This window comes from Dermacentor silvarum, chromosome 2, assembly GCF_013339745.2.
Source record: "Dermacentor silvarum isolate Dsil-2018 chromosome 2, BIME_Dsil_1.4, whole genome shotgun sequence".
NCBI lineage: Eukaryota > Metazoa > Arthropoda > Arachnida > Ixodida > Ixodidae > Dermacentor > Dermacentor silvarum.
Genome location: NC_051155.1, coordinates 25,800,305 through 25,872,393, shown reverse-complemented (window position 1 = coordinate 25,872,393; position 72,089 = coordinate 25,800,305). Strand labels below are relative to the sequence as shown.

Genomic DNA, 72,089 nt, shown 5'->3' with positions numbered 1-72,089 from the left:
TAATTGACCTAGATAAACGTACTCCTTTACAGACTCTAGAGGCTGACTGGAGATCCTGAATTTTTATTCCCTTGCCAGGTTATTTAACATTATGTTTGTCTTCTGCATATTAATCTTCAACTCCACTCTTACACTTTCTCGGTTAAGGTCCTCAATATATTTCCTGTAATTTGTCCCCATTGTTGCTGAATAGCGCAATGTCATCTGCAAACCGAAGTTTGCTGAGATATTCCAGTCCCAGTCTTTCCTATATGTTCCAGTCTTTCCTATATGTTCTTTTAAATCATAGAAATAAAGGCTAGTGTTCTGAAACGTACTGAATGTCAGGCCAACACCTACGATCCTCACTCTACCATGGTGCATGAAGTCCCCACAGCTTTGGACCCCCTGTCACAACAGCAGGGACTCAAGTGCATCTACTGCGGCGCGTGATTTAATTTATCCATTGCTGTCATTTCCTCAAACCTACCAGCTCAAGCTCTTTGACCTCGGTCATCCTGAAGGAATCATTCATCAAATTCTGGAATTGCAGGCATTGTGCGCTGCATTTCAATGGGGATCATTAAAAGAGGCTGGACAGTGGCTGTATAATCAACATCAGAGCTCTAACGCCAACAAGAGGGCAGCATGACTTGGAACACCTCAACTACCTAGTTGTTCCCAGTAATGGAGACCAAAAATGGTCTGACAAGGGGGTACCAGCTTCTAAACTGAATCCTTGCGTTATTAGTAATATTATTGTTCTGTCGTAACTAGTACACAGTACAGAATGCATTAAACACACGAATGCGCAATTGTTTTATGTGTCATGATATTTTCGATACTTGTTGGAATGTCGCTTCTTTTCCTAAAACACTCGGACTTACTTTGCAGGAATGCAAAATTATGTCCTAGTAGTCGAAGAGCCAAGAGGTCTACCCCTCAATCTGAAACTTCTTCCTCAATGGCTGGACGAGCTGGGATACACGTCGCACATGCTGGGGAAGGTCCGTTTCGTTTTTTTAGAATTACGTGATGTGTACATAGCGGTGCAATGCTAAAAAAAATCCGCGAAACGCTGAGGCTGCCAATAGCCCCAAACGAGAGGGACTCGATGTTGAAACAATGTGTTGCATCTTTTTTTATTTATTTTATTCATTTATTCTTGCATCCAAACAGTTATCATATGGTAAGACCATTGCAGGATGTGCACTACTTGACAGCTAGCACAACAAAAGCAATTAGCCGCCGAAGCAAATGCGTCATAAACGACACATTCTTTGTCACTATCGATGTGTATTTTGATTGACCCGAAATATAAATAGAGTAGACGGTGTAATCAATGAATCAATTAATGAATCAATCAATCAATAAGTTTTAGTAGTCGCACATAGAAAATGGGTACACAACAATTGAACCCAAAGCCATAAGGCTAGTACTCAGTCCAAAGCAAATTGCATCTACAGTAAGTTACAGTGACCAGCTTAATAAAGAGATGAAAACATTGCCGTAACAAAAAAACTGCACGTAAGCAAACTGGTAGGTGACTCGAGAATATTTTGATTATATATGTAAAACCGCTCATATGATAGTTGAATGTTTCTGGCAGTATTCATTGGAAGTGGCAAATAATTTCAAACGTTTGCACCATGCAATTGATCGGGTCTCTTGCTATATACATTGTCGCATATGGGTAAATGATAATTACCATTTGATGCGTGTCATTTGATGCGTACCATTTTATGCATGACACAGTGAACACGCTATATGTACTTGTAATATCAGTACGCATACTGTTATCTACTAAAGGCGGTGTCTTGTATTTGCACTGCACAGTGAAGGGCGGTAAACATAACTCCTGATAAATTTCGTGAGCAGGATGAGTGACTGGTGCAAACGTGATTATGCGAAGTGCTCGATTTTGTTGTCGATAAAGTGGTGTTAAGTGCGAAGTATATAGGAATAGGAAACTCTGAGGAATAGGGAATGCGGCTGTGGAACAATGAAAAACATAGTGTTCTTAGCAGACTGTAAGGAAAGTATGGCCGCACTTTATTAAAAGTAAAACAAGCGAAAGCTAATTTTTTACAGACGCTATGTATTTGTTTGTTCCAGTTCAGATGGTCAGCGAAAATGACAGCGTTATTACAATGCGTGTAATATTTCAATCGGACGATCACATAACAACAAGTTAAGATAAATCTTTTGTATATTTTTCTCCTAGAGTGAAAAATTAGATGTCAGTCTTTTTTCGACATTGAACGTTAGATGATATTGTGAGAACCAACTAGACATTAAGTAACTCACAAATTGTAATACTTTCTATTGTGGAAGCGAATTAACGAAAAATACGAGAGCTTTGTCGTCTGCATACATTAGTCCATTCGCAAGTTTCAGAGCTGCGGGATGTCATTTAGATAAATTGGAAATAATATTGGTCCCAATACTGATCCTTGAGGCACCCCATAGGTTTATGAGGATTGGAAGCTTTCAAAGGACACTCGCAGATTTTGTGATGAGAGGTAGTTTGTAAAGAATTGAAGAGCGTTGCCACCTACACCATGCAATTCAAGTTTGTTTAATTACATACATTGGCTAACAGTATCGAATGCTTTCTTTGATATCTAAGAAAATATATATTGGAAGTTTACTGTTATGAAAGAGCACTGTTAATATCTTGAGCGAGGATTACCACGGCTGTAGTGGTGGACTTGTTTGCTACAAAGCCATGTTGCCCAGGTTAAATTATGCGACTTTCACTTTAAAGCTTCCTAAATTGCAGTGAAATTACTTTTTCAGGAACTCTGTTATTAGCACTAAGTATAAAATTGCCCAAGCGTCGTTTCAGTCCCCAGACATATAAATGGTGTCCCAGCTTACGTTAATCAAGCTCTTAAAGTAATAGATAGAATATACAGGGACGCAAGCAATGGTGCTGTGTCAGCTGTGACGTACCGCACCAGGATGATTTTTACTATCCTAATTGAACTATCAATAATTAGATGACAATAACTAATAAAAGTTTTATTTACTGAATTGAAGGCTCAAATATTGATGAAATGTAATAATTGTGTATAATTGCGTTTTAAAACATCCGATTCAGTGGTTTTCGGTCTGCCATGTATCGCGTAATTATTTTTCCGGGTTATAAAGAAAACGCGCGAAATATCAAGATAGCCGCATGATTACGCGCCTGCGCCCCGCTACACCAGCGGTCCCACGCGTTACTCGGAAGAATTAACTCTGCTCAATGCCTCGCTCGGCTGCCACGTGAAAGTGGCAAGGCATCATAGTGGCGTTGGTCAGGGCGAACTGCGAGCTGTCTTTTCCTCGTGAAGCGCGAAGCCTGTGTATTGCCACGCCCGTGCTGGAGCGCAGCGACATTGAGCATGAAGGCGAAGGCATTGAGCAGAGCTAATTCTTTAGTAACCTACACTGCAAAATCAAAAGCTCAATTAGTCGCAGCTCTACAAAAAAAGTCGACTGATTTAAGTGGCATATACACGTTGGGCATGAGAACAGTCAGGTTGCGAAACTACGTCAATGGAAGGGATGTTCTATGAGAACCTAAATTCGGATAAACACGTTGAACAAGTAACTAGACATACATATATAGCTATAGAACATGCGGCATGCTACTTTATTCTGGCAAGCGCTTCCAACGACAACAACAACGAAATTCTTACTTCATAATGCGTTTTTTTATTCATATCATCTACTACATTATTGGGTGGTGTCAGGGGCGGATCCAGGTTTTTTCTGAGGGGGGGGGGGGGGGTCAGCTTCTGTCAATGATGATGATGATAGTAGCCTTTCTTATTTACCGAAATTTACCGTTTTTCCTGACGATAAACCCGCGTTTTATACGGCTAAAGCAATACCTGTAGCCCTTCGTGGTGGCTCAGTCAGCTCAGGCGTTGAGCACGAGATCGCGGGATCAAATCCCGGCCGCGGCGGCCACATTTCGATGGAGGCGAAATGCAAAAACGCCCGTGTTCTTGCGTTGTAGTGCAGGTTAAAGAACCCCAGGTGGTCAAAATTAATCCGGAGCCTTCCACTACGGCGTGCCTCATAATCAGAACTGGTTTTGGCACGTAAAACCCCAGAAAGAGGAAGAAGACCTGCAGCGAAGCCAGGTATCGTTTTCTCCGAGCATATAGGAAAAGGACGTTACCCAATACAGCCATGTGCTTGGCGGCTGCGCCTGATAATACAGGGTATTCAAAACTAAGCTTTATGGTTTTCTTAAAGTTAGGCACTGGGAGGCACGCGAAGACCACCTGTGCAAATAAGTTATGTGACTAAGGGTGCACAAAGTGAGATGATAATTATCGCTGTGAGCAGCCCAATTAACTAAAATTAAACAATTATTTTTTGTTGACTGCAGTAAGTGGGTATGTTTGTATTGAAAACTTAGAGACAGTCGAGTTTCTACACAGTATCAGTCGGAAGAGTTATTCTAGCGTGTCCGTGCTCCGAGATATCAGACTCCAAATTTCAATTGTCATACTGCGCAGAATAATCGAGAATTAAGACGCGACAATTGTCATGAATTCCAGTGAATGATTATGAAGCTCAGTGACCACTTCTGTGGAGGGATGGCGGTGCCATCTTCTCTCTTGAGTCGTGGTGGTGTGTTGACTAGAGGAACGTTCTTGAATACCGGCGTAACGCTCCGCTCCAACGCAGCAACCACTACGCTGGTTGTTTACGATATGCGAATCACCGCGTATGAAGACTCACGACACCACCTACAAGAATAACGATGTGGCGTAGTAGGCGAGAGCGCGAGCCAGCGTCTTCATGTTTTGTTTCCCACGCGACGTCATCCTTTTACACAAGGCGCGCATCTGCTCCCGTTTCTTTAACCACGCGACGCCATCCTAGGCCCGCGCGCTGGCGTTGGCCGCTGACGTAACGCTCCCCCACTTCGCAGCCGCGGCTCCAGGCTTCGCCCCGCTCCGCGAGAACGCCCACTCAGATAAACAGATCCGGCGGGCTTGAGCCTCCTATGCTTAATGTACGACAATAAAACTGCGAAGTTACAATGAAAAACTTGTAGCGTACGAACGGTACTGTGCTGGTACTGGATATTGTCAACGTGTAACTGTGATCACAATGAGTGCTACAGTTAAAAAAAGTTGCCTATGCGTAGTTCTTAGTTTAGCTGTTAGTTGTATTATTTATATATGAACACTTCAGCAAGAGATCTCTTTCACTAAGCAGGTAGGTCGCGGAACCGATGACAGCCAATGAGGCAACCGTTGACACCCCAAGGGGAAACTAATCAGGCGCGAAGGCGCTCAAGCGGACCTTGGCGTGCTTGGCAAAAGGGACGTCCCCTCATTCATTCGACGCCACCGACGGGACGAGTAAGGCACGGCAGGCGCCAGGAGGTCCAAGGTGTTCATAAGAAAAAATAACTACGGCAACTTCGCGACACCACACTCCTACGGAACACAACTAAGCTTGTGAGCGAGCCAGCTTTACTTCCACATGGCTGATACCACGGGTACTGGTGAAAAATACTTTTGAAGAATGCTGGTGGCCATTTTTTTTTGCGACAAGGCCATCCCCCTGTCAGCGAGGGGGCGATGCAAAAATCTGAGGGGGGGGGGGGGGGGTCAGGACATCCGGACATCCCCCCTGGATCCGCGCCTGGGTGGTGTGACAGATTTCAACAAGGTACAAAACAGATATTAGACAAGAAAGCGGCTCGACATATTGTAAAGGTATCATTTGACCCGCATACGAGCAAAATGTTTGGCTAGTTTATTATTTTACCAAACAATCAACTACAATGCTTTAATGGTATTCCAAAATAGAAGTAAAGTTTGCAATACAAAAATGATAGCCTTCTCAAGTTATGCAGTCGGACAACTTCCGCACCACCTTATGTGAGTCATATGCCCTACCTATTTTTTGTCTTCTCGAGCACTAATTATAGGTTAAACAAACATGAACACTGTATTTTCACTTGTTTAATGTCTTAACGCTAGCATTCATCGGGTACTCCACGCACTTTTCGGGGGCTATCTATCTATCTGTCTATCTATCTGTCTATCTATGTTTCTATGTTTGTGTCTATGTACATTTGCACGTTTGTATACAACCATTCTCCTGCCCACCTGGCTCACTCGGTAGCCAGTGAACGAATGGTTGGTGCACCGGGCTGTTGTGCATTGAGTAACAAGGTTCAAAACTAACAGTTGCACCAACTTGGGCCTCTGGGTGTGTGGCGATGTGTTCATATGTGCCACTCTTTAACTAACCTCCTTCACGCCGATCGGGGATACTGCAGATGCTGGACTGGGGCCAAAGGGCAAGGCACTGCTGACTAAAGCCATTCACCAATTGATTAAAACGAAGAAAATTCCGGTTGGATGGCGTGAAAGCAAGATTAACCTCAGTCACAAAGGGAAAGGTGATAAGGATAGGAAGAGCTCGTGCAGGCCAGTTACAGTAACGTCGGTGATATACAGGGTGTTTCAGCGAACACTTTCAAAAATTCTTGCTGGTTGCCTGTTGCAGATAGCACAATTCGAGTTCATGAGCTGGTATACTCGAAGAGGCGGACATTACTTGCACAAGAAATTGCAATGCATAATCGAATAATTAACAACATTTTACTAATTATGTTTTAACTAATTACCTGATGGCCCATATTGTAATTTACAAATTGTAGCCGTGGAGTTCTCAAGGCGGATCCAATTGGAACGAATTCTTGGGATGACACCAGTTTCAAGATATTAATTCCCGAACTTTGCGGAGAAATGCATTGGCGTTCCAGTTAGTTAGCAAAAGGTGGCTTTACGCATTGACGCAAAAAATTAACTGGAACGCCAATGCATTTCTCCGCAAAGTTCGCGAATTATTACCTCGAAACTGGTGTCACCCTGAGAATTCATTCCAAGTGGATCTACCTTGCGAACTCCCCGGCTACAATTTGTAAATTGTAATATTTGCCATCGGGTAATTAGTTAAAACCTAATTAGTGAATTTTTGTTAATTAGACGAGTATGCATTTAAATTTTGCGTGCAAGTAATGTCCGCCTCTGCAAGTAGACCAGCTCATTAAGTATAATTGGGCTATCTGCCACATGCACCCTTTAATAAATTTTGAAAGTGTTCGCTGAAACACCCTGCATAGAATGGCAATGCAAGCCATAATCTTTCGAAGAGGCTGGAAAAAAATGATGTGCTAGGGGACCTACAGAATGGGTTTCGACCAGACATACGCTTAGAGGATAATATGTTTGTACTAACTCAGGGCATAGACATTTCAGTAGCTCAGAATGGACCTTTATAGATAGCAATTCGAGATATTAAGGGAGCCTACGACAACATAGACAGGGAACGGTTATTGGATATTCTCAAGCATGAAGGCATAGATGGCGATTTCGTGGAGCTGCTGAGGTTGATATATAGACACAACCGAGTAAACATTGTAGGGGAATGGCGAAATTGTAATGAAGTGGTTGAAATTCACCAAGCACTGAAGCAAGGACGCCCTCTGTCTCCATTGTTGTTCACGCTTTATGTTAAGGGCATAGAAAAACAACTCGAAAACAATCAGTCAGGATTTCATTTATCATACACGCCTAATGGACAAATGGTGCAACAGAAGATCTCTGCACTGATTTATACAGACGACATAGTTCTACTAGCGGACAATGCAAGCGATTTACAGACACTGGTGAATATGTGTGGCATTGCAACGACAAATCTAAACTTTAAATTTAGCAAAGAGAAATTGGGAATTATGATCTTTAATGAAGAAACGAATAACTATGTGTAGTCGATTCAACAGCAAGTCAAGCAATGCAAAAAGAAGCGTGGCCCGCTGGTCCCTGAGAACATTGGGAATTGTTCCCTCATTTGCCGCGCACTCAGTAGCACATGCTCAGTGACCCAAGTTGGCCGGAGGTTTATGCAAGAGCGGCACAGACACAGTGCGTTTATAGGGCACCCTGCCAGGTTGCGGTCCTTAAGGAACCGTTCTCACGTGGGTTAGATTCGACCAAGGATGGAGAAAACACAAGCTACCGTTTCTGTCATTACAGAGCGTTACATTCCCAGTGGTAGTTACTAGAGCACTGCACGGGCTCGGGCTTACCCGAAAGCCGGGCCCGGCCCGGCTCGTGGGCCGGGTCGGGCCGGGTAGGGCAGTTTTCTCACGGGCTCGGGCCGGGCTCGGGCACGGCATGGGCTTTTTGACCCAGGCCCGGGCCGGGCTCAGGTTTTTTGACGCGGGTCCGGGCCGGGCTCGGGTTTTTTGACGCCGTCCCGGGCCGGGCTCGGACTTTCTGGTGGTGTGCATGTAGCGTGCAGCAAGTTATCCTCGCGCGTCTCGACTCTGAAAAACCTGTTGCCCCGGCGCAGCTGGAAGCTAGCAGTGTGTACTTCCCTTTTCTTCATTCGTCGTATTTTGCGTTGTTTGAACAGAATGTACAAGTCCAGAAAGACCGAAGTCGCCTCAAACCAAAGGATGCCATTGTATTCTTTACCTAAATCAATGTAATTAATGCTTTCAGCGTGGTGTAAGCGCGTTCGCGACTTGCTGATTCTTCAAAGGCGAATTGGTAAAACGATTACTGCTAAGATACGATAATTCGTCACGCGGCTGAAATATGGCACTGCGTCCACCTATGATTGCACGCATGTTCTCAACCGGCCGGCTAGCAGCAGCGCATTACGCTGCACCATAGAGGAACGAGAAGCTTTCTTTCTCCATTTACTCCATCCATGCGCTGCGCTCAGGACCTGTCGTGGCGTCGAGACCAGTGGTCGTGGCTGCGCTTCACCTAGAGTGTACTAGAATACGGTTGAGTGGGACGAGCGGCTGGGGCGGCGCATGCTTTGTAGGCGGATAGTGCTGGCAATACTGCTCGGAAGTGTCATTCGTACTACTTGGCGCGCTGATATTTACGTTCAGACCGCTCAAATAGTGTTCATCATTGCATATGACATGTATTTATGCCTTAAGAATAAATTCCTTTCATTAGCTTCTTTACTTTATTTTTTAATGCCACTCGGTGGTCTTTTTCGGTCTCGGGCCGGGTTCAGGCCGGTTTCCAGCCGGTTTCGAGAGTGTACTAGAATATGGTTGAGTGGGACGAGCGGCTGGGGCGGCGCATGATTTGTAGTGAGGCGCCCGACGTGTAAAAATGCTGTGGCGGCATGGCGGTAGAAGTGGATTGGGCCGCATGAAAGTCGCGCCGTTGGAAAGTGCTGGCGATACTGCTCGGCAGTGTCATTCGTACTACTTCGCGCGCTGATATTGGCATTCAGACCGCTCAAATAGTGTTCATCATTGCATATGACATATATTTATGCCTTAACAAGACATTCCTTTCATTATCTTCTTTATTTTATTTTTTAATGCCACTCGATGGTCATTATCGGTCTCGGGCTGTGTTCGGGCCGGTTTCGAGCCGGGCTCGGGCGAGGCGGGTAACGTAGATTATTTCCGGGAACGGGCCGGGCTCGGGCGGGTAGCCCGACGTAAAATCGGCCCGTGCAGTGCTCTAGTAGTAACCCAGTTACCAAAGTTGGCGTCAAAGAGGTTCATTGAAGACCAGCACATTTCGAGAGGCACCTACCGAGCGCTCCAAGTCGACTGCGCCAGAGAGTTTCTGTGAACAGTGATACCTACCCGGTCCCGCATCTACAGTGACCGATGTTGGCGTGAAAGAGGGTCATTGAAGTGCAACACCTATGTACACATTGCCACATACTCAGTGACCCAAGTTGGTCTGATGGTTGGTTTCCAAGCCTGTACCCTCAACACTGCAGCCGCATGCGCTCTCCATTCGAGCACTGACTACACAGTGACCCAGGCAGATCGGAAGCCCGTTAGATAAAAATAGATAACTGCGAAAAGTGCGCGAAAAATCCTAACAATGCTAACCCAATAAAATATGCCATCAAACGCGTGACTGAAATGAGGTTTCTTCATCTCTTTGCTGTCCTCGATTAACATTTGTGTGCAGTTTCACTAGCCACGCAACTAGACTCAGCCAGATCTCGTATGCCCGAGCCAAGTGGTCTTAGTTCCTGAATAAGATAAAGCTGCAATCAAGGCGAGTCATGCCGCTCAGAGTAGGACTATATAAACTCGTACACTTGATAATTGAATGTGTTGCGTAGTGATGGCGCCAGGCATCTTATCAGTGGTAACAGCTCATATGTTCTACGTAGCGTGCTTATCTATACATGTGTGATCGATTACAATTACATCCTAGCATTTGACTATTTCCATACTATATATACATAAAAGCAGCAGCAATGAGGGAAGTACAAGTTACTCCCTTTATTTTATTTATTTATTTATTTATACTAGCCTTAGGGCCCAGAAGGGCGTTACAAAGCCCTACAATAAACAATAAAAAATACAACACGTTCAAACAATTAGTAGTATTTAGAGGGATAAATTCCAAATATAATCAGTTATTGCAACCTTGAAAGATGATGACTCCTCGATACAGTCATTGGAGGGGGGAAGGCGGTTTCACTCGGCACTGGTTTTTCGCAGACATGAATCTGAGAAAACATTTGTGCGGTTGAACGGCATAAAAACTTTAAACCAATGATCAAGATGCGACGACATCTATGAAGGTTGTGAGATGAATTCTTGGTTAAGTGAGTTATTTTGGTAAAGGAATTTTCGGAAAAAGGCAGAGAAGGGAAATCTGTCTTCGAAGCTTCAAATAAATAAGGCCAAGGTTTGAGTTCATTAGAGAAACGCTAGCTGTGCGGGAATAATTGAAAGGATGAAACGTGCTGACCTGTTCTGAACTGACTCAGTGGTATCTGCTAATGTTTTTTTACCAGGGTCACAGACAGATGACTCATACTCTAGCTTCGGTCTAATTAGTGTTCTGTAATCTACCCATGGCCCTCAGTGCCCAGCGGCTTCAGAACACCTGACCAAGGCGGCCGTCAGACCTGCGACGCGGCAGAGGTGCTAAGAATATCTGGGTCTGGACAGGCCGCCATTGGAAACTGAACCTGCAACGTTCAACACTCGCACCTTATCCAGTGAGGCTAGTTTAGCAAGGCTATTTGAAGAATTATCAGGTATTGCCTGGGATATCATTGGCCTTAGTGAGGTTAGAACTGGTGAGGCTTATACAGTACTGACCAACAGCCACGTCCTTTGCTACAGAGGTCTTGAGAATGTACAGAAGAGAGAATTCGGGGCAGGATTTCTAGTGCATAAGGACATCGCGGGATACATTAATGAATTCTACAGCATTATAGAGAGCGTAGAAGTCGTCGTAATAAAGCTTAATAGGAGGTATAGAATGAAGGTAGTACAAGCCTACGCCCCAACCTCCAGTCACGATGATGAGGATTTAGAAGAGTTTTATGAAGATGTTGAATTAGCAATGAGGAAGGTACAAACTCAGTATACTGTAGTAATGGGCGACTTCAATGCAAAAGTGGGGCAAACGCAGGTTGCTGAGGAAGCAATTGGCAACTACGGCATCGATTCCAGGAACACTAGAGGAGAGATGCTGGTAGAATTCGCGGAAAGGAATAGGCTCAGAATAATGAGTACCTTCTTCAGGAAGCGCACCAACAGGAAGTGGACCTGGAAAAGCTCTAATGGAGAGACAAGGAATGAAATGCATTTCATACTCACTGCCGATCCCAGCATAGTGCAGGATGTAGAAGTGTTAGGTAAGATAAAGTTCAGTGGCCATAGTTTAGCGAGGTCTAGGATTTCTCTCAATTTGAAGAGAGGAAGAATAAAATTAGTCATGAAGAAACAGGACAACCTAGACGCAGTAAGGGTAAAAGCAGACCAATTCAGGCTGGTGCTCGTAAACAAATATGCAGCTTTAGAACAGGAAGATGAAGACAACATAGAGGTAATGAATGAAACCCTAACTAGGCTGATCTCTGAATCAGCAATTGAAGTGGTAGGTAAGGTGCCAAGGCAATCAGTAGGTAAGCTCTCCCAAGTAACAAAGGACCTAACAAAGAAACGGCAAAACATGCAAGTGTCAAACTCGAGAGAGCAGATAGAATTCGCTGAACTGTCGAAACAGATCAACAAGAAGAAAGTAAGGGATATCCGAAATTATAACGTGGAAAAAATTTAGGGAGCAGTAAAATAAGGACGCAGAATGAAATCATTGAGAAGAAAACTTGGCATAGGACAAGACAAAATGTATGCACTGAAAGATAAGCAGGGTAATATCATCAGCAATTTCGATGACATAGTAAAAGCAGCGGAAGAATTTTATAATGACCTGTACAGTTTCCAGGGCAGCCAAGCTACTTTCAATTGAAGTAGAGATGAACAGGATACAGAGGCTCCTTATATAAGTAGCGATGAAGCTAGAAGGGCCATGAAAGACATGACCAGCGGAAAAGCTGCCGGAGAAGATGCAACAACAGTCGATTTAACCAAAGATGGAGGAGATATCACACTTGAAAAGCTTGCGGCCCTTTATACGCAATGCCTCACTACTTCAAGTGTACCAGAAAGATAGAAGAACGCCAACATTACATTCATCCATAAGAAAGGAGACGCTAAAGGATTGAATAATTATAGACCCATTAGATTGCTTTCAGTATTGTACAAAATATTCACCAAGATAATTTCGAATAGAATCAGGGCAACACTTGACTTCAGCCAACCAAGAAAACAGGCTGGCTTCAGGAAGGGATAGTCTACGATGGATAATATCCATGTCATCCATCAGGCAATAGAGAAATTTGCAGAGTACAATCACCCTTTCTATATGGCTTTCATAGATTATGAAAAAGCATTTGATTCAGTAGAGATACCAGCAGTCATGGAGGCAATATGTAATCAAGGTGTACAGGAGGCATACGTGAATATCTTGGCAAACTTATACAAGAATTACACAGCTACCTTGGTTCTCCGCACGAAAGCAGAAAGTTAGCTATCAAGAAAGGGGTCAGGCAAGGAGACACAATCTCTCCAATGCTATTCACTGCACGCTTAGAATAATTATTCAAGCTCTCAGGCTAAGAAAGCTTAGGAGTGAGCATCAATGGCGAATACCTCAGCAACCTTCGGTCTACAGATAACATTGTGCTATTCAGCAACAATGTGGAAGAATTACAACAAATCATTGAGGACCTTAACCAAGAAAGTGTAAGAGTGGAGTTGAAGATTATATGCAGAAGACAAACATAATGTTCAATAGCCTGGCCAGGTAACACTAATTCAGGATCGCCAGTCAGCCTCTAGAGTCTGTAAACGAGTACGTTTATCTAGGTCAATTACTCACAGGGGAGCCTAATCATGAGAAAGAAATTTATAGAAGACTAAAATTGAGTTGGAATGCATATAGCAGGCATTGCTAAATCTTGACTGGGAGCTTACCACTGTCGTTGAAAAGAAAAGTGTACGCTCATTGCATTCTACCGGTACTAACATATGGGACAGAAACTTGGACGTTAGAAGCTCGAGAACAAGTTGGGGACCGCGCAAAGAGCGATGGAACGAATAATGTTAGGCCTAACGTTAAGAGACAGGAAGAGCGCGGTGTGGATCAGAGAACAAACAGGGATAACCGATATTCTAGTTGACATTAAGAGAAAAGAATGAAGCTGGACAGGCCGTGTAATGCATAGGATGGATAACCGGTGCACCATTAGAGTTACGGAATGGATACCAAGAGAAGGGAAGCGCAGTCGTGGACGGCAGAAAACTAGGTGGGGTGATGAAGTTGCGAGATTTGCAGGCGCAAGTTGGAATCAGCTAGCGTAAGACACGGATAATTGGAGATCGCAGGGAGAGGCCGTCATACTACAGTGGACATAAATATAGGCTGATGATGATGATCAGAGCAGTAACTTCAAATGGGTTGGGCCATTAGAAAACTTACGGCGAATGTAGCTCAGAGATCTGTTTGCATTGTTAGTGATGTGTTCGATGTGCGCATGCCACGAAAGGTTACTGTAGCTGGATTCCGAGATATTTAGAGGAAGTCACGTGCTCAAGGTTCGTTTCATTGACAATATAATCGAAAGCAGTGGGTGAGTTTGATCGAAGCGAGACAGACATAACTTTGCATTAAGTCGGATTCAAGAACATTAGTCATTGTGAGCACCACCTTGAAATGTTATCTAGATCTGACTCAAGAATCAAGTTATCATGCTGATTAGTTATTTCACGGTATAGAAGTCAATCGTCGGCAAAAAGTTGAACAGAACTAATAATTACGGCAGGTAAGTCGTTTATATAAATTAGGAATAGTAACGGTCCCAAGACCGTTACTATTACCAAGACTTGAGGAACATCAGACTTAACGGCGCAGTGCGGGGACGCAGAATCGTTAGCTGTTACAAACTGGGTATGGTTCTTTAGAAAACATTCTATCCATTTCAGAATATTCGGGTCAATATTAAGAGCACTAAGTTTAAGAACCAGTAAGTGATGAGACACCTTGTCAAACGCTTACGCGAAATCTAGAAAGATACAGTCAATGACTTGGCCTTTGTCTAAAGATGAAGAAATGTTTTGTTTTAACGATATTAGTTGCGGTTCGCAGTAGTAGTTTTTGTGAAACCCATGCTGAAATAAAGTGAAGAAAGAGTTGCATTCTGGAAATGAGACAAGATTGGAAAATAGGACGTGTTCAAGGATTTTGCGAGGCACGCTGGTAAGTGAAATAGGTCTGTAATATGGAGGAGAATGCGGGGTACCTGATTCCAACAGAGGTGTCACCTTCCCCACTTTCTAGTCTGCGGGAAAAGTTGAGCGCTCAATAGATTTGGTGAAAAGGTACATGAAAGTATAGAGGAGTAGACAGCAGTATTCCTAAAAAAATTTCGAATTAATTTCGTCGGCAGCACACGAAGACGATAGTTTTAAAGCTTGAAATAGCTTCAAAATGCCCGCAAAATCGACAACAAAGGGATCCATGGGGAATAAATCTTCTTTGCGCATGTGTGGCACTGTACCAATACAGCAAACAGAAAATGATTTCGATTAAGTATCATTTAGGACATAGCAACATTCTGCATTACTCATGGTATTACTATCGGTATCTGTAATAGAAATGTTATTTTTCTCTCTCATTTGAACAGTGCTCCAAATTTTGATGGATTAGTAAAAAGAAGTGAGGGCAGATGGGTATTAAAAATAACGTCCTTCGCTTCTTTTAACGCGGTACGATAAGCACGCAGCGCATTAAAATAATCGTTAGAACGAGTAGATGTTGGACTGCGTTTTGCAAGACGGAAAAGGCGTTTTTTCTTGTTTGGCAGTCTTTTCAAGGTCGTGCACGGAAAGCCAAGGAAAGCGTTTCTTACCGGAAAGTCTGCGCAGTGCCACATATTTAGCGGCAAGGAACGTGGCTTCGGTTTAAACAACTTCCAATTTGTTTTTCACGGTACACTTGAAAAATTCTGGCATACAATCGTCAATGAATACTGCAAACTCATTATTAATTGCTGTGTAATCACTGCGCGCATAATTTCTGATCAATTTTGCATTGTTTCTCTCGCATATAAGGGAGCCTGTTATAAAAAAAATGTAAACAACAGTGATCTCTTAGTCCGGGGAAACAAGTTAACGAATGTACTAAGTTTGGTTCAGTGACAAGGATCAAGTCTGGAGTGTTAAATGAAGTAGTGCCAGCTCTAGTAGGTCCAGAAACAAGTTGCGTAAGATTAAAATTTAGAAACAAGTTAAGGAAAGACTTAATTTCGGCGGACATGCCGACAACAAAGGGCGATAGTGACGTCCACCTTATTTTATGGAAATTAAAATCGCCTAAAAGGTATAACGGTGAGTGTGGAAATTCTGAAACGAGAAAATTCAGTGTCATGTAGTTCATTGCAAAAAGTAGATGGCGCACTTGGCGACCGATAACATGCACAAAGAAATGTGTTTTGATGGTTTAAGCACAAACCAGTTCTAAAGACGTCGTAAGTAAAATCATATAAGACGCTATATTTTCGGCGACGGCAAATAAAACACCACCGCCTGATTTTGGGTCACGGCCATGACGGTGAACAACGCACTTCTTGTCACATTGGAACAGCTCTTCACTAAGAATTGTATCGGTCAACCAAGTCTCCATCAATACGACCATGTCAGCAGCACACGAATCAAAAACAGATGCTAGAGCTTCACGTTTATTAACTGTACTTCGCACATTCGACAATAAAATAGATAAGTCACGAGAAGATTGGCGGCGTCACCGGTGCATAATTTCTGTTAAGAAAAAGACGCATCAGAATGGCAGTTAGTAGTGGTAGACGATAATTCCGCAGTGCAGGGAACATTGCCCAATAGCAGTTCACAGACACTGTCGTTATCAGGGGAGTAAATATAACATTTTTTTGTTGATATACAGCTTGTTGTACTTCAAAGTGAAAGATTGACCGCTTTCTTTGCCAAATTCGTACAGTTTATTTCTGACAGCTGTAGTTGCCTTACAAAAATCTTCACTTACGGAGACACCAGTTGTCTTCAACTTATTTTTAGAAGAAAGAATCATTTCCCTTATCTTAGACGATAAAAATCTCACAATAACGGGCCTGGACTTGCAAGGGACAAAACGGCCAGGTCTGTGTGCCCTGGAAATGCGGTCATCGCTCTTATTTAGGTTCAGGCTTAATAATAAATTTAAGACCGAGCAAATTTTCTCTTCTGACTGTGCCCATGTTTCCGCAGCGCTATGAAATATTAAATTTTCGCGAAGTGAACGGTCTGCAAATTCCTTAAGCCATTGGTTCAATAGAGCTGCTTGCGGCACGAAGCTTTTACCCTGTTGCCCTTCAGATAGTCGAATGCATAATTCAACTGCCAAGAGCCTGTTGTCGATATCGGCTACTTGTCGCTGCATTGAATATTGAGCCTCTTTGACTTCACTAAAGGCAGTCATCACTTCTTCGTGTTCAGAATCAAATTTGTCGTGTAGCGATTTCACAAGCTGCGGCAACTCCTTGTTAAACTTGTTACGATCTTCTCAAAGGGATCCAGGGTTTAGCGCTACGTTGCCAGACATAAATAACAACTAGGACACAAGAACACATTCACATACTAATTGGAATAATAGTTGTGGGCCTGGAAGCACTAGCAGCCAAACATTCACTTTTTACTGCAACGTTGAGGTGCTGCGCTCACCAGCATCCGAAAACGAAAATGTGTTTGAAGCATGTTGGCGGCTGCAGTGATTCCATTTCCACTGAAGAGGCGCCAGTTATTTCAGCTGCTTTTAAGGCATGCCGGCGTTGATGCGTCTGTCGATTTGGCAGCCTGAAATGACAGCGCTTCGATGAGGCATGGTTCGTTTGCATGAAAGGAGGCTTCGGTGGCCTTACAGTCCGCCGTCGACCGGTCGGGCGAGCTGGTACGTCCACCATTTGCTGCCGGAATAGCCAGAACTTGCGCATGGCCAGCGAATCCGATAAAGATCTGCATCCAAAAACGAAAATATGTTTGAAGCACGTTGGCGGCTGCAGTGCTTCCATTCCCATTGAATAAACCATTGAATAAACCACATAAAAGTTTCCTTGAAATGATATAAAACAATCAACAGATTGTTTTGTTGAAGTCACAGAAAAACAAGGTAACATGAAACAGAATTAAGAGCACAGAAAAGATATGTTACAAAAATTGCCATGCTTTTGTTATTTTTTCACGAACATTTTTTGACTGTATATGCATTTCTTCAACCTAGCTGAGCTTTCATTCTATGTAACTTTTTTTTTGTGACTTTTGCAGGCGTCTTCAAACCCTACTGCCATAGCTGATGTTTTTAGCCGTCATGAGATTTGTTGAGGACTGCGTAGTTATTGTAAGGGAGCCACAGACGACAAAACTAAACGATGTTACTCTAGAGGCCGTATTTATCTATATGACCGCGATATTCGTATCGCCGGGGGTGTCTTAATCGCTGTTAAGAGTTTCCTTCCTCAAGTGTCCCAGTCGTGTCAGCCTTAGAAGTTGTGTGCGCGCGCATTACCATTGACAATAGGGATTGTATTTTTTGCGCATATTACAGACCCACAGCTGTACCCCTTTTTTCTGTGATGTACTTCATGACATCTTAAATATTGTTGTTTCTGGATACCCTACATTGTCTTTTTTTTCAGTTGGAAAATATCAATTTTTCAAATATATTATGGCACAATGGTTCCGCCACAATTGCAAAAATTATTCGGAATGCGCACAGATTTTTGGTGTTTGTTCCCGCACAACTCGCACAACTTGTTGATGACCCACTCGTACTACTGCAGTTCCCGGCTACAAACCGTATACATTTAACTTACCCTAATGGCACCAGTGTTCCACCTAATCAATGTAGCAGCCTTTTGAATGAGACGTCTGCACCTTTCCTCAATACTAATATAACCGCCGATAAACCGAGTGCACCAAGTTTATAGTTCCCTGTCATGGTTCCCGTATTCATTGACTGGGTTGGTATTAGCAGGCTGATGAATAATCTGCAGATTTTTTCTGCCGTGGGCCTGATAGTAATAATTTCAAAATATTAAAATGCACTAAAGTGTTTGCATGTGTTATTCTTTCTAAAACTTTTGCTCAGTCGTTGCAGTATTCTTCGCTCTCGTGAGAGTGGAAGAAAGTAAAGGTGGTTCTAGTCCCAAAGTCAGGCAATGCACATGCTCCCGAGAACTACCGTCCCATTTCATTGACAAGTATCCCATGCAAACTTTTGGAACACATCATTTACTCTCACCTTTTTGACTTCTTCGATTCCTGTCAACATTGCTTCAGAAAAATGTACTCGTGCGAGACCCAACTAGCTTGTTATAATAATAATAATAATTTTTTGGCTGCAACTGGCAATAAATTTGACGTTGACTGTATTTTCTTGGAGCATGATAAGGCCTTTGATACCGCAACGCACGATTTACTAAACCCTAAACTTGATCAGGTTAACGTTCATCCTAAAGTATTAGTACAGATTAAGGACTTCTTCTAATCGAGCCTAGTACGTGACTGCTCATAACGCTTCCTCTGCTTTTTCAGCGGTTACATCAGGAGTCCCGCAGGGATCCGTCCTCGGGCCTCTGTGTTTTCTAATTTATATTAACGACCTCCCTGACTGCGCGAAACTGTCTTCAATTAACCTATTTGCTGATGACTGCGCAATATGTAATGAGATTAGTGACCCCGCCGATTCCCCTAAACTACAAGAAGACCTCAACATAGTGTCGATATAGTGCAATGCAAGGAACATGAAACTAAGCGTGAATAAATGTAAATATATGCGCAGATCACACCGCAATAAGAATACTGCCATGCGAATGTATTTTCTGTTTAGCGCTCCTCTCTGTCAAGTTAAGTTTTAGAAGTATCTCGGCCGTTATATCACTCACAATCTATCATGGCACAAACAAGTTGAATATATAACTTCTAACGCTAGTCACACGCTAGGCTATCTGCACAGAAACTTAAACGCCGTTCTTGCGTCTTTAAAACTGACGCTCTACAAAACACTTGTTCGTTCAAAATTAGAATATGCCTCAGCCATCTCGGACCCCCCTCAAGCATCCCAAGCCCTCTCCCTCGAAGCCATTCAGAGTCGCGCGTCCCGCTTTATTCTATCTTATCACTCTCGTCACGCTTGCGTTACCCCCATGAAGTAAACCCCTAATATACCGGATCTTTCAGTACGTCGCGCATACAGTCGCCTCTGACTTTTCCACAACGTTTATCACAACCCGGTATTAAAAGAGAAACGTTTAACACCTCTTTCTTTCTTTTGATCCCACAGCGATTACCTCCATAAAGTTATTGTGCCATCTTTTCGCACGAACGCGTACTATTACTCGCTTTTACCTCACACGTGCAATGACTGGAACCATCTTCCCGCATTAGTCGCCACTATCACAGACACATCGACGTTCAAGACTGCTGTTTTCCAAGCCATCCAAAAAAACAAAAATTCATTCATTTTGCTGCGTTGTTTTCTTGTGTATGTACCATTCCTTTCTGTAACGCTTACGGGCCTTGAAAGTATGTACAATAAATAAATAATTAAATAAAAAAGTAGCGTTGTCCACGAGTAGGGCAGATGCGCTAAAATTGACCTTGAACCGCTTAAACACATCATATTTGGCTCAGGAAATCATGTGTGCTGAGGTTACAAACCTATAGGAGCAATGAACAATGTGCGCTATCCTAGCGCTCGCAGCAAGTTAATTACGAGGAACCTAGCAAAACAAATTGAATTGAGGGTGGGAAAAAGTGTCACGTGCGCTTCTGTGCAAAATGATCGTTGATAATCAGACTTAACAAGCTTATGGGCTCTAGGTTCCATTATTTTTCATAATGAGTACATGGGAGGGAATTGGCCGGAACATAATAGGATTAGCGAAAGAGAGAAGCAAGGAAAATCCCCCGAAAGTTAAAGTGAAACATCTTGAAGGGCCAGGTGCGATACAGCGAGTGCAAGAAAGGCGCAGTGCACCGAATTCCACTGTATTTATGTATATATATATACATATGGCGAAACGGCCGGTGATCTAATGATAGAGCTCGTAAACACAACTTGAATGTAAGGAATTGATTTGGTAGGCACCTAGTGGACCATTGTATGAAGTGCCAATGTACGTCGCTACTGAAGCGAACAAAATTTCTGAGAACAGCCCACGATAAACTGAAAAAGCAAATGCACGTAGCTTAATCTATCAATGAGGCAGAGAACACGTGCTTAAGCGTAGCTTCCGTAGCCCACCACGATAAAAATATGAACCAGGCCCCGCACACTCTTGAGTTCACCAAATGGCCACAGAGGGCGAAAAATCAACCCCGTCGCGTTCCAGAATGAAGCGCGCAAGTGGAGCTACTGTAATTTGGTGGCATACTTTAATTCGTATTTTCCCAGCTAGGGACGCTCAACGCGGCTCAATATTTAATCTATTAATGCATATATAATACCCGATAAACATAGTTACGGTGTCATGTTTTACAAAATAAGCAGTCTATTATTTTTATTGGACTTCCGTTATTGAAGTTCGTGAATTGTTACTTGAATAAATGTTTTGAGGCCATACTGACGTGTGATCAGCAGCAGCCCATTGGTATTGATTGCAGTCCGTGCCGTTTATCGATTCAAATTGTACGGCGGTAATATTTGCGAACGGGGAGGTCGTTTCCTTTGAGCAGCATCACGCAGGTTCGCTTTACTTAGATATCAATAATATATCAGCCAGTTTATGCGTACAAAATTCCATAGGTACCACCAAGCGAACGTGTTTAAACATAATGAACTTTATCAGCTGCGGCGTTTCGCTTGCATAACGGCTGCATGCATGGCTCCCGTAATTAGTCATCTGCCGCGTCTGGCCGCGTAAGACGTGTTGCTTGAAAAAGAAAGTTCTAGCCAGGCGCGAAAATTCATCGCTGGAACCGAGCACAGTCTGCTTGAAGACTACCCACGAAAGCGGATTAACTTTGCAGCCCCTGGGCGTGTGTGCCGGTGAGTGAAAAAAGCAGTGCTTCACATTTTCAACTTTGAATTTCTTTGCGTGCGAGGCGGATAAAACAGATTCCTGTAGTCATTTCTTAAAAGTAGAAAATAGTAATCATTATAAAGTTATTACCCTTCCAAAGTAATTCAAACGAGACTCTTGCAATTTTGCAAAGTTACTAAAATTCCTAACATGAGTACAGCATAAATACTAAAGTTTTGGCTGTTTCTGCATAAATGATACACTGCGATAAATTCACTGCACATTAGTGGCCAATGTACTTCCGGTGATACAGCTAGATTAATGGCATTTCACACATAATAAAATTAATGTGTTTATTACTAGTATCTGGCAGAAACAGCCGTCATCTAATCGAGGCTTCACTAAGAGAGACATAAAACTTTGTTGTGTCCATGATGGGGTCTGGGGGCAGCGGGGTTGGGAGGCTTCACTAAGCACAGCCCACATAAGGACATCACTGAAAGAAATGCGCACTCAAAACAGTATTGTGTGTGTGTATGTGCTTTTCTGTCATGGAACGTTTTGTACACTGTTCTTTGTCATGCATTAATCACAAGCTCATCCCCACTTCCACCATAGTAATTGAGGCTCCTTTTGCTCCAGCCTGGAAGACTCTTCTCATATTTGGACTCATCCCTTTGGCCTGTATTGTCTCTGGACGTACAAGTCAACCGTGAACGTGTAACCACTGGAAGTAACATCAAGGGCCAGAATCCTCAGAGGGTATGTTTCTGAACACTTCTACTAGAACCGTGATTTGTACATTTATGGGACTATCTTTTGTTTCCACATTTTTTTGCTTGCATATGTGTCAAGGCTTCGTCATTTCTCATTTCAGGAAGATGGACAAAAGAGAGATTATTGGTCTGCAAGGTGCCCACGCTAAGCTACAAGAAGCTCAACTGTCACCATAATGACAACATGTCTACTTGAACTACGTGCCTCACCATGAAATGTTTGGAAGTTTACCAGATAGAGAGGTGTGAACCCTATTAGGCAAGAAGCAGTCTACAGTTCTGTATCGTAATGAGTGGGAATGATAAATTTGACATACAAGCTTAGTTGCTTTTAAGGGCATTTTATGACAATCAGAGAAGTAACATGTTGAGTCCCAACTTGTTTCTTTTTCAGTCATTAAGGCCGTGACGACCCGAACAGAAACAATGTAGCAAGCTCCTACTTGCTAATGCACAAACTCTGCCACCTTCTCTTTGCAAATCAGTTTGACAGGCATTAGTACCACGAGGTATCACATGCTCCGTCACAATGATAATTTGTTACATCAAAATGCAAATAATTTTAAAACGATCAAAAGCGCTCAATGCTATTTTAAGGAAATGATACTTCATGTTGACTGACGCTCTGGCAGTCACTCTTCATTTTATTATTATATTGTCACGGGAAGTCCACAACACGTCTGACCGAAGTACAAGAAGACGCAGCAGTCTCAGCTGGACACCGATCATGCGCGTACTACTAGTTCGTCGACTTCCTCTTTCACACTTCACCGCGCCGGCACCGATAATCTCCATGCAGTACAATCACACCCCGCCAGAAAGAAGCCATCCTGGCGACCTAGGGAAAAGACAGCATCGGCGGGTCGTAACGCTGTTTAAGCCGTGCTACATGAACTATTTCGCGCTCTCGGCAACGGCAATGAGAAGACGGCGCGAGCGGCTCGATGGCATAGTTCACGGGTGATGATTGGTGCCGTACGCGGTAGGGACCGTGGTAGTTTGACAAAAACTTAGTGGATTGGCCGGGGGAAGTAGCAGGGACCCGAAGCCAAACAAGCATTCCAGGGGAATAGCGGGCACTAGGAGCGGATGCGTCATGGCGTGATTTTTGGTGCCACTGATCTTGGCTGGTGAATGAGCGGGCTAGTTGGCGACATTCTTCAGCATAAGCAGCCGCTTCTCAAACAGGTGTCACTTCAGAAGCGTCAGGACGGTAGGTAAGAATGGTGTCCAAGAGGCAGGAAGGTTCTCGGCCATAGAGAAGAAAGAAAGGAGAGAAGCCGGTGGTAGTTTGCGGGGCAGAGTTATAGGCGTAAGTGACAAAAGGAAGAACCCGGTCCCAATTCGAGTGATCGCCAGACACATACATCGCAAGCATGTCGCCAAGCGTACGATTGAAACGTTCCGTCATGCCGTTAGTTTGTGGATGGTAGGCGGAAGCGGTGCGGTGAACGATGTTGCACTCCTTTAGCAGGGCCGCGATGACATTGGAGAGAAAGACGCGCCCGCGGTCACTTAATAATTCACGTGGAGCACCGTGTCGCATAATGAGGTGGCGAAGAAGGAAGCAAGCGACGTCTTTCGCGGTGGACGCCGGCAGCGCAGATGTTTCGGCGTACCGTGTGAGGTGGTCAACGGCAACAATGATCCACCGGTTACCATCCGTACGTATCTCAGTAGGCGCATTGGGGTCGAAGTGGCGTACGTAGTACAGGAGGGGACGTGAGGAGCCGGCGGAGCCTCATAATTGAGTGGTCACACTCAGAGTTCCAAGCCGACAGGTCTGACGTGCTATAAAGAAGCTGCGTCAAGGCAGCGATTATCGAGGCAAAATTACGTATCAAACGCCGGAAATAAGAAGACAAACCGATGAAGCTCCGTAGTTCCTTTAGAGTAGTGGGCCTGGCGTACTCAGCGACGACGCGAAGTTTGGCAGGATCAGGCAGAATTCCCTCTTTCGAGACGACGTGGCCTAGGATCGTAAGCTTACGGGCACTAAAATGACATTTTTTCAAATTGAGTTGCAACCCAGCTGACGTGAGACAGGCAAGAACTTGCTCAAGGCGGGCGAGATGCGTATCGAAATCGGCAGAAAAGACCACAATGTCCTCTAAGTAGCAAAGGCATGTGTGCCATTTAAGACCCCTGAGAATAGCGTCCATCATCTCTCTACAGTTGCAGGCGCGTTGCAAAGGCCGAAAGGCATTACCTTGAACTCGTATAATCCATCAGGAGTTACAAAAGCCGTTTTTGGACGGTTGGCTTCAGCCATCGGAACTTGCCAGTAACCGGAACGCAAATCCAGTGAAGAGAAGAACTCAGCTCCCTGTAGGCAATCCAGGGCGTCGTCGATGCGTGGTAGCGGATAAACATCCTTGCGGGTAGTCTTGTTGAGTCGGCGGTAATCGACGCAAAACCTGATTGAGCCATCGTTTTTTCCGCACCAGCACGACCGGACGTCCAAGGATGTGGGAGGGCTGGATCACACCTCGTTTCAGCATGTCGTCAACGTGTTCGTCAATGACACGGCGTTCAGCTGCGGAAACACGGTATGGACGTTGGCGCAGCGGAGCATGGTGACCGGTGTCAATACGGTGAACAACCGCTGACGTGCGCCCCAAGGAAGGTTGGCCGAGGTCGAAAGAAGCACGGAAACGTTCAAGAAGTTCAACAACCTCACTGCGTTGAGCGGGCGTAAGCGCGTCGTCGACGGTATGCAAGAAAACATCGGTGGAACGCGAGTTTGGTGCGGTAGCAGAAGTGACGGCACCGATAGGCAGTGGCGAGCTATCGGAAGGTAGGTCAAATGGATTAATGACGTCAACAGTGTCGAGATGCCCCACATATTCACCGTGTAGGAGAGTTGAAGGACAGGGAAATGAATTGGACGTATAAATGGCAGCGGAACCATTGGTGAGTGTGATGACTGGAAACAGGAGTAGAAGGTTCCGTCGACGCGCACTATCTTCAGATGGTATAAAAAGAGCTGTCGTGGCGGGGGCAGAGTCACCAAGGCGGCAGAAAAAGAAGAGATAATGACGTCAGCGGTGACGACCACTTTAGGAGAACGGTTCGGGAGGTCGACGGTAGTGTCACGGAACGGAGACAAAGCTAGTTGCGCGCGAGCGCAGTCGACAACAGCATGATGTGCGGAAAGAAAGTTCCAACCCAGAATAACGTCATGCGAAGCACGGCACAGAACGACGAATTCTACAAAATATAGTTCAGCCTGAATCATAACACAAGCGGTACATGCGGCCGAAGGCTTGATTTGCTGCGAGCTTGCCGTGCGTAGGGAAATATCTGGTACAGGAATCGTCACTTTCTTGAGTTTGTGGCAGAGGTCTTCACTTATGACAGAAACGGCAGCCCCTGTATCGACAAGAGCTGTTGTCGCGACGCTTTCGACAAATGCTGCGATTTCGTTAGGAGGAGAAAGATGAGGCCTTGAAAATTTCGACGATGGCGCAGTTCTTGCCTCGGGAACTGCGGCTGTCAGTTTTCCTGCTGACCAGAGCTGGAACGGCGAAGCATGGGTGAAAGGGAATGGCAGCGAGGGGATGGCGACCGACGAGAGTTGAAGGCGGCGCGACGAGAATACGAGTCCGAGGGATCAGGGATAGAACGATGCGAAGGCTCTTGGGGAAGGTAGCCGAGGTTCGGCGCGTCATGACGAAAATAAAGTCCATGGCGGCGACAGAAACGCGCAACATGTCCCGGAATAGCACATGCGAAACAGGGCGGTTGTCCGGAATACGCCAAGGGTTAAGAGAAGGTCCGGAAGGCGATAAGGGCACGTGAACCGGGCGTACCGGAAGTGGCGACGAGCAGAAACTAGCGGCGGGTCTGGAGGTAGTACGCATCGGTCGCGGAGGGGGTCGGTTGAGGGCGCAGAGGTGCAGTCACAGGTGGCGGTGGAGAGGGAGGTGGGAGCGCCTCACAAACTTGTGCTAGGACCACACGACGGAGCGACGGTTCTAGTGTGGAAGCAGGCTCAGAAACACACGCCACAAGAGATAGCTGGCGAGCCACTTCTTCCCGAATGTATTGCTGAATCTGCGGCAGCAAGCCGGAGTGATCAGCGCTAAGGCATCCAGGCTCCACAGCTAAGAGGTCCGCGGATTGCAAACTGGGGCGACGGGTGGAAAGGCGCTGCTCGCGCAGCTCGTCGAAGCTTTGACAGAGCTCATTTACTTGTGCAACTGTCGTAGGGTTCTTGGCCACGAGCATATGGAAGGCATCGTCGTCTCTAAACATGTCTGCTCCTAAACATGTGTTCTACGACGGTAGCCAGCGAGCCACTGTGTCAAAAGAGCGTCTGCTACCTCTCGCGCGCCTGCTTGGTTTCGTGGGGTGGCGCAATGTGTGCCGCTCGTGCACGCGCACGAGACAGGGGCTCGGACCATCACTGGAAGAGAAAGAAGTGCGTTCGGCGCAGATATGCTCGTGTGGAACGTTCTTTGAAACTCTTCTTTAACGATAGTTCGCACCAACTCTCTCAACGCTTCGGTGTTATTGCCCATGCCTGCCGAAAGAACGTCTACAGGGGCGCTGCTGACATCACGGTCGTAGTGGCGGGCGCGCTGCTGCAGGGCCTTCTCTATCGTCGTCGCCTCGGTGCGAAACTCCGCAACAGTACGTGGCGGGTTGCGAACCAACCCGGCAAATAGCTCCTCCTTCACGCCACGCATAATATGGCGCACTTCTCCTCGGACATGTTTGCATCGGCACGTTTGAACAGACGGGACATGTCCTCGATGTACATGCCGACACTCTCGTTGGTGCGCTGGTTCCTGGCTTGCAGAGCATTCTCAGCCTTCTCTCGGCGATCGGCGCATGCAAACGCAGCAAGCAGATGTCGCCGAAACTCTTCCCACGACGTTAACACCGCTTCGTGATTCTCGTACCATTTCTTTGCTGAATCCCTCAACGCAAAGTACACGTGGCGACGTTTTCGTGCCGGGTTCCAGCCGTTTGAAGTTTGAAGTTTATTATGATTTTGACAATACAAGATTGTCATGGCGCCGGAGCAAAAGGCGAGACTATGCACGCCTGACTAGGCTCCTGGCGCCACGAGCACAGCAGATAACAGTGCAAAAAAATGGATACAAATGTACACCTAATACAGACATATATACATACTTGTACATATACAAATGATGCAATTAAACATTCAATAGGTCAATACAGTACAATACAGTACAATACAGGTCAATACAGTTGACATCTGCGACCCTCTCGAAGTGCTCCAACCAATCCTCGACGTCTTCGTACGGGTCGCCGTGGAACATCTCGGGCATGCGCGGCGGGTACACGACGACCTCGGGTGATGTCGCCTGGCTAGTCATCGTCGTGGCGTCAGTGGAAGACATCGTCCGTGTGGCCGTAGCAGTGGGAAGCGGTCCGAATTCAGGCGGGTCTCCCCGAAGTCGGCGGCTGGCGCGCTGGTGCACTGGAGTCACCTCTCCAGATTCCAATCGCTGAGGATCGGGGCTCCGGTCTCTGGCACCCAGGGGACTTCCAAACATACCCCGCACCTCCACCAGAATGTAACGGTATTTCGAGGAGTAAAATAGAAAAACTGGTTTATTAAGGGCGAACCTGTGCCCTGCAACTAACTATGTACAAGAAGAGTTTCAAAGAACGTTCCACACGAGCGTCTCTGCGCCGAACGCACTTCTTTCTCTTCCAGTGATGGTCCGAGCCCCTGTCTCGTGCGCGTGCACAAGCGGCACACATTGCCCCACCCCACGAAACCAAGCAGGCGCGCGAGAGGTAGCAGGCGCTCTTTTAACACAGTGGGTCACTGGCTACCGTCGTATACACATGTTTAGGAGCAGACTTGCGGCGATATGCCTTATCCTATCGGCTTCGGTCATGGACGCATTCACGAGCTTACAGAGGTCGATGACGTCCTCAATGTAGCTCGTGAAGGTTTCACCGCTTTGTTGAGCGCGGCCACGCAAACGGTGTTCAGCACGGAGTCTGCGCACAGTGGGACGGCCGAAGACCGAAGTGAGGGTCTCGGTGAAAGCTGACCAGGTTAACTCCACTTCGTGGTTTCTAAACCACAGATTTGCCACATCAGTCAGATAAAAGATGGCGTTGGTCAGCTTGTCGCGGTCAGCCCACTTGTTATGCGCGCTAATGCGGTCATACTCTGCAAGCCAGTCCTCCACGTCGTGATCGTCGGTGCCGCTGAAGATGGCACGGTCGCACTGATGTACCACACCAGAACACACGACAGCCGGGAGCGGATTGCGAAGGGCCGGCGTTGTCGGTCATTGTGGCCGCAGATGGCAACGTACGGCTGCGGAGCTCCAGGTCGGGGAAGACGTTACCCCGCACCTCCACCAAATGTCACGGGAAGTCCACAAGACGTCTGACAGAAGTACAAGAAGACGGAGCAGTCTCAGCTGATCACCGATCGAGCGCTCACTACTAGTTCGTCGACTTCCTCTTTCACACTTCACCGTGCCGACACCGATAATCTCCAGTACAATATATATTATTTATTGTACCCTCAGGGCCACATGGCATTAAATGGGAGAGTGGCTACAAAGTAGTAGAGTAAAACAAACAAGTGCATTGAGTTCTTGTAATAATATGATTCTCCCGAATATACAATGTTAGCTAATGTTTTGCAAAAAAGTTTGTTATCTGTGATGGCTACGATACTTGGTGGTTCGATTTCTGAGATGTACAGGGCATGAAAGATTGAACGAAATACTTCGTGTTACATGAATCAATTCCTACCTTACTGCGATAATCAACGTAGTTTGAGATTTGCACTGAGGCCGCAGTATGAAGTCGTCATAAAGTGTGGTGTGATGGAAAATTTTATGAAATAGCAAAAGACGGGCGACTTTGCAGCGATTAGCTTGTGGAATAAATGCTACGTTAGTTTACATTGAGGTTATACTCGCGGTGCGGTTATAATTAGAAATAATGAAACGAGTAGAGTTATTTGGTACTAGTTAAAGTGAAGTAATAAGATATACGCGACTGGGATCCCGTATTGCAAATGCATATTCAAGTTTCGAACGAATTATAGTTGTATAAAGCTGTAATTCTAAAGCAGACGGTGCTTGGGAAAAGTTGCGCCGTAAGTACCCAAGCGTGTGGTTAGCATTGCTAATGATGTACTCTATATTAATGGTCCAATTTACGTTATTTGTAATGTGTACACCGATATATTTATATGACATGACAAAATGTAAGGGAACGTTGTTAACAGGGCAAGTGCTAGGATTAGATTAGATCTGGATACGCACACTATTTTACATTTGTTTGCTACAAGAGGATCATATACAGTTTGCATGAAATCAATAACTAGGCTAGCCCTGCACCATGAGACATAGCTAGAAAAGGCAAGCTCACACAACCAGCCAGCCTATTTCGCACTTCAGGAACTTGAGAAATAATTGAAAGCGATTTTTCTTTCTCTTCAAACAGCAGATGACAAACCTGAGCACAGTGTGCTCCCAGAAAGATTTTGAAGTATACTCGCAGAATAAGTTCGGCTTAACATTCAGCGAATCAACAGTGGACGAGCAAACCTCAGCCTGGGAACTTGTCTTCGTCTCGGCCCTCACAATTATGTTTCCCTGGTGAAACGTTGACTCCAAGCTGAGGCTTCCCTTGCTCAACTCTGTTACTCAACTTAAATGTACATCTCCTTGCAAACTCTTTGCCTTGCTTGAATACATATACCGAGATTATTTTCAGCATGAAACCACAAATTGCATTTCCCAAGAATCTGTGAGCCTTAATTGGGCTTGCTTATATGTTGATTTAGTGTCCTTGTTTATTCACACAATATTTGCCGAAGTCCTCGTAAGCACTGCTGTCTTCATAACGTTCCTTGGTTTCCCTACGAGTACTCCGCTTGTGTCAAAGCTTTTACTGCCGCACCTGACCGCAAAAGAATATCAAGAGCAGACAATATATGTTGTAAAATTTAGCATAACGTCCCCCCCCCCTACACTTTGTTCCTCTCGCCAATGTGTTATGAGAGCAATGGGACATGGCAGCTCGAGCTTATCTTGCTGGCATTACATTTTTGCCGAGCAATTTTTCATGTTCCTTTGTTTAATCTTGCTGAAATATTCGAACGCAGAGAATATAAAAGGTCGAGCAGCACTGTACGCAATACAAGTACGAGGGGAGCTCAGCATAAATATTGCTGTCTGAAGCTTCGTTCTCCCTGCTTTAGCGGCACGCCGAACACGATGAGAAAACTTCGCTCGATTTCAGCTTTGGCTTCCATTAAATAGATGGTTATCTGTGTTTCTGTGTGTTGTTAACTCAGTGACGGACAACATTAAGTCCACCTGATGTGCACGAAAATTGTGAGCATGTACTGCTTCATTCACCATTGACAATAAACAATGTAAGCTTACTTGTTTGAACAGTTTTATTGCCAGTTGAGGCCTCTCGGTCGCCTGGCGACATAATAAAGATATCCATAGTTATGTTAGAGCACAGTGCACACGAATACCGCCCCGATAGCGGTAACAAAACGCCCAAAACCAGCGAGCGAGCAGCGCGACGAGCCCCACGAACCACTACCGTAGCGGCCATATTGCTCACTGCGTAATGATGATGATATTAGTTTTGGTTTTATCAGCGCCATCTCTCGGTCGCATTCTTTAGTTCAGAACGCCACCGCTACGCTTCTTTCCGTTAACTGTGGAATGTACAGTTTCCCCGCTCTAAGTTTGTATGGGTGTTCTGTGGATTAACTTTCTGCAAGGTAATGTTTAGTGTAGGTTGAGGTGGTGCATGGTTATGACTACCGCGTGTACAAAGTCGCAGTTGCACTAACAATAGAACCGTAGTTGTAAGTACCGCAACGTCCTTTGTGGTCGTATTACTTATGCGTCGCCGTGTTTCGTCATTTTCGAGTTAAATAAATAACATGCGTCCTGCGGGTGCCCGTGACATCGTGATGTCAGCTGGCATCAGCAGAGTTTCTCAGGAAAGCTATGTGCTTTTTATGCGTCATTCTGTTTTTCAGTGGCACCTTGGCTTCTGCAAAGCTTCATACACACCCATGAAACGAGGGTTTGTCAGTCACATCGGCAACTACGCCGGAGCCCTCGAATACTTCACGCATTTCAGAGAATCGGTGAGTGATCGAAGTGACTACTTCAGTGCTGAAAGTCAGGCGGGGCTCGGGCGGTCCCGGCCCCCTCCCCATTTCTTTAGGAGGGGCCCGGCCCCCCTTCGGCAGGTCAACTGTAGTACTGCAGCACCCATTCGACAGGCGCTGGAGGTGATTTTATTTCCAGTGGTGCCTTGTGCGGGGCAATTCAAGCTTTCCACTTTTTCAATAAATGATTTAATCGTAATTAATCGGCTGATGTGGCCCGGAGTGAAGACTGGTCCCCGGACGAAATGTCAGTAAAATCGGGATATTTTCCCTAGTGCTTCTATTCTTGGACCTGTAGCACGGCCGGATCCTGTGATTCAACGCTTCAGTGATGTATATACCAGTTTCGGTTTCAAGGAGCCTGGCAAGGGGAACTAATTGTTCGCGTAGCTCCCACATGAACTCCGCTATTCAAAAGTTGATCGTTGGGATAGGTAGTGTCGAGGACGGGCCCCAAAGTATTCATTTGCTGTAGTCACCTATCGTTGATAATTAGAAAGTTAAGTTAAAAGGAAGAATTTTTGCCGCCTGAGGTTCTTAAACGTGGACCCAAATCTAAGAGGAGTTTTTATCGCAATTCACCCCCATCGAAATGCTACGGCCGTGGCAGAGATCGAACCCGTGATAAGTCCGTTTTTCTCCTCAGTACTAAAAGCGTAAGATAATTCCGATGTCATTATTCTTATTAGCGCCTAATCGCGTGATATATTGTCGATGAGCTAAGGAGTATATAGCTAGCTCACTAGAATGCGAGGCAATCAATTTGAGGGGAAAAAAAAACGTCCCGGCCCTTTATATATTTATTTTATTTATTTAGTCATACTCTCCATCTTCTAATAAAGGTTCTGGAACAAAAGTTTATTTAAATTATGGGGTTTTACGTGCCAAAACCACGATCTGATTATGAGGCACGCCGTAGTGGGGGACTCCGGAAATTCGGACCACCTGGGGTTCTTTAACCTGCACCTAAATCTAAGTACACGGGTGTTTTCGCATTTCGCCCCCATCGAAATGCGGCCGCCGTGGCCGGGATTCGATCCCACGACCTCGTGCTCAGTAGCCCAACACCATAGCCACTGAGCTACGACGGCGGGTCTGGCCTCGCGTTAAAATCCCTTTCTCACAACTCCGCACATCAATGCCCCGGATGTATCTCAGTTATTTCTTTCTTTTTCTTGCACAGGCAGGCGACGTTGGCCTGGATTTTCGACGAAATTTGACTCACGCCCCAGGCGACTATGGATGGTACTACACGGACCTGATAAGTTCGGAAGCAGTAAACATAATTAAAAATCAACCACCGAACAAGGTAAGTTGACACAAAAATGCAAGAGGTATTTAAAGTTTGAAGTTTGAAGTGCGAATACAATTTTTTTTCACCTTCTCGCGCGATTTTTCAATAAAATAAAAGGTTACCAAAGAAAACGAGAGGCTGAGCTCTTGTTAGTAGCGGATGCATAATGGCAGTCGTTGCAGCCCGTACTGGCATAGGTGCTGCAATGTAATAGATGCACCGCACATTAGCCTTCTTAAGATAGCAGCAAGCTACCATGGTCAATCGAAAGCAATAATGGAGAAAACAGTTTCCATAGATCTTGCAAGCAGCGACAAAAAATTCTTTTTTTTTTCTTTCCACGTCGCCAATATTATATTTGTGTTGCGACACCACTAACACGGCAAGCTAAGTGGAAATTGTTATTTCAGCGGTAGTGTACGTGACTTATGCGCGCTTTAAAGACACTTCAAATTGTTGTCTTCCTTCGTCTCTGCAAAGAAGCTAGAGAGAATCCTTTTTTAGTGACAGGTAATAATTTGCCGGAGAAGCTGCAGAAATAGTAGCAACAGCGTGCGATCGCGCCTGTTTGAATCCAACGTCGCCATCGCTAATGCTCGTAGTTTTCACGAAAAATAATAGAATGATAGGGTTACGTTACGGATTTTCTAGTTGTGGCAATTTATTATTTACTACATATATCAATGACCTAGCCAATATACATAATTTTCCAGATCTGGTAATGTACGCCGACGACACAAATCTTTTCTTCCCACTCATTAACCGCCCTCCAAAGTATGGCTAAAATTTATTTACTGAAGCTTCGTGATTGGTTATACGCAAATAAGCTTAGTTTAAATATAAATAAAAGAAAGTATATTCTCTTCAAGCCGATGAACAGTGTGGAACGTTATTCTATGCAGATTTATTATGATAATACAAAAATCAGTCAGGTTTCTTCTCAAAAATTTCTCGGCATGTGGTTTAATGAAAATCTTTCTTGGTCTGTACATATCTCAAAACTTGCTTCCGAACTGAGCAGAATTGCTGGTCTGCTTTTTAGGATTTCTAAACTCTTGCCTGTTTGGTTAAAGGTGTCAATGTATAACCCATTGTTCTTTTCAAAACTGTCATATTGTAATCTTGTATGGGGTACGACTACGCCTTCAGACTACCATAAACTACTACTGCTACAAAAAAGAGCCTTGCGTGCTGTTGAGGGCTATTACGGTGAACCCCAAACTTTACGTACGCAACCCTTGTTTGTTAAACATCGCATACTGCAAGCTGACCAAGTTTATTATCTACGGCTGTTGCAATACATTCATCGAAACCGTTTGTACTCTGTTACTGACAGGATTATAAATTACAACCTTCGTGAGGTAAAACTACGAGTTCCGCGAACGCGCACGAATTATGGTAGACAAAATCTAAATTTTCAAGTACCCAAAGCTTCAACAAGTTTCCTTTTACTGATGATTTCTTTTTATCTGAAAATGTGTTCAAGAAAAACCCGAAACGACGTTTGATTGAAGGCCAAATTCAAATGTAAAAAAATTAATCCACCGTTTGCTTATATGTATGTTTTATCTATCTTTGTTGCCAAGTACTGTAGTCGCATATTTCGTGTCTTAATTCACCAGTCATGTATGCATTGTATTGGTACGCGTATGACTTTGAATGCTCGAGTATTACCTTGCACATGATTGTCTTGTTCCCTAATTAATTCTCACTGTGCGCATTGTAGCATTGTTTTTGACATATTTGTGGCACCTTCTATGTACATTTTCGTTTTTTTTTTGTTACTGCCAACTGTATGGGTACCGGGGCCTCGTCAGGCCTTACCGCCTTTTGTCCCTGTACCCTCTTTTCCCTGAAATAAATAAACTTCACTTCACTTCACTACCACGCAGGAATAACTACGGCCTTTAAACTTTTTTTTACGGGCATTGCACGTCCTCCACCGCACCACCGCTGGTTTGTAGGACTAAATAATGCGCTTGGTGTCCGCAAGGGGGTGCTGCATGTCAGCTCGGGCCTGCCCATTTCTCCTCCATGTTCATCGGTAGAAGCTCTGGTAAACACTGCAACAAAAATATTGAGTTAGTAGCCATGAGTAAAATTGCATTTCATGAAGGCGCGCGCAATAGCACAAATTTTGCAGGAATGGCGAATATGAAAATGCTATTGAAGGGCATTTTGGTACTTTTCATCTGCTAATTATTATTCTTGTTCTGCTTCTCCCTCGTATCGTTTTTCTTGTTGATTTGGAATAACACACTTTTTGTTTATGTGTTTACTTGTGCGTTGTGTTTCTGCGGCTCTTATGTCCGCATTTGCGAGTGCGGCCCTTGGAATGCGGCACTCAACAAGGACCTCACTTGAATATTCTCCAGAGCATTTATATTGACACGTGTACATTGTTGTTCCGGTGACCGTGTATCACCTCCTAACAACTGCTGCAAATTATCATTCGGCGCGAGACGCGAATTCATGTATAAGAACTCTCTCGCTTGTTGCCGCCGATTTTATACCGTAATCAGGTTGCCGCCGATTTTAGTCGGTAATCAGATTGCATACGTGACGCCAAGAGTGGTGGGGCTTCTAGAAACTACGCGAACACCAGTCATGACGCTGAAAAGTTCGATGACTATCATGTGTAAATAGCCGATGCGCTTCACATTGAGTTCATATTTCTAAGATCGACGACTGCGCTCGCCGCCTTCGTTGCTCTTGAGCGTTCACTGCGCTTCTAGTCACTAATTCGCCCAATAACATGTCAATTCCGCGGCTCCAAGTTTTTGCTATTGTCCGGTACTGCAACTTCACTACAAGGTTACAATATTGTGGGAAGACTTATATTTTGTATACGCAAACTTTAGAAATGATGCGTTTTTTTATAGTAGCAGTTTTTTATGGCTCACAACTATTAGGAGCACAATTATTTATGCCAGAGAAAAGGAGCGGCCACAGCAACATATTTTGCCTCTGCTATATTGCAATTTATTAGAAGTCCTGTCAGCTACGTTGAGTGCTTAAAATATTCTGACAATACTGTTCCCCACAGCTCAATAATGAAGCCAAAGCCGTTTTTGATATAAAAGATAAGCACTAGGCACATTGCCATTGTTGTTTTGGGGGGGGAGGGGGAGAGGGGAAACGAATTACATTGCCGGGGTAGTTCTCCAGGGGAAGGGGGGGGCGTGGTAAAGCATGTAGAGAATGGAGCAGGCGGGGAGGAGGGTGTAGTGCTGCATGCTCAGTGCTGTCAGCGCTGAAACGCCGGCATGTCAGGAAGAGGAAAAAAGGGCAATGACTCCCCCCCCCCCCCTCGCCATCCTCCTCTGGATGCGCAGTATGCATAGCTCAGTGCTCGTTTTTGCAGCCCATGTTTCTGTACGTGGCCCACTATGCAACGCACTACAGCACCGCCCCCGAGCGGCTGGAGGTTCCAGAGCACTACATGAGAGGGTACGAGTTCATCAGGCACGCGAACCGCACCCGCTACGCAGGTGAGTTCATCACTGCTTATCTTGAAATGAACTTCAATTGCGTGTTTAAGCCCAACTCTTTGATGGTATGATTCTTTGATGGTTGCTGAATCCCATCACGCAATGATGGGATTCAGCAACGCCCACATCGGACTTCTCAAGGCGTCGACGTGGATGGTTGCTGACGCCACGCGGATAAAATATACTGCCGGACGACGAGTGTTTTGAGAGCCTCAACAAGCTATTTGTTTTTAGTACTCTTCTAGACAAGTATTAGCTGCTGCCCTCCAGCTAACAGTGAACATCCGGAGGGTTCGCGGGAAATACTAGCAACAAGCTAATGAAGTTAGCAAGTGATCAGAGTTTTCTGGGAAAATAGCGTATATAAGTCGGTCACTAATAATTAAATGTTGCCCAGTCGAAGAGGGTTACGCGTATTAATGCCTATTTTAGAAAACGGACATTTTACTGCGTTTTCTAATGGCGCATTATTTTGTACTTATTTTGTACTTATTATAAACCAAGAACATAATTCAAATTTGAAACACATAGTTCTGAAGTATTCAGATTTGGCTTAAAGTTCTACTTCAGGACTTCTATACGTATTTTATTCTTGCAAAATAATTCCTTGTCGAGTTCTTTCTTTAAGCCATATGGAAACATAGAGCAGACGTTAGATTATGGTCAAGTTGAAGAACAATGTAAAGGAGCTTCAAGTGCTCCTTTTGTGGTATAGCAATGATTATCAGGTGTATAGATTAGCAAAGCTGCATCACCAGCCGTGGCTAGATAAAAAATGCAGATCAACTGAAAATATACCACTTATGCACGATTTCTGCAACTTCCTACACATATACCTACAAAGAGGAGCAAAAACTGGGGAACTACATTCAATATGGAACAAGCTATGGTGAACGAAATCAGAACCACTGCCATTCCTATAATTCCGAGTGAGAACAATACATGGGGGGAATACATATAAGAACAATCAGGAAGTATTGGTCACCATCTTCGAGCTTGATAAAATTTGATCTTAGGACAGGCTTTGGACCTAGCTAGGGCTGTGATTTTGAACGCAGTCTTGCGAGAAAAAAATTGCCGGCCTAAAAAAAAAATATACACCTCTTCGCTGATGAAAACGCTTTTCAGCGAATTTCCCACTTTCTCAAATTTGAGAGTATTAAGAAAATGGTATTGTGCTCGATCAGAATATTTTTTACAGCAAGAAACGCGTAAAGTCGAACTTTATGCACCTTTTGTTTTATTTCATTCGGGAAGTAATTCTGGGTTAAACACCCCGGATATGGAAAACGTCCCCAAAACGTGTAATCTAGGAATTTATTTCTCCAGCCACGTTAAACTGAGAATAAGAAACGCTTAACCTTGCACTCGGCCGCGCAACGATTGAATCAGCGAAGCTGGGCGATCGTAGCCCAACATTTTCCGGAAATGCCGCGTGAACTTTTCATCTTATTACTCATGATGATGATAATTTCTTTTTGTGCGTCTCGGACTTACGGCCGTCACTGCGCGTTGCATAGCGCAGCTTGCAGCACCGACACCGCGTTGCAATGCCAACAACGCGTTTCAGCAGACTCGCTCCGTGAATGCGTCTCTCTTTCTCTCTCGCTCTCATAGCGCGCAAAACCTCTTCACCTCGCAGAGCACGAGCGTACCAACGCCCCAGCTGTGGACGATGACGCTCGAACGCAATGATGTGGTTCGCATAAATGCACGTTCTGCAAGCGTGGCTGTATAGCCTAGTGGTTACGACGCTCGCTGTGGTACCAGGGATACGCTTCTTCGAATCCCGCCTCGGCAAGAAAGTTTATTTTCTTTCTTGGTTGTTTCTTGATACGAACCAAAAATTACGGCTACATACAGCTTCGCTGTTAAAAAAATGTCATCGTCTATAGACATGCGAAGCTGTGCTTTGTTTCGGGGTAATTTTCGTGGCTCCGCAAAGCGCCGTTATACATTAAAGCTTCCCTCAAAACGTAAGCGGTTTCATAAAAACGTTGGAATTTGAACATCGTTTTTAAAAAAAGGCAATGTTTATTTTTCTGAAAGTCACCAAGGACGGGGTCTACTATTCTACCTCAAAGGCATCGCAATATTAAGTGGGTAACAAGCTATAAAGCGTCAAACATGACCAACTCAAGTTGCAAAGCGCCAGGACATAAATTTAACGCGCTTTTTATTTTGTCAGCAGCGCTAATCTAATCCAGTGTACTTGTAGTCCCTATGAGCGCCAGGACATAAATTTAACGCGCTTTTTATTTTGTCAGCAGCGCTAATCTAATCCAATGTAAAATTTATTTTTAAAAGGTAGCTCTGCCTTCCAGTTACTCGTGCTGTGACCATTGCGGTTTTTGTTAAAATTGTGGATTTGTGGGGCGCAAACTGGGTGTTGTTCACAAAGAATGCTAATTGCATTAAAATGTGATGATGATTCATGCATATTGTTACTCTGGCGAAATGCTCCACTGTGAAATTACGCCTTTATCACCACAGGCATGGTGGCCGCTTTGGACTATTCTGTGGGCCAGATCGTATCCGCCCTGGACGAAGCTGGCATCCTGAACAACACGTTCCTCGTGTTCACCTCGGACAACGGCGCCCCCACCACATTCTGGGAAACGCACGGCGCCTCTTCGTGGCCGCTACGGGGAGAGAAGGACACGTTGTTCGAGGGTGGCGTCCGAGTGCCGGGTAATCGTGTGGGCCCCAGCGCCGCTGTGGCACGGCGTGGGAACCGAGTACGACAGGTTCTTCCACGCAACTGACTGGTTGCCTACGCTCTACGAGGTGGCCGGTGAGTTTAGTAATGATAACAGCCACCAGTCAGGGAACATTTGTAACGGGTGTGCGCACATCCGAAGTTTCGAATGCGAGTTAATCTTTCTGTTTCCAACCAGAATGCTATTCACGAAGGTGATGCTGCAGTCTGTTCGAATACAGATTGTGGTCAGATAAATTTACGATTTTTCGGCAATTGTTAAAACAGTGCCTGCGACGCAAGACGGTTGAGTTAGTAAATCTTGTGAAAGCAAATAAACGGGCGGATACGCCCCCAGCGCTCGCTCTGATCGGACGTATTTATCCGTAGCTCCGGAGTTTCACCCGGTTTATTGGTGTTTTCCCCGTTGCTGGAACGCTGTTCTTGTGGACCGATTTGGCGGTTCATAATCACTACTGGCGCCTATTTACAAAGTTCGTCGGCATCTACACCCTTCTGCTGCGGCGTCCAGCCTGAGTTCTTGTGCGGCTTCGCCACTGCGAGTGCCCCCGCGGCACTCGCCGCCTCCACACGGAGCATCGAAGTGGTCGTCCGCTGTGTCAAAGGTTCGGAACGTTACCGATGCAACTTCCATTCTCGCCAGGAGTGTCTCCACCTTGGGGACGAGTGCAACGTGCGAATAAAGTAACCTGAGGACGGATACCACTAGCACGGAGCACAGCAGCCCTGCAGTCACAGCGCACACCTCGGCCAAGAGAATGACGGAACCTAGTAGCCTTCCAGCGGATGGAAATGCTGCTCCAGCGGCGCCAAAAAGACTTCGCTCATCACAAGGCCCATCCCCTCGACCGACACATACGCCCCCGGTGTCGCCAACGACATCGTTGTACAAAATGGTTATCAAGCCTCGTGCTAGATGCCCGACATGTCCACTCTGCCCAATCGTACCATTCAAGTGTCGAGACGTCCAGACTTCAAGGTTTCACCCTACACAAACCTACCCACACCGTCTCAGTATGGGTGTCTGCGATGGCACTAGTTTATAAGCTAGAAGAACTGCAAGAGATTCAAGTCTCTGAAGAATGTGGCCTTCCAGTCCAGGCGTACCTCGCCAGTGGTACTGATTTAAGGCGCTATAGTGTTGACCATGACGAAGAACCTGAAAAGTTCCTGCAGGAACTATCGTGTCCTACGCACAAGGTTGTGGCTGCTCGCTACCTAGGTAGCGGTCGTACATGCCTTATCACGCTTCAAGGTCCTGAGCGTATCAGGACCTTGAAAGCCTGAAGGTATCATGTACTACGGCTGCATACTGCGCTCGCGCCCGTTCAAACCATCCGTTGTGTACTGCTACTCCTGCTTTAAACGGGGACACATGAAGTCATCGTGCCCCTTTCCACCTAAGGGCGACACCATAGAGCCTGACCCATTAGCATCTTTTTGATGCGGCCTAGGCCAAAGAAATGATCATGACATCACTTCTACGGCATGCCTTATGAAGTTGAAAGCTACTAAGAAAGCTCGACAACGCCGCTCTCGGCAGCAACCAAGCACCCCTCAAGGTCCATCGATGAAACAAGTCCCTCTGTACAACAGTTACGCCGTTCTAGCATCGCTGGAAGAAGACGCTAGCCAGGTGACAACAGCAAGTACAGCGAAAAGTAATGCGGCCAAACCTACATATAACGCAGCTGTTAGAGCGTCCACTGTGCGACCACAACGGCAACGGACATCACTATCGATAGAAGACAAGCCGGCTCCCTTGGCGAATGAAGAAATCGACATCGACGCTCGCCTGGCCCAACACCACCTAGAAGACTGAAGGACCCCACACGGTGGCGTGACGTCACGCAGGTCAGATCGTGCTGGAAGTTGGCTTCACCTCGCCCTTTCACTCCATATAAGTGGCGCGTAGTCGCGAAATAAAATTAAATTAGCTCACTCGTGTTGCACGTAAAAATGAACTAAAGTGCCGCGTTTACAGTTATGTACGCAGTTCGGTCAGGAAAGATCATCACAGTTTGTACCCTCGCGCCTTAAGAAGACGCTTTGCGTATACATGTAAAAAACCGTTTTCTAAATGATTCGAAGGAATTCGTCTAAACTTTTATCATCAGTGTTGGGTATCCTCTCCATATTACGCAGGTACGAGGTAATCACTTTTCAACCCTGCCGTGATTCCTATATATTTTATACTCCCAGATCTTTTCTTCTAAAGCTTCAAAAGCTCTAACAGGTTTGTTAGAAAAATGACAACATTTAACATTACATGAAATTAAATGCCAATAGTTGAAAGTGGAAGAAACACGAATACTCATAAAATGACACTCATTTCTGCCCAGCAGCAATATGAGATCGTTTATTATATACAGCTTGACAGTCTGTTCTGTGTGGAGCAACACGTTATTAGTAAAGGTGCACATGCAACTCAGTGTCGGGAAAAATATGGTGCAATAACATTTCTATGAATGCACTTACTGCTTTTGCACAAATTATTGCTTCAAGCATGCAGGACACCGACGTGCACGATTTTCCTGAAGCAGAACAGAAAGATAGAGATTAGAAGCCTTCTGGAGAATGGTAGGATGCTGGGTATATTATTTGACATTGATGAGAGAAAAAGTATTTTATTTACAAACTATACTGTGGAAGCAAAAGTGCATAAAAGACACCTCAACTTTTAACTGTTTCAAGTTTTCGCTTTGCCTTTATGGCAGACAACTTGTCGTTTGATGTTTTGCATAAGTTGTTTAGAAGGGTGTTTGCTGCTGCACTCAAAATGTAATGCATGACTTGTTGAGGAGAATGCCCATTAACACAAACAGCCAGGTCATCAGCATCATTGAGGATACCATGCACAAGAGCCACTAATACTTATTTCTCCTTAGGAAGCGCAAAAAACTGAGTGGCGAAGCGTAGACTCTTAAGCTTGTCGAGCCCTATTTCTGTGGTAAGTACAGCATTTATACCAAGTTCACGCGGGAACTTCAGCCCACACCTGGTCATGCTCGTAATAAGGACATTTTTCGTAATATCTATCTCTGCATCATCCATTACCAGATTTTCTTTGCATGATTGGCATAACAGTTTCTTTAGAGCTGCATGAGCGCAGTAGTCTGCAACATATTATTACGATAGCATCGAAAGATGTTGAAGAGACGAGCCGCCGTTACTGTTGTCTGGGCAGTTGCGAAGTTCCGCCCTTACCTTTACGGTCGCCCTTTCTCTGTCGTCACTAACCATCATGCTCTCTGCTGGCTCTCATCTCTCAAAGATCCTACAGGCCGGCTTGGTCGATGGGCTTTGAGGCTACAAGAATTTTCATATTCCGTGGTGTACAAGTCTGGCCGCCTGCACCAAGACGCTGACAGCTTGTCGCGTTACCCTGTTGACGACTCTGACTCCTCCAATACTGACAGTGCTGCTTCCGTTTTCTCAGTATCCCAGCTCCTTCATTTCGCCGACGAGCAACGTCGTGATGCCTACACCAGAGCACTCATCGACCGTTTGGAACACTCTCCGGCCGATACTACTCTATGCCTCTTCCTACTCCGCGACGGTACTCTATACCGTCGTAACCTTCATCCGGACGGCTCCGAGTTCCTACTTGTAGTCCCTAAACACCTCCGCTCAACCGTTCTAGAAGAGCTTCACGACGCCCCAACGGCAGGACACCTCGGCGTCTCTCGAACCTATGACCGAGTACGTCGCCGTTTTTTCTGGCCGGGCCTTGCCCGTTCCGTACGGCGTTACGTCGCTGCTTGTGAACTTTGCCAACGACGCAAGAAGCCTTCCCAGCTCCCCGCTGGTTACCTGCAGCCGCTCGACATCCCTGCCGAGCCCTTTCATAGTGTTGGCTTAGACCTTCTCGGCCCCTTTCCAGAATCTACATCAGGAAACAAGTGGATAGCCGTCGCTGCGGACTACGCGACCCGCTACGCCGTAACACGCGCTCTTCCGACCAGTTGCGCTACTGACGTCGCGGACTTCCTCCTCCACGATATCATTTTGATGCATGGTGCTCCGCGTCAAATGCTCACCGACCGTGGCCGTACGTTCTTGTCCAAAGTCATTGACGACATCATGCGTGCCTGCTCAATACAGCACAAAATTACCACCTCCTACCACCCACAAACGAACGGCCTCACTGAGCGTTTGAACCGCATGCTTACAGACATGCTATCGAAGTACGTTTCCGCCGACCACCGTGACTGGGACCTCGCTCTACCTTACATTACCTTTGCATACAACTCTCCCCGTCTCGAAACTGCTGGCTTTTCCCCGTTTTACCTATTGTATGGCCGAGAACCGACGCTACCACTAGACACTGTGCTTCCGTTCCCCACAGCTTCAACTAGCGATTATGCCCGTGATGCAATCGCCCGTGCTGACCATGCTCGCCAACTTGCGCGTGCTCGTCTGCAAGTGTCTCAAGAAAAACAGAAACAACGCTACGACCTCCGTCACCGTGATGTGCATTTTGCGCCCGGCACCCTCGTGTTGCTTTGGTCACCATCGCGTAAAGTTGGCCTTTGTGAAAAACTGCTCTCCTGTTACACAGGCCCATATCGCGTGCTCCGCCAAGTGACCGATGTCACCTACGAAATCGTTCTAGCCACGCCCTCTACGTCCTCCGCTGTGACAACCAGTGATATTGTCCACGTAGCCCGGCTCAAACCCTACACCTCTCCAAGCACCTTGGATATTTAACAGCACCGTGACGGCGCTTTTGCCGCCGGGGGGGTAGTATTACGATAGCATCGAAAGATGTTGAAGAGACCAGCCGCCGCGCGAAAGACGACGAAGTGTGTCTGTGCTCTTGGTGCGAGCGATTGTGGGCCTGGCTGTCTGGCTTCTGTGTAAATAGCCTGTAAATAGCCTCTTTCGTCTGTGTCTTCCCACACGTAACAATATGTCACAGATGGACGCCGTGCCACTTTCTTCTCAATATCGCTGTCACTGTGACATCAAACTGGCTTAGCAGCGAGCTGGTAATAATGATAGGAACATCGCAGATCATGTCAATGTCTGGCAACTCGAGCCCTTTCTGTAACAGCAGCTTTGTCTCGGACTCATAAATCTGTCGAATTGACTCATGATAGTTTCCACCATAGAACTGATGGTACCGACCAAAGCGATCCTCGAGAGAATCTGTCTCAAGCTTGCCCAGCAAAACACACTGCATACCTAGTTCTTCAAGGCAGTAGATAGTGATCTCGTGGAGCCCATGAGTTGTGTGATATAAAGCTGAGTGTGTTTCCCTTGTCAAATGTCCTGCATCGTGCTTCAAGCTTTCCCAGTAGTTTGGCACTGCATCATTTTCTCCAAGAACTGTAACTGGGGACAAGATGTTGAGGTTATAGGCTTTTGCAGGTCGTATGAAAGCAGCTGACCCTTTCGTGGAGTGCTAACGATAACATAGTTCCACCATGTTAGCAGCGTGTTGATGTACTGAGCCGTGCTGAAGGTTGCTATTACGAAGTGTTACCACAGTTGATAAACTGAATATTCTCAATGCCAACTTTACATTTTGCCTCGATCTCCACGTTAGAAGGATTTAATGCCTTCAATGACAATGTCGGAGCAATCTTCAAAAGCTCATTTTGTTCAGACTCATGCACCTCACATAAAGTGTTCAATGATGCTGTCAAAATTTTCGGGTTTGGGGTCTGTACTTTTTGGATCTGGGAAGTACATGCGCCTTCCTACATTGCGCTGGTTTAACCAGTTATTTCTGACCCATTTCAACAAGTGGACAGGCTCCACGTCAAAAAACAAAGGTCGTTGTTGGTCGGCTGGATGTTGATAAACTATCTTTAGTCTCGGGGAGGGGGCTTGATAACAGCGACATTGTCTTTCTGTTGATGGAATTGTTGTCAGATAAGACAGCAATCACTTTAAACCGAGTATGCTCAAGCTTGACAACAAGCATTCGCCAAAAATCATGCAAGCATTTTGCATCAATTGTAGCCACATGGCAAAATATGCACATCTGTTGTTAGAAAGGATACTCATGAGTCATAAAAACATACGCTGTTTTTGCCGGGCGTGCAGTGTTGACTGCTGCATCTGTTATTCATCCAGCTTTGAAATCAAAGTATGACTGAATGTGGATTTCATCCATCATTAAAGTTACTATCTTTTCATGTTCTTTCATTGTGGTAGGAACCTTCTTAGCATATGACATAAAACAGGAGACTTGCTGCTCTTTGGCTGGGCTAACGTGTTGAGCGGAGCAGAGAAGTCTTATTGTTTAAGGGTGAGGAAGCTTTACCTTCAATGAGCCTCTCAGGAATCGATATGCGTGCGGCGAAATGGTGTAGAGGAGACTTGCAAATACCAGCAGATATGACGCGTAGTGTGCTGCGTTGTTAAGGATGAGCTCCAGTAGGGATTTTATAAATTTCACAATTTCCAGGTGCCATGCGTGTAGCTGATGCTGCTTATCATTGCATATCAACTCCTCCAAAAGTACCACCACAGTTGCAAGCACTTGATGAGCCAAATGAACATTGTTGGAAGAATAAGGAGTGTGCAGACACTCAACATAATGAAGGATGTCACTTAGTTGCCGCAAGTCCTGCAACTGTACAGCCACACTGACACCATCAAGTTCCAGAATGCGCGTTTTCTCATGATACACTTCGACACATATGTCGTTCGAACAATCACTGATGAACGCACAGAGGCGCCCTGATCAACAGTCAAATCCAGGAGTAAAACCTTCGATTCCACGTTTATCACAGACCGAAACGGTGAGGTGTTGGAGCTCGGCAGAGCATGAAGAAATTCAGAAAAGCTTATGGCTTTGTTATTCTTCTGTTGTTGTTTTTCTTCCAGAGATTTTTCCATGACAATGCGGAGCGATTCATCCTCAACAAGTTTTCTTTTCTCCTCCGGAGCCTCCCGAGTGCATGCACTCTGATGAGAGATGTATTGAGGGCGATTCGGGAACACACTCGGTACCGCATCCGGCTTCAGCCGGAAGTCTTTCAGCGGCACTTCAATAATCTTCCCGGTCTTCACGTCTGTGTACTTTGACGTTTTAACATAGTCGCTGGCTACAAAATGCTTCTCGCAGAGCTGAAATGACAAAAAATAATTATGTCGGAACACGTTTAATAATGCCGAAAACGTAAACGGCTCGGTTTGGCTTTCCATAGAACAAAATAAGTATGTTCACGTTTCAGGTTCAGACAACGCAAGCAGGCCGATTAAGCTGGTGCTGGATACGTTCAGCCGCAAAAACGTGCGTTGCGTTAATAAAAAGCCCCCGTATCGAATCATAGGCCATATCTTACCACTGTGTTCTTCGTCGGAGCAAAATCCTTATGGGAAACCGCTCTTGTCCATGACGCCCGCCACACCGGAAACACGTTCGTTCGGAAACATGTGCACTCGCACACTCGGCCCTCCTGCATAGTTCGACTTGCAGTTGGTAGCGCAACAGCAGCCGGGCATTCTTGCAGTTCGTTCACGTGCACAAACACAGCACGAAATCAAACATATTGTCACGTTGCTGAGGGTGAGCTGCCTGGTAAGCAGGCAGACATAAGGATTGTGTTGGGCAATAAAAATTAGTAAAAATAACAATAATTAAAATAGTAAACTAAGCCCTGCCTGCTGCACCTAAGTATTGCAGGCTGCCAAATTGGCAGACAGAAAGACACACTGCGTCGGCGGTAAACTTGGAGAGTTTATTGGGAGAACTTGTGCCCTAAACCAAGCGAACAAAGCAGCAAGCGCGCCAACGGCGTTCGTCGGACTTAGCCAGCGCAAGCGGTGGTCCCGCATTGATATGGGAAACTGCGTGTTTGGACTCTAGTGCTTCAACAAACTAACGGCCTATCACCCATTTCAGGACTTGTGGCATACTCATCGCCTTCAATGCTGGACCGTAGGAGTGCTACGCCTGATGCCTCTCCAGGAAAGGCTGCAGCTTATGTACGATCCACCCTTTATCAGACCCGTGTCGATATTTCACGGCGGTACACTTTATGGCAAGAAATTGTGGCCGTATTGGTTCGTCTCCAACGCACGGACGCTATCGTGGTTTCGTACTATGCACATCCCTACAGTGGTCGTGGGGCTCGATTGGGTCTCGGCTGGTTGGCGCACCTACGACAGAAACATCCTGGTTGCCGCATTATGGTTGCAGGGGATTTTAACGCGCCCCACACCAAATGGGGTTACGCCATTTCCTGTGCCCGTGGTACGTGTGTTGGACACATTTATGAATGCCGAATTGACACTGCTTAATAATTTGTCAGTGCCTACTCGTCGGCGTGACCACCCTCGCGCACCGCCACACTCACCAGGTGAGTGTGGCGGCGTCCTTCCTAGCCACCTTTCTACCTTGGTGGCTAGGAAGGACGACAGTCTCGTGGTCATGTGAACCCGACGCCTGGGGTAGTGACCACCATATACGATTCACCTTGGCTTATCTTCGGGCGGAACAGGCCGCCTTCGCCGGCTGTGTCGAGTGGTGGACTGGGATCGATATAGGATGGTATCAGAAAACACTGTATCCAGCTCCATGCAGGACCCATCCCATTGTCTTAGTGCGGCACTAGTTGAAGCAACCTGTACGTCGTGGGTTGATTAATCGCGAACCGCTCCAGATTTGCAACTTCTGCGTCTCTGGGCGTCGCGCCGCCAAGGAGAACTTGCATCAGAACGTGACCCTTCATCAAATGCCCTCCGGTTGGAGGCCTAACGCCTTACTGCAGTAGCTCGGCGCCATGAACACCACTTAGAACGTGGCCGCTGGATATACTGATGCTCTTCCCTCGGCCCTTCATCGTCCAATGCCTCTATTTGGCGCACCTTCCATGTAATGGAACGCGGTCGGTACCCTCCAGAACCTGCAGCCTGCGTGCTGCTAGCATCTGGTCAGACATTAGCTGTAATCGCCGAAACGGTCACCCACACCTTTTCCCTGCTTCGAACACAGCACGCCCTCCTTTCGTTGTTCAAAACGGCCTTCCCACGGACGCAGGCACGCCGCCTACGCTCGCCGACGTCGAGGGAATACAAGCTGCCTTCACTATGGCGGAATTTTTAGCGGCAATAGACCTGTCGAAGCCAGGCAAGGCACCAGGACCGGATGGAATACCGTATGAACTTTATAAAACACGGAAGGCAAGGTTCTCCATGTACTGTTAGGTGTCATAAACGAAACTTGGGCTACAGGAGCCCTTCCTGACTTCTGACGTTATGCAGAAATGGTCCCTATTCCCAAACCCGGAAAGCCACCGCACAATATCGCTTATTATATGCGCCCAATAGCGCTAACCTCAACGTTAGGCAAGCTGATGGAGCGTCTGCTCGCGACACGTATCACATGGTGGCTCGAGTGATACTCCAGGTATCATCCAGGCCAAATGGGGTTACGTCCTCATCTGGGCACTGAGGATGGCCTTGAGTACCTTTCTTCTATGGCTCTCATCGAAGTCCGCTCCTGAAGAATTCGCACTATTCTGGCAATTGACATCCGCAAAGGGTATGACCAAGTGAGTCACCAAGCAATTATTCGAATTCTCCATTGGCTTCAGTTCCCTAGCCGTGTCTTCTCATTCGTCCAAGCCTTCCTGCATGCTCGCACCTTCTACATTCACCTGGCTGGCCACACAACAGGTCAGTTTGTCGCACATGGTGGTGTCCCACAAGGATCTGTACCCGCACCAGTCCTTTTCAACCTCGCCCTCCTTCCTGTAGCTTGGAAGCTAGCGACGATACATAAGGCACAATACATAATGCATGCAGTTGACATCCTCGTTTGGTCAGTTGATCCTGTAGTCTACCGCCAAGAACAAGTGCTTCATCATAATAATATCGCCAAAACCGTCATCAAGTGAAGTCCGATGGGCCACGGCAACAACCAAGTTCAACAGCGGATTGCCAGTTATCACCGAAATACGTCACCGTTTGGATGAGGCGCTCGTCGACAACGAACTACCAGTCTCTGCTGAGCATCGAGGACCACGTGAAATCAACCGAACCTACTTAAACGCGCAGCACTTTATCTTCGTGGGATTTCGGGCCGGCACGCTGGCTGACATGCCGCTAACACCACTGTTGCTTATGCAAGTCCTTATTGCAATCGGATCAGCGATCCTGCTTGGAGTAGATGGTGAGCGGGTACTGCTCCCACTATCGCCGAAACCGTCTTCATCAAGTGAAATCGGATGGGCCACGGCGACAACCAAGTTCAACAGCGGATTGCCAGTTATCACCGGCTTACATCAGCGTTTAGATGAGGCGCTCTTCGACGACGAACTACCAGTCTCTTCTGAACATCGAGGACCACGTGAAATCAACCGAACTTACTTGAATGCGCAGCACTTTGGCTTCGTGGGATTTGGATCCGGCACGCTGGCTGACATGCAGCTAACACCACTGTTGGTTATGCAGGTTAGTACTTACTATCCAATGCAACTACATGGTCCGCTATGTGCGTTGCCGGCTCCTCCCATGATAAGTGCTACTGCGCACCGTCGCAAACGAATGTGCGCGCGGCTGTCTTTGCGAAATTTCTGCCTCTTTGTGAATCCAGTTTTGTACTTGATTCTTCCTTTGTTGCTATCGGGTGATGTCGAGCTTAATCCTGGACCTCTCACCGAAGCAGCAATGGAGGTACTGAAAAGTTTACAGACTGGTCAGGCAGCAATCCTGAGCAAACTAGATACCATCGATACCAGGTTAGCCAAGCACGAGGCTATGCTGGCGCAAGTAAACAGTAGGCTTGGTGTAACTGAGGAACGGGTTGAAACCGTAAATAAATTAGTGTCGGATCAAGCAAATGCAATAAGATCGCTTGAACAACAAGTATCTGCCGTGCGAAACAAAAACGTCGATCTTGAAAACAGAAGTCGCAGGCTAAATTTTGTCTTCTATGAAATAGATGACGTAAACCATTCTGAAACGTGGATTCAGTCAGAAAACTTGGTTAAAACTATTTGCAAAGCTAACGTGGGGATCTAACTGGATTTGATACAAAGGGCACACCCTGTGGGTCGTTATAGCGATAGGTTCAAAAGGCCAGTCCTAGTAAATTTTTCTTCATATAAGGAAAAAAAGGACGTCCTGTCAAATGCTGATAAGGTCAAGGGGTCACCCTACAGTGTGGATCAGGATTATTCATCCGAGACCCAACAAATACGCAAGCATCTGTGGGAATACACAAAAGTTTAAAAAAAAGCGGACAGCAATAACAAGGTAAAGCTAAACTTCCACAAACTCGTTATTAACGGAAAGACCTACAAGTGGGACAAAGCAAAAAAAAAAAGTTGTTCCATTCAGGAAACAATGACGCAATAGAAAGGAAATCAAACAAGTATGCCGTGACGTCGTTGCTGTTGTAGTAAACTGTAGGAGCATAATAAACAAAGTCGATGAATTGGCTGGTCTGATAGAGTCCGTTAAGGCTGACATCGTTTTCGGCACAGAATCGTGGCTGAACCCGTCTATCGCGGATAGTGAAGTATTCCCTAAAGAATTCATTGCTTAGCGGAAGGACAGGCCCAGCCTCGGTGGAGAGGTGTTTTTGTTCATTCACTTTTCTCTTAAGTCGTTTATGCTAGATCTTGATACCAACGATGTTGAATCAATTTGGTGCTCAGTCACCCTACCTGATAACTCCTCGTACGCTGTTGGAGCATTCTACAGACCACCGAGTTCAAATTTAAAACCGTTAGAATCTTTGTATGACATTGTTTCGGAGGCATCCCGGCAGCCTATTTTGCTTGCGGATGATTTTAACTTACCTGACTTGGAATGGCTAGAAGGTGATTGTGTATGCAAAGTTGATAGTCGTATCAACTTAGAAATGAAAAACATTGTAAACAGCTTCCGACTATTACAGTATGTCAATGCTCCAACACAGAATAGTAACATTCTGGTCCTTTTGTTCTGCACCTCACCTACGTTCACTCCGCGTTTGCGATTTTCAAAGCTCTTACGGATAGCGGCAAGTGATAAAATCACATGCAGTGATCGCGACGACTGGCTTTGGCGATTGACATCGAATGACGCAGCACGCATACCTAGTTCGTTGGCAATGGCGGCAGCTATACTTCGCGATCACTAACTGGCGATAGCACGTCATATACGCAGAATCTGCCACTTAAGTTCTTCTTCTTTCTGGGGTTTTACGTGCCAAAACCAGTTCTGATTATGAGGCACGCCGTAGTGGAGGGCTCCGGATTAATTTTGACCACCTGGGGTTCTTTAACGTGCACTACAACGCAAGCACACGGGCGTTTTTGCATTTCGCCTCCATCGAAATGCGGCCGCCGCGGCCGGGATTCGATCCCGCTACCTCGTGCTCAGCAGCGCAACGCCTTAGCTGACTGAGCCACCCCGGCGGGTGCCACTTAAGTTAGAAGTGACTTACCGTGGAGGCTTTGTTGTTCAATCAAACGATGAACGACTGTCCCCTTTTCGCGGCGGCGAAACGTGGCCGGCTGACACAAGATTTTTCTTGGTTGGCCTTGGCGCCCGCCGCATGCCCGCGGAACGGATCGTCTTTCTCCGGGGCTGTGCTGCTCCGCGATGTTGTGCGGGCACACGGTGGGACAACTCCGAAACAAAAAGTAGTGCGCTGATCTCCGCACCACTTTGTGCTCTGGATGCCTGTTCTAGAGCACAAACTGGTGCCGAAAAACGATGCGCTCTTTGATCTGCGTGCGTTAGCGATACGTCGCTATGTTTCGGACCAGCCTCATGCAGCTTAAGAAGCAGTATATGCTACGTTTTGCTCTCTGTTGCCGCAAGAGTGGAACGGGCATTCTACTCTCTCTGAGAAGGGCAGAGTAGAAATAACAGTTTACTCTCTCACTGCGGATAGAGTGAACAATGCGTTTCACTCCTCCCGACATCTTGAGAGAGTGAAACAATGCCTTGAAGAGTGAATCAGCCCCTTCTCTCCTTCGATACTCTCCGTAGTATTTAGAGAGTATTCCAGCGAAGCTGTTAAGGGCTAGTGCCCTCAGAATCCTGTCCGCATGTAGAAACATACTATCATCATCAGCATTGGCTCAAGCGTCATCGTTTTCTTCCTCATCTGGCTCGTTGGCGCCCCTCGGTTTGCGCTCGTGCCGTTGGATGCCGTGTCGAGCACGCCCTCGTGCCACTGCTCCCGCGTTCGTCGTCGTTGTCTGATTCCACAGCTGGCTGCGTTGCTGCTAGTCATTCCAGCGTAGAATTTCACTTGTCTTTTGTCGTCGTAATGGGAAGGCCGCTTTTACGGGGGTGTGATCCATTGCTTAAGGGGGTATGAGCCATTCATGAGAAACTGACGACGTGTCCTAAGACATTTGAGCAGCGCCGCCGCAAACGCACTCGGGAAAGGGCTCGTCGTCGACGTGCCGATTCTAGCGCGAGAGCTACCGAAGTCCAGGCGAAACGTCAGCGAAGAGTCCCGGACCCCCAGTTGAGAGAGCACGAGGTTGACGCCAAACGTCAGCGTCGTCTTGCCCTCTAGGAACCCGACAACGGTGGTGCCATAGGTCGGCAGTGTGGGAGAATACTCACTCACTCTCACTCACCATATTTTTTCCAGGCCCCGCACTCACTCACATTCACACTCACCTACACTCACACTCACAGCATTCACTCGCAGTCACACTCACTTCCACTCACACTCACTGGCGCTCACTTGCACTTGCACTCACCTCCACTGACACTCACAGACACTCACTAGCACTCGCACTCATCTCCACTCACACTCACAGGCACTCACTCGCACTCACACTCACTGGCACTCACTCGCACTGGCACTCACCTGCACTCACACTCACTGATACTCACTCGAACTCACCTCCACTCACACTCACTGGCACTCACTGGCATTCACACTCACCTGCACTCACAATCACTGGCACTCACTCACACTCACACTCACCTGCACTCGCACTCACTGGCACTCACTCGCACTCGCACTCTTCTACACTCACACTCACTGGCACTCACTCGCACTCGCACTGACTTCCACTCACATTCACTGGCACTCACTCGCACTCACCTCCACTCACACTCACTGGCACTCACTCGCACTCACCCCTTTGAAATCAGTGCGAGTGTGAGTGAGTGCACTCATGAGTCACTGTGCCGATCTATACCGCTCCAGATTCGTGTATATGCATAAAGAAGCTTCCAATTTAGCACCTGTTGCATCGGGAGTGCCCCAAGGCAGTGTTTTGGACCCAGTTTTATTTTTAATATACATAAAAGATTTGCCTTCCCGATTACATGGTAACATCCGTCTATTTCGTACCGCGAAATTATTAGTCACAGTGATAATTACCATATACAAAATTCTGCCTTTTCTTGGTGTCAGGAGTGGCAGATGACTCTAAATGCCCAAAAATCTGTAACGCTAACAGTAAGAAAGAAACAGATATCTGAGTTTACTTACAATATTAATGACACATCTCTCACTTGTGCATTTCAGCGTAAATATTTAGGTGTCACTTTAACATACGCTCTCCGATGGGAAAGCCATGTTAACAAAATAACCTCAAGTGGAAATCAATGTACATGCTGAGCACAAAAGCGACCCTTCTTTCTGAGAGGACACCTTCGTCTTGCACCCCCAGATAAAATTTGCTGGCCTACAAAGTGCTTGTTTGAACAGTGCTGGAGCACGCCAATATTATTTGGTTTCCGTACACAAAAGAACTCATTGCAAGAATGGAAGAGGTGCAAAGGAAGGCAATAAGGTTCTGTTTCAATAAATACAAGTTAACGGATCCATTGACTCAATTATTAAAGTAAGCTGGTTTATTAACACTGAAAAGTAGAGCACAACTAGCACGACTAAAGTTTTCGTTTCAATTTATTCATGGTGACATAAACATTGACGTCAGCCCCAACCTCTCCCTGTCCATCTCTCTGTCATTGGCATTAGACGTGTTCATGCTTGCCGCCCATGCTCGCTAAGCTTCTCTTCGGTCAGATTGAGCCAAGAGAGCGGGAAATAGAGGGAGAGATTGACTGTCCGTATACTTAGTCAACCACTTAACGCCGAAACAAACACAAAAGGGAGAACGAAGTGGTATCTATCATTGCATCTTCGCCTTTTCTCCATGTATGCGAGCGTGCGTGTCGGTTACTCTGTGCTAACTTGGCTAGTTCCTCTTCCGCTCTGCCTGTTTATATGAGGAGCGTGTACGTACACGTTTAAGAGGGAAGCAGGAAGAAAATGAGCAGCCATTCCCCCCTCTGAAGGCGGATGACCAGCAAAGGTGTAGCAAATCACACGGTATTAAGCGTCTTCACTCAGTGGAATTCATGGCAAAGACTTTCCGGTCATGATTTGGATATGTCTGCCATCAGCGCTCCAGCCCATACATATTCCCTGGCGTATTAAAGAAAATGTCGCAGTTTTGCCCGAAAGGCGAAGCTTCGATTGCGATAGCAAATTAGTAAAGAGCTATACGAAGCAAGGATAGTAGTTTAATGGGCTGTATAAACTTGTAAACATTCGCGTACTAACTAAATAGACAAGCACGCTGTCACGCGCACACGCATCACGCATGAACGCATCTCGCTCGATGACCGCGGAAACTCGCTGTCAGAACGCTGGAGTAAGGGGGCGCAGATAGCCGCGAGCGAATTGACCTTCGTGCTGCCTCTCGCTTCAAAGCGAACTAAACGTCGAAAGCAAAGCGCATACGAAGTTACCGGCTCCAGTTGAACATTGTTCACATCGCAAATCGCTTCGAAGAGGAAGAGGAGGCCCGCGCGGGCGCGCACTTTTTCCACGTCGCAAATCGCTTTCGAGGTAGACACCCACGCGGCCGCCGCTGCGCAAGACGACCCTCCTCCCCTCCAACCCCCCCCCCCCCCCCTCGCGTGCCTGACGCACGACAGAAGCAGCGCGCTTCCGCCCCGCCTATTCGCTCGCGCGCACGAGATTGAGCAGCAAGTGTCCGCTGACCCTGGCAAGCTTTCACTCGCACACGCAGCGCACCGCCGGCACGCGGCAACGATTTTACCGTGTTTGTACTTTATAGGGAACCTCACAACGACGTCCATGACCACGGCAGTAGTTCGCTTGGAGTGTCCACATAATTGCTATCGCAATATAATATATCCACTCATTTCATTATACATTGTCTCACTCATGCCTGAACCTTGGATTAATACGACCTTAGTGAGTGGTTTCTATCTTGGCGTGCACAATCTGCTAGCGCGATAAGTCATCACCACGAGTGAGCTTGTATACACAACGTGCCTCCATTTTTCTTCAAGCAAGGTGAACCGATATCACCTCTGCTTATCATTCAAGCACTCACCACGTTCACACTCACTTCCACTCACAAGCACTCACTAATTTTCACACTCACCTGCACTCACACTCACGTTCACACTCACCTCTATACACCCAGAAGCACTCGCCACGTTCACACTCACCTACACTCACACTCACAGCACTCACTCGCACTCACTTCCACTCACACTCACTGGCACTCACTCGCACTCACGCCTTTGAAATGAGTGCGAGTGAGTGTGAGTGAGTGCGCCGACCTATTGGTGGTGCACGCCTCGGTAACGCTAGCGCCAACTTTCCCGGTGCGACGGCCAGGTTTCAACGCGAGCTTCTCAACCGGAACGTTCATGATAAACATGTTCAGTTAGGTCATGCCCAACGACGATACGCCTTCTCATCTTCGGGGCAATATTCACTACAAGCAGACCGACCATAGTCACAGCTTCGCTGGTTTCCATCTTTGCAGTAGTGGAAATGCTGAAATTTTTTAACAACTCTGATAGCGTCCGCGCAACAATGGTTTCTCGTGTACGGTCAATGTTCATATGCTGTGGCCTAAAGCTGTGGCCTCGCAGCGAAACATTCATGCAGGTGGACATGCATGCAGACACGCAGTCGGTCGCTGCGAACCCGTGCGATCGTGGCATTGAGTCTTCATTCTGTTATACTCCATTTGGTTATACGAACAGCACACTATAAGAACATATTTCACATAGTGTGATCTCAGTGACTTCAACCTTTCACGCAAGCTGGTTCGGGGGTCTCCATCAGGTCGACCGCGCGCAATGGGCGTTCACTGTACGTATTCGGTAATGAGATCGCACCTGTAAACAATACTGCGCTTTCTGTTTGCCCAATATTACTATTTTGGCAGTAACAAACCTCCCTCGCTGGGAGAGTACTTACAGAAATGGCCAGGAGGGCTCCCGCGTTGTGTTTTTATTGAGCGCCGACAGCCAAACAAAATGAGGAACGCACAGCGTTAACCCTCAAACTACGCAAGCGAGCCGCTTCCGACAGATGGCGACTACGCAAGTCCTCACCCCATTAGCGGATTCCCATACGCGGCTGCTATTCGCCAATAGCTGACGTCATTCAAAAAGAGTTTGGATCAGTGTGCTTGTTCCTATCGTTACTGTGTATATTTATTGACTAAGTGCAATAAACAGGCTGAAAGAAGCGAAAATGTGCTGTCGAATTTCGATAATGATTACGCACGTACAAAAGACACTGATTATCGTCTGCTCACGCTGGATCGCGGCAGCCTGCGTAGGAAATAAACTTTGGCCACACTGCTTATCGGTGTCGTAGCCAGTGGCGTAGCCAGCAATTTTGATCGGGGGGGGGGGGGGGAGGGCTCAAGTTGCAACGCGGCCTCCTCTTTATAAAAGTTGTCGAGGCATCAAATACATGAATAATAACTGCATTGCCATTGCCAATGCTATTGTATATTACATGCTGCAACCGAATTATTTAACGCTCCGCACTGTAAATACAAGTAAATTATGTATTTTTTCATAAAAGAATATCTTCGCATGTCCCAAAAATTGTGACAGAAATAGCTGATATCAATGCTTCCGCGTTTTTTTTTTGTCTATCTAATAAGTAAAGAAAATATCACGCGAACTTTAGAACTATATCAGTTCGAAACCAGCAAAGCAGTGCATGCAGCTGATATGAAAAACGTGAAGGCCATAAAATGAACAAGTTGAGGACAAATATTTTGATGAATCTTAGTCATTCAACAAAATTGTTTACCTTTTTGTACATATGTAACGGCCAGGGAAACACCTCAATGACGCTGTGCTTCGTTGCAATGGATTGCGCAGAAGCAGATGTTGCCAGTCGTATATTGTAATTGCACCGAAATTATAGTCGCAACAGTGAGTTCATATAAAAATAAGAATTTCCGCAAAATATGCATTAGAAATGCGAAGATAGACTGGAATATACAAATTCGAAAATGAACGGCAAGAAAGTGTCGCGTGAGACCAAGTTCACTGCTTGTATACACAAAACATCGCAACAAGATATTTAAATATACGTAAACGTCTGCAATAAATCTACGTATCTAAGGAAACGTCACTGTATATAATGCGTCAAACAAGACAAACATGTTGCGCCGTCACAGATAGCAAACTTCAGGCATACGAGTATAAAGACAGACGATCCAGGCAAGAACAAAACTATGATGTCAGAAATCGTGATATGCATTTGGGCCATGCTGCGGTCGCGACAGCACCATGTGGCTAGAATAATAGAAAAATAATGCAGAAATCAATACGAAAATGTGTATTTTAACTGCCTGCACAGCGGCAACAATTATTCTGCACCTCCCAAAAAAGAAGGGTATTGCTTCGTTTCAAAAAAGAAGTAAAAACATGTAGCTAAATGGGAAAGAAAATGGCAAACGAAAGCGACAGATGATGCGGCAAGTTGATTTACCCAACATACGAGTGCGGTTTTGGAAAACGCCGCGTGTGCCGGGCTTTCAATGAGCAAGGTCGGTCAAAATTGGTTATTGATGTCCCCGTAATTTTTGCATTTGCAGGATAATTTTGATCATCATGCCAACTGTTACAATACACGGTGAAAATTTCTGTGGTTTTACAAGCTAATGAACAGTCATACGTTTTCATAATTACGAGCTTATATAGTAAAGTGAAGGAACAGATATTTTTACACGCATTGATTTTTGCTGCTTCGCTATCTAAACGATAAACTTCACTCGGCGGGGAAGTTTAGCGAAGCGTTCAATAACTTCGGACACGTTGATGGCGACGTCTCTTTGGGCGTATAGAAGCGCCAGCATAACCATGCGTTCCTCAGACATCGTAGAGCGTAAGTGTTTTTTTTTTTTTGTAATCTCACGTTTGAAAATCTCTCTGCGCTAGCAGTGTAAATTGAAGTGTGACTAGAATCTGCAGCAGTTTCTACACATATACATATAACCTGCAGTATCAATGAGAGAAGGCATCTATTCCTGTGCTAAAACCTAAAAACACTTCTTAGATATCGTTTCCTCAGCACCACGCTCGACAAGATAGACAGACGTCCTCTTACGGAAGCCAGAATTCTTGGTCCCTGGTTCAAGCCGACGTCGGAACGAACTGCTTTAAAAGCGCTAGTACGCTTTTTAAAAGAAACAGGACTTAGTGAAAAACTATAGAATGTGCGGACTGATACGTTTCTTTTTCTTTTCTTTTTAATATTCTCTTGTTTTCTAATCTTTTCTGCCTTTACCCCCTCCCCCTGTGCAGAGTAGCCAACCGGACACTTAACCTGTTTAACATCTGTGCCTTTCACCTCTTATTTTTTTCCTTCCTTGTTTAGGTACCTTGCACAAACAGTAAGCTTTTCGATTCCAGCAATATCCGTCGTTTCGTCAGCAAGTACGGAGAACCAGCCTGAAGCGTTCACTTTTGCATCTAGGCCTTCTTTGATAATTTCACCACAAATTTCTATAAGTTGGTTTTGTACGTCTGGTTTAAATACGAGGCATTACTGGGGCAACTTTCCAAATGGTTCTTCAGATATGTATCTCCACAATCAGCTCGCATGCGAAGAAGTGCTCTGGAAATACCAGTATTTTCAGAGGGGCTTTGCTTAAGTCCAAAGGACCAGTGCCCCTATCGCCATGGAGAGCCAGACCTTGCCGCCCGCAAAAAAGAACTCTCTCAAGTTTATTAGGCCGTTAACTCTCTTCGATTTTCTCTTATTTTACTTTGCCTGCCCTGGTCCAGCAGATCGATCACATTGGGCGCGCTTCCTGAAAATGTTTGGAGAAAATTATCAGATGCCAACTGACAGTCACGGTGATATTTAATATTTTCGTATGTGTGGAAGATTGCGAACGCGTGCTTCCATTTCTGGCACGGCTTGGACACGCGCGTTCGAGTGCGTGCATGTTGGCCCAAGTTTATAAAAAAAAGTGGTCGCAGTTTCACCTGAAAGGCGAAGCATCAATTGCGATAGCAAACTTGTAGAGAGCTATACGGAGTAATGATATTAGCTTTATCAGCTGTATAAACTTGGACAGGCAGCAGCATCGGCAACACGCAGAACTGTTGTCGACGCCATCGGCGTTTTGCCCGCGTTCGCTCAAAATGCGTGCGGCGTTGGTGACTGTTGCCGGAGCCTGTGATATAAATAGGCACTTGGTGCCGCAGCTAAACGTCGCCTCCCTTCCCTCCCCCTCCCCCACGGCTTCTCGCGCGTCGGAAGAAGGTGCGTTTGCTCTACATATATGGTGATTGTAAAGGAGAAAAGAGACGCCTACTTCTGCAGCCCTTAAGCGAGCACGGCGCGGAACGCGCGTTTGTTCTCCGCCGTGCGTTCACTCTCCGTGAAAGACGCGCCCCTCGCGCCCTTTCACTCGCACATACAGCGTTCGGCGCGCGGCGACGATTTCTTCTCCAAATGACGTCATACGGAACCTCACGGCGACGGCGACGGCTACGGCGACGGCGACGCCGACGGCAGAAATCTGCTTTTGAGTGTCCATATAATTGCTATCGCAATAAAACATTGAACCCAGAAAGTTCCAGAATTAAAAATCAGAAGCACGCCTTTGAAAATGTCAGTGAACCTTTCGCGTCAAAAGGTTATCAGAACTTTATACCCATAAAGTTTCGGCATTGAAATCCATGCGCTCCGTAGATTCCGGGGCCGCTGCGAGATGCCGCGACGCGCCCGTTCGCTACCGAAAAGCCCTTGAAACTTTGTGCTCTGCTGGGGCTCCTTACGTTATGTGACTCCAGGTGCATGTGCGTTGCCACGAAATCCAGCCCGAGTTCGCAATTTTCGCACCGAAATTTCTTTTCGAGCGTCAAAAAGACATTGTAGACAAAATCCAGAATGATTCCCGGCGCCGGTGGTTGTTTTGTTCGGTGGTGCATGACAGCACGAAAAAATTTCGGGGGGGTGGGGGGCCTTAAGCCCCATCAGCGCCCCCCCCCCCCCCTAGCTATGCCCCTTGTCGTAGCCGTCGGGTCTCGCCAATTTCAAGCAGTTTTGAACGCTCAACTAGCCTTGGTCCACGCGAAACTCGGACCATACTCATGCTTGCCAACGCACGCTCACTCGTGGCCGCTCCGGCCAGACGTGCAGACTAATTTATAGCGGTTCAAAAATGCGCAAATTGGATGTGGCGACTATCTGTCTGTCAAGCTGGTGAAGGACAAAGCCAGTCCGCACCACGTAGCATGGTCAGACGGCTGCATATGAGGGCGAGCACCCACTCAAGCCTTGTCGTGCACAAAGAAAACGCTGTTCATACGCATTACGGCTGCATGTAGCTGCGGTGTGTTACGTAGTGCTGATACCGCGGCCACTGCGGGATGCCGCGACGAGTCCACTGCCTAAGCGCACTCAGGCTTGCTGAGGACAACCGCGTTTGGTTTACGTTTGGCGCGTCGTAGGTGCCAAAATCGAAACTGGCTTCGTCGTTAATACCCAAAACAAAATTTGAACTGCACGCCACAAGTGACATTTAGAAGGTGGAGCGTTGTGGCCACGCCCCACTCCGCCGTAGCCTTCGCGGTGCAAGGCGTTGAAGAAGTGGACGCACCGCGGATGCCGTGTTTGTTTTCCAATAACTCCACTTCTGCTGAAGCATTGCAGTACTTTTTGCGGCAAAGTATTTTTGAAATAGCCTATTTTCACTTGAAATGACTTTCTCCACTTTGATAAAAAGTGGTTCAGGGCCCCTTTGAAGAACTATGGTGCTCCTTTAGCCGACTGTTCAAGCATCTGACCGATATAATGAACATTGCAAGAAAAAGCAATCGAATAAGACACATTTTGTGTGCAAGGAACAAACTACATATCATGCTTCACTTTGCAATCCCCCCTGTTCAGACACGCCTTGTGAAGAAGGCGCTTGTTGATTGCTGGTTCAAACATCTTCCAGTCTGACCGATACAATGTAGGCCGCAAGAAAAACGATTCGAATAAACATTTTGTCTGAATGGGACACATTCCCTGCAGTTTAGTTTTGCACGCAAACCAACCCTTACGCGGAATTTAGAAGCCACCTTCTTCAGCCTGTGCGAGAAGGAATGAACGTAGGGGATGATGGCAGCTCGGCACTCCTCTTGCTCCTTAAGCTTTCTACACGCTGGTTGCTCTTTAAGTTCCTCAGTACACTCGATTCGCAAGCATGAAAACAGTTGTATAAATGCGTTCAGCGTTTCATGACTATGTTACGTGACAACTTCTCATAATACTGAGACATTGTTTGTGTAACAGCCCAAGATGGCGGCGCCCATGTATCGAATATGAAATCGTCTATGGAGGGGTCGGTTTTCGCACCTTCCACAATCGCGGCTATCCACCACCAATCTTGCTCGACGAGACGCGGTTCATTCTTGGTGACGAGGCCGGCGCGAAATGCAGCATGTCGCATCTCGACGCCGTCTGCAGCCGGAGCAGACCGACGAACGCCGGATACGTCGGCCGCGCTTCGTACTGTGGCGAGGGTAACCTGGGAGAGGATGGTAACCTCGCCGAGCGATAACGTCACGTGCGTCACATAGGAACGCCTCGCACCAGCTGTGCGAGGCGTTGCTAGGCAACGCGCGGTGACGTCGTCGCCAGGAGCAGCTTTTTGTTCTCACTACGCGCCTAACCAAGAGCTTGAACAGCTCCGCTGTTAAAAAGCCAACAGCACTGGCATAATCTATACTGCAGTAGTATACTCATCGTGCTATGGCCGCACGTTTCTGCGAAAATTCGAAATACGAAAATTCAATATTTTTCCAGGTACATCTCGTCGTGAGCAAACAACTTTTAGAGGGTTAAAATTGCAGGTAAATGTTGTAGACGTCATTTATAGCCAGCGTTTGTTAGAAGTTTCTTGCAACATGGCAAGTTTGGTCGCTTAACTGGATTGTTCCATAATATGTTTTACAATTTACGCTTTTATTATCTACTTGAGCTACCGCTGCAGACTATAGAACTGTGCATGAAAAACCCACACCGCTCTGGACTGAGATCCGTTGGCTGACACTGTAACGTTGTCTTTGAGAAATACATTGTTGTCTAGGAAATAAGCACTCTCAATAACTTTTGACGAACAAATACATCGTAAAAGTATATTGCGAGGACTGTAAGTGGACTGTCAGTGTAAGTGTACTAGCATAGGGAACGAGAGCGAACAAACGGAAACACTGCAGAAGGCGCGCGGATGCAGCCAGAATTGTAGTAGACGATAGGCGCGAGTCCTTGCCATGACGTCATGCTCGCGGCGCTCACGGCGCCGCGAGCATGACGTCATGGTTGTTCTCGGGGCTAATGGAAGCTCGCACGCACGCAATGTCAACACCTGAATATTCTTACATCGTGGTTGTCACGTCTCTTCACTAAGACTGTATATAATGGTATATTAGATCAAGCTATCCTGTCCTGGTAGAATCAGATTTGCCAGACTGACTTTGATTTCCCTCTTTCAGCTCATGTTTTGAATTTACTTTCTGTCACCCTTTCTTGTCGTATATACCTACATACCTGACATGCGCCTTCGAACAATAAAGAGTTGAAAGTTTGCGCACGTCTTTCCGCTTCATTTACATTGTCCTTGGTGTGAAAATTACAGCGTAGTAAATAGAACGACCGCGTTTCTTTTACGGCGCTTCGCCTTATTGCGGTCCAGCCATGGCTGCCCACGACTTATCGCGAACTCGAGCGCATAAGTACACATATGTTGTAGGTTAACAGCTCCGGTTGCCAGGCCGAAGAGCTACCATGAAAGGGCGTCCCGTAAAGAATGTTGGCTTCATGCGTGCTCTCTTCCCACGTGCCTAAAGTTACAGGACACGGGATCTGTTTGCAGACGCGCCAAATTGACATGGTAGAGCGAGCGGCACCAGGAGACGTTCTTTTTGGGACAAGCACGCGCGCTCCCTGCTACCAGCGCTCCTGAACCCGCCAGAGTTATGATAAGTGATGGTTGTCATCCACTGAAACGCTGTTCATTTAGTAAACGGCAGTTTACTAGAGTTTATGGGGCCTAACTTTATTAGTTTTGCAGGCGCAATTGGAATCAGCTAGCGCACGAAAGGGGTAATATAGGAGGTCGCAGGAAGCGGTCTTTGGCCTGCAGTGGAGAGAAAAAAAAAGATAGCCTGATGATGGTGATGGGGCCTACAAATCTGCAAGATTACTTGCTGTATTGTTAAATTCTTCGTTATCGCTATCAATCCTTCGCATTTTGAGCGATACTGCATCTCCGTCTAGCAGTGCACGTGATAACTAATGAGAGCCGTATCCCCGCAGGTGGAAACGCAACCAACCTGACAGGCATTGACGGTGTCAGCCATTTTCGGTCACTCAAACATGCCAGCGTTCCAACACCAAGAAGCGAAGTTCTTCTCAACATCGACCCTATCGATGGCAACGCGGCCTTGATCCAAGCTCCATACAAGCTCCTGTCTGGTTCGTTTCCCCGTGCTTCAACCGACTGGCTCGCGCTCCCTGGCGAAAGAAAGAAAGCCGAAGTGGAATCTCAGCACGCACGCGAAGCCTGCATGAAGTCGCCTGTGTTCAAGGTAAACGGCCGCAAATCAGCGCCAGTCTCAATTTGCTCTTGCGGATTACGGCATATATTCATACTATAGATTGTGGGGTCTCACACAGGCTCTTGGGACAAAAGAACGAGAACACAGTAGTGCAAACGAACAAAATTGCATTTTGTTTGTTTGCAAAACTCACCAACTCCCGCGACCGGATAGCGAGCGAATACGTTCGCCCCATGCTATGACACCATCGCCTTGTCGTTCACGTGTACGGTCACGCGAACGGTGACGAGTTCGAACGATCCGTGCTCGTCCATACGGGTGTCTTGCTCCTAAGCCTTCTCGGGACGGTCTCGCGAAGCGGGCCGGCGCATGCGCGAACAGTCCGTGCTTGCTGCTCACCGACCCCCAAGCCAAGCGTCTTGTCCCTTTTGCGCCTAAGTAACCCCCCCGTTAGGTGGCGTTAGCAGCGCGACACTCGCGCCATCTCTCGCAATGAGCCGCAACTCCGCCGCCGTAAAGCCACGTGGTGAAGCCGGATTACAGGAGACGGGAGTCATGCGGGGAAAATAACATCAGGGAACGCGTGAGGGTCGCGCATCCCCACAAGATCAAGTGACATAATCATCGCTACTGATGCTATTTCATGTCGCCTATATCACGGGTACAAAATGTCTTATATTGCCTTTTTAGAGCGCAGCACTCAGGCGCTTGTTCCTGCGATGAGCGGCGGCATTCTACCTCGTAACCGAGCCAATGAGCACAGCGAAAAGTGGGAGCGAACGCGGAGCGTAGCGGAGGATGAAAAAAGCGGCGAGAGCAAAGAGGTGCGAGGAAGAAAGTGGAGAGGAGGGTGCAGCGGAACCATGAGGCGGAAACCGGAGGAGGGTATGCCGAAAGCGTGAGTCGAAAAGCGCAGTGCGGCGACGGTGGTTACGAGATAGCTACAGAGTAGAGCGCGTCGTCTGTGAGGACTGTCGGCGCCGCTCCTGTGAATCGCGCCACGCGTCACCCACACGGTGGCTCTCGCGATCTCCAGATTAGCGAGGCAGTCTCGGCACACTTTGCTCCGTTTGCAATCTGCCGCGCGGGACAGATAGTTCGCGCGAGCAAACATATCCTGAAATGAAAACACGTATACAGCTGGACTCAAATTTCACATTAGGGAGGATCGTATTTTTTTATGTACTCACGGTTACATGACGTTTCTTTATGATTCAAAGTTATTGTAGCGACGCCGAGACCAACCAAAAATCGCAGACGAAGGTCTCCAAAGAGACAATTTGACGGCTGTGATTACGGACGCTTATTAGGCAGTTTTAGAATAGCCTTTGTACACAAACGCAATATGTATACGTTAATAAATAGCGTCGTTCTCACAGGGCCTGCTCCGAACGTTATTGGGTTTCTGTAGTTTACGTGCATCATGATAACGTACCTTATTTTTCGAGTTTAACGTTCGTAATGTTTATGTACACCCATGGCTCCCGCTTAGCGTGAATTCTAGTGATGGCTACACTCTCACTCGCGTTGCTCGCCAGCAAATATTGAAAGGAGCTACCGCTTCCTCGAAACTCGCCTGAAACGTTAGTTATGAGTTCCTAGCGCGTGAAATTTCTGAGATCGTTCGGCGATTCCGGAGCCCGTAGAGCTAACGAGAGGCATCCGCATAGCAACAGGATGGTTCCTAATGGGTTGTCTTGGCTTGGATACGTTTAGAACGAGGCACCAGGCGGCACCCTGTTTACGCCTTCCTTATACGTTTGCGTTTCAGTAGGGTAAACTAAAGGTAATGAAAGTATGCGCACCGTAACGTCCCCGCAAATGTGCTTACGTTTAACGCACGTAAAACAAACACATTTCTAATACTACACACTAAACATCTTCACACCCTTAAGAGTGTTAAAATGGGTGTTTTCCGCATTTACACCCCATGCACACCCTTTTAGCACCCATTTTGTTAAAACACCCTATCATAAGGGTGTATATCACACATAAGGTGTGAAGTTGCTCAAAGAAGGGTGTTAAATCGACGTCTGAAGTGTGTTGAACACAAGGTTGCATGCATAAATCTGGCAATAAGAACGCGTATACGTCCGCGCAATGCGCCATGTGTCTATGTACAGCATTTTTTTAAAGATACTGATGTTACTGGTATGACGGGCACTCTAAAACGTATTACCTTGAAAAGTACACACATTCACTTGCAATTTCATGAAATATTATTAGATTTAGTGCTCACTGTGATACTACAATGCAATTAGACACTTTTATTACAAACTGCAGTATTTGAATGAAAGCGCGCAAGCAACTTGCAAAAATTTTCATGAATTTAGCGGTGCCCTTAACAGCCCAACAAAAAGTGGCGAACCCCGGTGAGATGTTTTTTTTTAACGATTCGGGGGAGTAATTAGACACGCATGCATAAAATGTAGGCTAATTCACTAGTCAACCAACGAAGTCAGACGACCCTGCTTACTTAATTGAAGCCCATTATCGATATAGTTCATAAATGGTTCTTTGAATGCCAAGAACTGATGCCGCTTATTGCTTCAGTGTAATGAATTCCGGACTATGGAAATATGGGAAACCGAAACACGTACTGCGGCAGAGCAGAACTGTCACTCCTTTGGCAGACGCCCACGAATGATGTGAATGCCTGCGCCTCACACGTGGCACGACCAATAATGTAGCGCTCTTATCGTGCCACGATCTCGCTGAAACGTTATGCTGTGGTCTAGATTAGTTAATTGTTGGGCTAGTTGGTTCTGCATAACTGAACAAGTAACTCAGCGCAATATAAAAGACAGACACAAGAAAGGGACAAACAAGAGTTCTGCAAAAGCTTGGATTTGACCACCCTCGCTAAACAAATCAGGAACAGCAAAGAAAACATTCTGACGGTTTTCTTTACCGCAAAAACACATAAGCCCGAGATTCCTTTCAGAACTATTGTGAGTGAACGTGGGGCGTGGCAGCACTGCGTGAGCCTTTTTCTTTTAAAAAAGCTGAAGAAGCTTGATGTGGACGATCCTTTCAGTGTGAAAAGTTCTTCGGAGGTTGCGCAATTGGTAAAGTGTAATGACGGCATTAAGTACGGTTTCTCTGTTGATGTAGAGGACCTTTTCTACTCTATCCCTCAGGATAAGCTTCTGGTTTCCTTAAAAGAATGTATTGAGTACAATGATGTGGTAGAATTCGAGAATTCTGCGGGCCTGTCAGTCGACAACTTTTTAACATTACTTGAGTTTTATTTAAGTGTCACTTTTATTATTTTCAACGAGCAGCCATATCTGCAACGCCGGGGTGTCGGTATCGGCTCATGTGTCGCTCCTATCTTATGCGACATTTTTTTGTCTTTTGTTGACCGATCTTTGGAGCATGTTTTTAATGGGGGGCATGTTTTAAAGGTTTTTAGATATGTTGATGATTTTTAGTGCTTTTAAACAAAAAGGGTGACCTTACATCCCCTGCTTTAATTTTAGAAGCTTTTAACAGTGAAGGCCAAGGGCTCGTTTTTACGCATGAACTGCCTGACGCCACAGGCCTGCAGTTTTTGGATTTAAAGCTGACCTTTGGTGTTGGCCACGTCTGCTGGGCGTATCAACCGCGTGCTTTGAAGCAATTGCTGCCTTTTGATTCTGCCCATTCTAAGGTGGTGAAGCGAGCAGTAGGCAGTTTGTGCTTGGAATCAGCCCTGCGAAAATCGTGCGAGCACCAAATGCGGTCTAGTTTCGCAAACCAAGTAAACCGCCTTTTGGCTGCTGGTTTCCCTTTGGCTGTCGTCAACGCCATAGCCGAGTCTTTGTTACAAAAAGTGAAGCTTGGAGCACGTAGGGCAAGAGCAGAGGTCCTACAACCAAAGTTGAGGCCGGAGGTAATACCCTATGTACACAAAGTGCCACACAACCTTAAAAAGGTTGCTAACCGACACGGTATACCTCTTGTTTTTTCTGCGCCCAACAAGCTTTCTAAGCTGTGCTCTCGAGTTTGCTGTGAGAGCAGGTGAGGCTGCCGTACTAGGCACGAGAAGCCCTTTGTGAAGTGCTCCAGAGGGGTTGTCTATGCCATCCCCTTGCACCCTTGTGGGCAGTTGTATATCGGCCAAACTGAACGTTGCGTGAACGACCGCTTAAGGGAACATGCGCAAAAGATAAACAAAAAGGAGGATAAGGGCGCGCATTTGGTGGCCCATGTTACCGCATGCGGTTGTAACGCTCGACTTCATGAGACTACCATTTTGGGCAGGAGTGGCAATGGCTCTTCTCGTCTTGCACTGGAGGCCTTCTTTATCAAGCAGAACAGAGCTCGGTGTGTAAGTGAGCCGTCGATCTCTTTACTTGACGCCGAATTTGACTTCTTGCGCAACCGTCTGTAATCTACACGTGCCTTTCTTATCGTCTGGCCTGCGCATGCGTGACAAGAGGATATATATGTGTGTACAATCCTTCCTTTGCATTAAACAGTTGTGAGTAGCGCTTGTCCTTGTTTGTCCCTTTCTTGTGTCTGTATTTTATATTGCGCTGAGTTACTTGTTCAGTTATGCTGTGACCTGGCATGGTCTCCTTGATCGGACGCAGCCGGTATTTTGATCGTACCTGTAGAAGCGCGCTGATAGGCTCGCTCACGGTCACGATTTGTGCGCTGCACTCAGTCATGCAGCCCAGACATCGTCAAAAAAAAAAAAAAAAACTTAACGCTCGACACGAAACGTTGACCCTTTTCGCGGCGATCCCGTGGGGGCTGCCATGTTTTATCATGTGGTGACGCGTCCATTGCTTGCCTCAACTGCCTCCGTTGACTCCTTGTTTACAATGGAAGTGTAGGAAGCCGGCGCGGCTTAGAAAACCTCTGTTTCGGGAGATATCGTAGACATTGAGTGGGTGGACGACACGAAGCTTTGGCCACAGCTTCAGAGAACATGTGAAAGCGCTTGCGGAGCTGATTACGATACGTCCAAACGGCGCGAGCAGCGTATGGTGCTTGCTCTAAAAGCGGGGCTAAATATGTATTTCAAGCTATCCAAACTTTCCGCTCATGAATTTAATCAGGGTTAGCATGTTTTGCTCTTCGTTCTTAATTTGGCAAATATTTTGAAGCAGCGGCTTGTCAAATATCTGACTCAGTAAGGTTCCTTGGTACGGTCACTATCTGATCATTTTCTGCCTAATCACTCGTGGGTGTGCTCAGTTCCGTTAGATTTGTTCTTGCTGCACACAAGGCTTGAAACTATTCTACACATTGTAATACCTTGTATCAAATGCGTATTTTCTGTTGTGGACCGTCACGAAACATTCAGCTTCGACCATTCGTGCGCTGTCGGTGTAGTATACCGTCACTCATTGTGCGTATACAGTGCGCATATATTCAAGTGTTCGCCCATTCACTTATTCTTGGCACGTTGGCGAAAGAGTGGGTGTAAGTGTTCGTGCTGGTTGGGTTAGATGTGTGTAGATACTGTGCGCGAAACCTACTATATGACAGGAAGCGGCGCTACTCCCTTTATCTTTAACGAGCGGTACTCACTCTTGCCGACGTACCAGGGCTGAAGCCCTTTCTTTGAAGGTTAGCAATACAATGCTGGCGGATGAGCAAATTTGTGTATCCTCGAGGAAAGCCGTACATATCGTTGTGCCGGAAACATGTACGGACAATTGCAGCAGCGGACCGCAAACTTGGCCCCTCATATGGATTAGATTCCTTAATATGCAAGTAACTATTTTTGCAGCCAACTACTGCACACGTCTTCAATCCACATGATTCTAACCAGCATGAATGGAGCATGGTGCGAAAGCGAAAACTCAGTTGCATTTCCGACAGCTGATCGCACAGAAGTTAGGCAGAAGCGTTAATGGCTTCGTATTCGTACGCGGTCGCCGAGGAGACGTATCCCAGGTAGCACAAAAGAGATACATAGCGTTTTCGTAGCGTTTATCCAAGACTATAAAAACGGTTTAAAGAAGACATCAGTGAGACAACTTCGTCGGTAAAACGTCGTATATATCGGCTAATGTCCGGCCTAATTACTTTTCTGAGACGATCTATAACATGTCTTAAAGACGTATTCGAAAAGCACGTCTAGAAATAGGACTGGGAAAAAGACAAATAAGCCTTCTGCCAAAGCTACTCATATGCAATTTCTAAACGTTTTTAACACGTTATCAAAATGCAGGTCTAGAAATGGTATTGAAAGGTTTACGATAATCTGAAGTTAATTTTCGCGGGTTCCAGATGAGTCGAAGCGTCGGTGTCGAGTGCAACAGAGGTCCTGGTGCAGTGCCAAACACTTTTGCTTATCCACGCCGACCCATCCTCTACCAAGTCACATGAAAATGAATATGTCCACGAAAATGAATCTAGAATACTGTATTTGGACTGCAGCAGCGATGTTTACAACCAAAATGGAAATCCCGCTAAGAAAAAATGGGCGCGTCTAGACGAGCTGGACGCTCGTCTAGACGCGGCCAGGGCTTTTGCGCCAAGTGCGCATGGAATGAGGACAGTAAGACGAAGCAAAAGTTTATTGAAAAAGTGCAAGATTTCAGCAAAATGTATAAGAAATACAAAGTAAATTGAATTAAAAGTACCCCAACAATGACTAAAGTTCGCAAATACAATTCTTAATGAACTAGAAACTGATAAACAATGACTAAAATATACAAACAAAATTCGTAAAACTTCTTATTTAGCAAAGTAAACAGCCCATGCAGTCAGATGGACAGACTAGTGTTATGCAGAGATTGATATCACAGCAACTGCAAGAAGCAGACTGAGAAATGTGAGATTTAATCGCGTGGTAGCTGCCTAGCAATGTTACCAATAATCTAGAAGCTTGAAAAGAACACAAAAAGGAATAACGCCGCATAGTATCAAAAACAAACACAGGGAACATGTTAAATAAACAATACTGCCTTTGTGATACGTCAAATAATGCAATGGTGTAAATTAAAAGAACCATAAAACCAAAAAGCAACAATCAAGTGAAAAATAGTATAGAATACTCATACGGGAAAATCAGTGTAACAAGTGTGCACCATTGTATTGCAGTGTACGATGAGACTGAGTGATGCTGCATAAATAAATAATCTTAGCATTCTTGTACACGAGACACGGATGTATAAGCCTCATATTACAAACTTATATAAACCTGGAAATTAAAACTATTGCACTGAAAGCTTCATTCAAGTAACCAAGGACGATGAAAAGCATTGTACAAGAGGCACATATGTACCACTCTGGAAAAAAAAACAAGCATAAGGTGTCAATGAATCATCTTCAAACCAGTGAATACGTTTGTACACTGCCATGTTACAATTTACACACATCTCCTGTTTCCTAAAGTAAAAAAAGCGCTCTGAATGACAAGAAGCTTTTGCACAAGCAACCCCGAGCAAACACTTTACCAGTTCGCCCTCTAGCAGCCATCGTCATCTTCCTCAGCCGCTTTTCATACAGGGTGTTTCACGTAACTTGGCCCAAACTTTAAATATGCAAATGCCACGTAGCTGGACAGAACCAAGGCTATGTTTGTCGCCGCTTGGAGATACTCAAATTATTTTTTTTTGAATTCCACCTAATTAGACAATTAGTGTTCAATAATTATTCAACTACTCCATATTTAGATAAGTGTCAATGAGAAAATTGTAGAGCAACATGAAAACCTACCGATACAGCTTTCTGTTGATCAATACGTGCTACTTAAAAGCGTTTCTCCGAATGTGATAGAAGCCCCCGAACACACTCAGAACTGCCGCGCGACTGTACGTTCGAGCCAGTTTGCGTGTATTTTGACACTTATCTCATTGACACTTAACTATAACTGAGACGTTGATTAATTAACGAAGACCAAATATAATTAGGCGGAATGCAAAATATAATCTGACTATCTCTAAGCGACGGCGAACATTACCTTGGTTCTGTCCAGCTACGTAACCTTTGCACATTTTTGAAGTTTGGCCCAAGTTAAGTGAAACTATAGGCTTGGGCTAGTCGGTACATACTCGCCAGAGGAACAGCGCGAAAAGACGAAGGACAAAAACAGGAACACACACCAGAGCTGCTGTGTGTTCCCCTTCTCGTACTTAATCTTTTCGCGCTGTTCCCCTGTCAAGTCTGTATATGGCGAACTCCTGCGCGTGTCTCGTGCTGAAAGGTTAAAAAAAAGGAAGAGCAAGAGAGCTTCTTCTTCTGCCATCGGTCCGAACGGTACTCAGATCTTTTACTGAAGGCGAGACTGCCGATCGTCGAGGTGCTACAGCGGAACGGTCGTTGTTGCTGCAGCACCTCTTGCTGAATTGTCAGCGATGCGGTTGGCCAGCTCGGCATGATTGTCGAGGGACATGTCTTCTTGTGTGGCAGCCAAGGCGACTCTGCGACAGGCGCTGAAGGAACAGTTCACGCAGCAGCGGTCTGTTTGCGTCCAGCCTAGTCACTGAGAAGCCGCCGCGTACGACATAGAAGTTCCGACGCT

The 72,089-nt window shown here is 46.1% G+C and overlaps 1 protein-coding gene and 1 long non-coding RNA gene across 2 annotated transcripts; one reads left to right on the top strand and one right to left on the bottom strand.

The window, feature by feature from the left end:
* Positions 1-16,163: 16,163 nt before the first annotated feature.
* On the bottom strand, positions 16,164-17,393 carry LOC125942940 (uncharacterized). Its single transcript, XR_007465433.1, has 3 exons — positions 17,299-17,393; positions 17,102-17,233; positions 16,164-16,186 (listed from the first exon to the last, which is right to left on the bottom strand). It is a non-coding gene; the product is annotated as an uncharacterized LOC125942940 (long non-coding RNA).
* An 18,597-nt stretch (positions 17,394-35,990) lies between these two features.
* On the top strand, positions 35,991-63,485 carry LOC119439934 (arylsulfatase B). The gene is made up of 3 exons (XM_037704898.2): positions 35,991-36,114; positions 38,608-38,908; positions 63,381-63,485. The coding sequence occupies exons 1-2, from the start codon at positions 35,991-35,993 to the stop codon at positions 38,877-38,879; spliced, it is 396 nt and encodes a 131-aa protein (XP_037560826.2). The 3' UTR covers positions 38,880-38,908; positions 63,381-63,485.
* Positions 63,486-72,089: the final 8,604 nt, after the last annotated feature.

Excerpts from the sequence above, each read along its gene's own strand:
- LOC119439934 (XM_037704898.2), top strand. The coding sequence starts at position 35,991 with ATGTTTCTGTACGTGGCCCACTATGCAACGCACTACAGCACCGCCCCC. Across the intron at positions 36,115-38,607 it reads GAACCGCACCCGCTACGCAG|GCATGGTGGCCGCTTTGGAC; the intron begins GTGAGTTCATCA and ends TTATCACCACAG.